The sequence below is a fragment of the Carassius carassius genome, chromosome 9 (assembly GCF_963082965.1).
Source record: "Carassius carassius chromosome 9, fCarCar2.1, whole genome shotgun sequence".
NCBI lineage: Eukaryota > Metazoa > Chordata > Actinopteri > Cypriniformes > Cyprinidae > Carassius > Carassius carassius.
The window spans coordinates 13528630-13600718 of NC_081763.1; the positions used below are offsets into that span (position 1 = coordinate 13528630).

The window sequence follows — 72089 nt, forward strand, 5'->3', positions numbered from 1 at the left end:
TTAGCAGTCGAAAAAAACTGTAATAGACTAGAATGTGAGCAAACAGGTTCCTGCACTAGCACCACAACAAATTTTGTGTAGTCCTGTGTAAAGTTCCTGAAAATTCAGTACTCAATCCCTGCTAACTAATTTTATGAATTCACCAAAATAATACTTACTTTTATACTGTATTACATGTATTCTAACTTATTTGAATGCTGTTTCTGTGTTTGTTTGTTTTGTTGTTGTTGTTTTTTTTTTTTTTACAAAATCTGTGTTAAACTTAAGATGAGTGAACGTCTGAATGTCTAAACGTACGTTAGGTAACATGAATAAAATATTGTACATGGGTTCTGAAAAACCCTAATTTTATTTTATTAGTTTATAAAAAAGACTGTGTTGTTGCTGAACCATTTTTTATTTATTTATGTATCTACCCATAAATGCTGTTTTCAATTATTTATAGTTTTAAAGGCAAAACTAAGACGTGACATGGGACATAATTTATAATTAGATGAATAACAAAAAAATAATACACTAAATAATAACGAATACATTAGGTGCACGACTTTTACTCATTATTTCCCAGTTTGCATGCGGCTCAAGTCATAATTACTTCGTAAATGCGTAATATCTCATCGTCCTTACTTTCACTTTTATTTCTCAAGTAAACGACGCCAGGCACTAAGTCAAAGAAATTACTCTTGAGGAAAAGGGAATCCTCTATTGTTAAGGTGTTGATATCGATGCAAACGGATGAAGAAGAAAAAATACATTACATAATCATCTTTAAAAACGACAGTTTAACCGCATCTCTTCTCACGAGCTCTGTTGTTAGTTACACTTCCTGTGTGCTCGAGCTACACAAACGCTGGACAGGACAACGACTTTCACGTACTTATTGTTTATAATAATGAGGAAGGTATAGTGACTGACAAAGCTGAAAAAGATGTTTAGATATTTATCTGCTCAAATTGCTTGTTTTGTGACGCATTAATGTACCGCCCTTATCCACTTTTGTTTACTTAGAATCAGTGTTAATAGGTGGCACCCCGGAAGGATGGCAGAGGAAGGCCGCACGGTGTGCGTTCACGGTTTGCCAACAGACGTGGACCATGAATGTCTCCGGGACAAACTTCTGATTCACTTCCTACGCCAGAAGAACGGAGGAGGAGAGGTCATGTCAGTCACTATCATCAGTCGGACACCTCTGCGTGCCCTCATCACATTTGAGGAGAGCAGAGGTATTATTTACATGGTTATGAATGATGACTGCTATTAAACATCCGAGTAAATGGTGTAAATAGATAAATAAATGGATATTGATGAAATAGCTAGGTGAAATGTGGGAAATTGTGCCACTTTGCAACATAAGTTGTCCTCCAAAAAAAAAAATTTAAATAAAAAAAGGATAAAACATAATAAAATTATGTTTCTGGGGGAAAAAAGCTTCTGTACCATGTGCCATATAGTATATATGTGCATGTTTTTGTGACATCAGGACACAACTTGTTATAATGACATGGGTATGGCACAGGTATTGCAAGGAGAGGGTGACTTATGTGGACATAACCAATTTCCCCATTTTTCAAAACGCTTATAAACCATACAGAATGAGTTTTTTTTTTTTTTTTGAGAAAGAAAAAATGCACAAAGTTTCCTGTGAGGGTTAGGGTTAGGTGTAGGGTTGGTGTAGGGCCATAGAATATACAGTTTGTACAGTATAAAAACCATTACGCCTATGGGATGTCCCCACTTTTCACAAAAAACAAACATGTGTTTGTGTGTTTCCACAAATAGTTTTTTTTTGCAGAGTAAAAGCTGAATGTCCAAAAAGTTGAATATTCATATATTTGTATTATAATGTAATAATACAATCTTTCTTTCTTTCTTAGAACCATACAATCAAATTATTTAACTGAATTAACTGATTCGTTTAAGCAATAGAGTAATCCACAACATGCAGAATTACTGTCATTAAAAATATATATATTTGTATCTGGTTGTATCTGGCACACATTACTGTCATTTAAATGCATACTTTAATAATTCATGGATATTCATAAGCAAAACACTTAACAGGGTTTTAAACACTGAAATTTTCCAACATTGTATGATACTGTATATATTTTAGTAGATGGGTATGTTTGCATTTACTTTTTAGAATAAAATGTTGACACATCTTAATCCATTTCTGGTGCATACATTGAATTTCAGTGCATTTAAATGTCATTGCCAAAGTAGCTGGTAGTTGGAAAAAATCCAAAATGCACTGATTGTCAGCCAGACGGCTGGCATATATCTAATGAATTCTCTGGCTCTTGCTGACTGCCAGATTTTTACTCAGATTTGTCTGCCAAGGCAACATTTTAATTGTGTAGTCAGTTTGCTGATAAAGTGTATGAATGGGGGGTGGCCAGGTTGTGACGGGGTATTCTTTATGCCCTTTCAAGCACTCACTCAAGTAAGTGAGTTTTCACTGTGCTTGTGTGTGTGTGTGTGTGTGTGTGTGTGTGTTGCAGCAGAGCCAGATCTTTGGTGAGACAGAGAGAAAATGAGAATTGATACTTTTATTTATCAGCCATTACGAAAAATTGACTTCCGTCTGTGTTCGCTAACATCTTATTTGTTAGTGTGCAAACAGCTGAGGCAGTTTTTGCCTCTCAGATGAGAATGATCTTCTCTTTCTGGTTTTATTAAGTGGTCCAGAGCGTACTTCGTCATCATCCTCACATTTTACAGCTGGGTGGCATAAAATACGAACTCTCCCTGAGTCTCCCAAGACAAGAGTCTATGAGTCTAAATAAGGTTTGCTGACCATATAACTTGAAAAAAAAAATAGAAGTTCCACTTCCCAATCACACAACTGATGCTCTTGCACTCCTTCAGGTGATCCTCGATATGACTGTGACTGTGGATTGCAGTCAGCTTCCTCTGGGTGCAGAGACTCTGAATATACTGCGCAGTGAGTTTCCAGGTCTACGTACACAACGTGGCTTATTACAGGACACGTGCACCTTGCAAGGCTGCTACTCTGATTTTCAAGGCGCCTTTCCTTATATGCAGACGTTAGTTAATCATCACCTTTCAAAAGCCGAATATCCTAATTTTAGTCGAGACAGAGGTCAAAATCTTGAGAAGAGGGAAGACCTGGCAAGTGTAAAGAAATGGGCCAGCTTCACATCGCAGTCACCAGGAGATGTCAGCTCTATATCCACGGCAGGTTTAGGACATTACGGACTGCAAGATAACAATGAAGCTCTCACTGAACACAGTACTCGGACTAAGAAAAGCAAAGTAGAGGAGGGGGCAGAGTGCAGGATAGATGAAGCTAATTTAGAAGATCTTTCAATCATCATGGAAGCTGATGCGTTCGCTTACCTGGAGAACCTTAAAGAGTACAAGCAGATACTGTGTCTTCATGGAGTGCAAGTGGTTCATGTTACATCCGAGGGGGTCACCACCCTGTACCTACAGTCAGAGGTCCCAAACAGGTCAGGGGTAAAACAGAACATGCATCAAGCCCATAAGGATCTGAGTCAGCTTTACCAACGGTTAGAGGGTTGTCTGAGAAAAGACCAGATTCAAAAGAGTGCTCTTTACATGCCAGACGGACTGACTTCAGCATTAAAAAAGGTGCAGTTATTACTGCCTAATGTTTTGCTTAGCTATGACCAGGATAGCATTTATATAGTTGGGGAGAAAAGTGAGGTATCTCAGGCCAAACAAATGCTACTGCTTGGGAGAGAGGAAGACGTGATGCAGAACTTGACAGAAATGCCACCATCCTCTTCCAGTTCTCTATCAGCATCCCCTGAATCCTTGGAGAGAGGGCAACAGGTTAAGAGAAAAATTCAAGTACATTCTCCAGTGCCCCCTAAACTGATCGGCTCTATCACTGAACGAAAAGGGGAGGTTGGGAAAGAATACAAACTAGCGGCACGGTTTAAGAGCTCTGGACTAGGAGAGATTGGTGGAGACATAAGGAGTTTCACGGCTAAAATGGACATGCTAATGTTAGACTCAACACCACCCTTTAGGTCTTCGCTTGGCTCTGCAGGCGCACTCAGTAATGAACTGACAGGGGAAGGAATTGAAACATTCAGGATGACAAGTCCAAGCTGTAGAGGAGAGGATGTCCTGTTTAAAAACCAAGACCCGTTATATGTGAATACATTTGGTGGAACCACCTACAACGCATCCAAAGCCAAACCAACTACTCCCGCTGGACTCACTTCAACACTGACTACAGGAGTCAAAGTTTCAGTAAACACAAGTGTGAACGCCCTATCAGCCACTAATGCTGAAGTGAAGACAGCTGCACCCTCCTCAACATCGCTGCCCATTTCCAAATCCCCCTTAAAAAGAGCCAATAGTTTCTCAGGTCGGCCACAGCTAAAAGATCAGGTGAAAAATAACCAGATTACAGCTAAGCCAATGATTAGTGCATATGCCCATCAAAGAGCAAGATCCAATAGCCTCAGTGGCGGTAAACCCAATGACGATTGCCAGATTCCTACAGTAGAAGCAGAACTTACTGTGTCTTGTCTGATGTGGGGCTACATAAAGGAGGTCTACTGCAACCAACTGGACTCCATGAAATCTGGCTTGCAAATGACTGAGAAGCAACCAGGCAAAAGTGATATGAGCATAACACTGAAGGGCACAGATTCATCAAAGGTTGGAGAAAGTCATCGGGAGCTTCAGAATCTAGTGGCTTCGGTAGCCAGCGACTTTTGCATTCAGGAGTTAAGTTTGACAGGGCTTGGCAGAGTTGAAAAAGATAAACTGTTTGAAACCTGCTGCTTGAATGTGCAGTCACGTTTTCGTAAAGTCACCTTGCACACCACGAAGAACAGCATTTACTTGATTGGCCCAAAACTGCTCTGCTCACAAGCCAGTGATATATTTAAGGAAGTATATTCTGGGCAGAAGTCTCCTTCCTTACCACAGATGAAGACCCTGCAGGAGAGTATAGATCAGGGACCAGCAAAGTCTTCTTTGGGCATATGGTCAACAAAAGCTGATCACTTCAAGTCTGAACAAAGTCGAAATGAGTTTTCTTTTCAGGATACAAGCCAAGTGGCTAACAGCACTTGCAAAAGTGGAGGTCAATCGATCAAACCAAAAACAGCTACATTGGAAGGGTTGGAAAACCCTAGATATACTAAGGATGAATTATGCAAGACAAATGCACTAAACCAATTTGCAAAACCCAGAGAAGACACAATGAGACAAACAAATGATGGGCCAACTTCTTTACCACTTGAAGCACACAAAAAACAAGATACCTCAATGGCTTTGAAACTGACCAACCTGCTGTCACATACCACTTCAGAGCAATGCGTGTGTGGAGCAAATAATGCATCTGTGAAACGGACCTGTGGTGTCATCCATTGTTCTGACAGCGTACAACTGCATAAATACTGCCTAGTGTGTGGAAAAGAGGAGATGAACACTCAGAAGAAGGGGCTAGGGGATCCATTTCAAAGTTGTAGCTCAAAAAATACACAGCATGAATATCAGACGAGAGATCAGCATTCAGGACAAGAGGACAGCAAAGAACATAAGGGCATCCAAGGCACTATGACATGTGTGGAGATGACTTTTAGTCTTCCAGGCTATAACAAATACACAACGGCAAAGATCACTTACTGCATACCTGATGGCATACAAGGGGTATTGTACAGTTTATTAATTAAAGCATTCAAGACATATAGCTTCTGTCCAAAAATATCCTAATTATTATTATAATATAATATCACCTTGTAATTTCCATGTCTTACACATATTTTCTAGGACAAGGATCCTTGTCCTGGGTCACCATTCGATGGTGGTCAATTTGTGGCTTATCTGCCACTCGATCCAAAGGGACAAAGTTTATTGCCATGCCTGGAAAAGGCATTTAATCAAGGCCTAACATTTACTGTTAGTTCAAGCAAGAAGGCTAGTGGTGATGCAAAAGTAACCTGGGGCAGGATCCCCCACAAGACCAGGGTGGATGGAGGGAAGAGTGGGTGAGTACAGATGCTAAGCTTGCAAAGATAACTATGCCATGGCTGGTGGCATAGACATGTTAATGTGTGATTTCTATGATTTTAGAGAGCACCATTTATGTATGTTTTTCTAACACTTTTAATAATCATTTTAGCAAGGATGTGTTGATTGTTAGCTTAACCACAGGGACGTTTGCCCCAACTACAGTGTCCACAAACTAATCCTTCAAAACATGTGCTGTCCCTCGGATATTGCCAGCTGAGGTGTCAGGCTTTTAGTTTTATTTTTAAATTCCAGTTACATTTCTGAATTGAAATTAAGGTTAACAAAAAAGGAATCATATTTGTAATTTGAATATGACGAGTAAGTTGAATTAAATTCAAATAGATTTATAGAACTTTAATTTTAGCTGACCTTTAACTGTCATTTTCTCAACAACAAAACAATCCAAACAGTGGCGGCTCCTGCCAATTCTCTCAGGGGGGGGGGGGGGGGGGGGTAAATGTTTGCATGATTAATGAGGATAAGTCACCCATTCAATTGATAAATTAATGGCTACTTAAAGATGTAAAGGGAACTGAACTATAGTATTAATTAAAAAAGAAACTGACATTGAGAATCAATCTCTTGCTCTCCCTATGTTTCTATATGAGTGTTAACACAATTCAGCAGCAAATGAAGACTGACGCCAGGATGTGGTTTTTCCAAAAAAACTTTTTACTTTGATTTCAGTTTAATAAGAAATAATTGAAGTCACATAAATCACTGTTTACGCAACTCACTTATAGAACACTGCTCATTTGTATTACACTGCTCAATTATATCAAATTACTCACTTACATTACACTGCTTACTTACATTACTCACTTATATTACATTTCTCCCTTACATTACACTGCTCCCTACTATCCATATGCATCTTTGCTCTTTTGTGTTTTTTCACCTTCTCCGAGAGATAATGCATTTCGGTGACACCTGTAGTTGTCCATGCGATGTCCGTTACGCTCTCGCAATGGAACAAAATGCAGGGGTAAATGAGCAGAATAAAGCGTCAGCTACTTCGCAGCCGGCTAGCCTTTTTCTCCGCTTATACCAAATCCTCGAAAATCCTCGTTTATACAACTTCCCTACCTTTGTAGATTCTTGGTTGATGTTTAAATTTGGTTTTGGTGGTCCTAATTCTTTAATTGCCAATTTATCCTTATTGCTACGATGAATTAATGGTCTTTCTTTCAATGACACGATAGAATTAATCTGCGCTGAGGTAACGTTTGCCCTGATATCGATCAAGGTCAGCTGACAACTAAATTTGCATAGCCGTCTCTCTGAGTTTTTTTTTTCACATTTGATAAAGATATTTAAGAAGTTTTTCATTTTTTCTTGTTGTTAAAATTAAAAATAGTTTTTTAAATATTATTGGATGTCACCGTTCCCACCAGTTGTTGCACAAGATAAGGTTACGCACGATGCCGAAAGCACGTTAGGGCTAGCCCTTCCGGAACTCATTGAGATTGCATTGCAGTGCCTGCAGTTTGAAAAAAAATGATCTTTGAATGGAAGTCTATGAGAGCACTCGGGGCGATTCTCAGTTTGACAGAAATCATTATTAATAGTGATATTAAAAAACATTTTAAGTATAATATTAAGAAATTTGCATTGTGCACTAAAGAAATACATAGTAAAATATAGTAATAGTAGTGATATAGTAAAATTTTATATCAGTAATTCTTAAGTGATATGTTAATAAATATGTCATTGGATTTAAACTATACTTAGTTTGAAATAAATGTATTTTAAATAAATTATGGCATAGATTTTTTTTCTCCTTTCTTTTACTAGGGAAAATCTTTTAAGAAAGTTTTAAAAATGTAAAGAAAAAACTGTAGGCCAGAAAGATAAATCGAAATTTAGTTTATCATATTTAATAAGTGTGGACCGGGAGAAAAAAAACGTAGTTTCTCAGAATTCATTAATTTGATATTAAAAATTTCCAGTTCAACTTTTTGTGTGAATGTGAATTATTTTTTTTGTGTGTGCAGCAAAGGATATCCAGACTCCACATATCTTACTCGCTTGCGTGAGGCACTGGTGGCTCATGGGATTGAAGGAGTACCTGCAATCAGTCAAGATCAACTCAAATCCTGACCTTGAGAATAATAATACAAATCATTAAGACCACAAATAATTAGTAAACTGTGTATTACTTCTTTTTATATATTCCCTTCCTACAAATGTAAATCAAATAGCAATGTAAATCAGGATTTAATAATGGCAGTATTCCTGGTCACTCCACTGCATTGTCTTCATCAAAACGGCTGAGCTGAGAGATCTACTGCTTCAAGAGCAACGCTGCAGTCCTGCACCGATTCCCTGTGGACAGAGTTTCTGCATGACCTGCATCAGCAGCTGCTGGCAGTACAAAACAAGAACTTTCTCCAAGGCTTCTAGTTGTGTATGGTTAATATAGTGGATAACGTTATTTGTGAAGAACTGATGGTAATTTGTCACATGCTCTTTGATATTGTTACCATTAATTGAAGATTTTATTGGTTTAAAAATATGTTTTTATAAATTCTTGATTTTATGTAAATATGCACTCAATTATAGTGTAAAACTGAAATATGTTTGCAACAACTCTGTAATTTTTCTTCTTGTAAGCAACTAGTTAATAGTGAGAATATATGGATGATAATAATAAATGTTTCTTGAACATCAAATCAGCATATTAGACTGATTTCTGAAGGATCATGTGACACTGCAGACTGGAGTAATGATGCTTATAATTCTGCGTTGCCATCACAGGAATAAATTTGATTTTAAAATACATAATTTTTTATATATATATATATATATCAATACTACCATTTTAATTATTTTTGACCAAATAAAAGGAGCCGTGGTAAACAAGACATTTCTTTCAAAAACCTTTTGTTGTTTTTAAAAAAAAAACTTTTTTTGTTGTGTGTGCATATCTATATATATTATAAATAAATAAATATATGTGTATATATATATATATATATATATATATATATATATATATATATATATATATATATATATATATATATATAATACATTAAGTGGCAAGCACAAGAACCAGGGTGACAACTGTAAAGATATATAAAAAATAATTTATATCATAACAATGACTATCCCAGAACAGTTATTGTGGTAAATGGGGAACCTAAAGGGAGTATTTGTTTGCGGCACAACAGGCTACTGGAGTTTTATTGTCAGACAGAGCAACGGTTCATCTGCCCACTGTGTCTTAATCAGTGTCTGTGTCTTAAAATTTCCTTCAATAAACTAAAATAATGTGTATCTCTCTATAGGGATGTATGGCTGAAGCATGTTTAATAACGACTCCGTAAACACCTCTTTTAGTTATGCTCTTTAATTAGTCCTGGAAAACATGTAAGGCAAAATGGTCACATCACACACAGAAGCGTTATGAACTCTACGGTCCTCATGACCACACGCAGTCCAACCAACCCAGAGTCAAGCAGAGAAACAGCAGCACTTCAGATTCTCAAAATTAAATGAAGAAAGTTTTAATGGAGGGTTTTGAGAAACAAACAACAACAACACAAACAACCCGTGGTGCTTCTCTGACGTGTGTGGAGGGGGAAGGAGCATTAATGCTGACGGATAGGGGCGGGGTTTGAATTTAGAACCAATCAGTGAACAGGAATGCAAGCTGGTGCCTCTGATTGGCTCTTCAGTCAAAAAGCCAAGCAGGAAAGTTGGAACTATAATTTACAGAGTGCAAACAGAGACTTTTGTGACTCAAGATTTCTCTTAAAAGTCTGCAAAGTCACCATGTATCTTTATTAGCATAAGTATGCATCCGAATGTACATAAAAAGTGCATCAAGACAGTGTGATGTGCGCAGTGTAGATTTGCAAGACAAAAATATCCCTGTTACGCTAAGCATGTGTGGGAAACAGTCCACAATGACTCGCTGTTTCTCGTATGTGCCAGACAAAGAGAAGGCAAATACATCTGCCGTATAAATTCAGAGCTAAAATCCTTTCAAAGCTTCATTTCATTAGTGGTTTCATTGATGCATAAATTAATAAATACATTTCACCGTAGGCACACCAAAATGCACTACGTTTGTGAATCTAACATTGTAAATAAAGTCCAGGCATGATGCGATTTAGCGCTGATCAAGGCTGCATTTGCAGCAGGAATTCTGCACTCCGCAAACCTGAGGGGCGTTTCCTGTTCTGGGAAAGCTATTGGATTGAGAGACTGAGGAAGGAAGCAGCTTGGCTCGACCCGAGCCTCTCTCTGGCTCCCAGTCGCACAATTCCATATCCACGAGAGACACTCACACCTGCAGCCGAGCTCATTGTGGAGCCGTTGTGAGCTCCAAAATAAAAAGGAAGAGGAAGAATACTCCAAACCATCATGCTGTAACAATGTCTAAACCTTGAGAGATTTAAAGTGAGCATTCCCAGCCCAGATGTCATTGTTTTTGGGTGTGGGTGCTCCGAATGGTCTCTGAAAGGACCCAACGGTGCTTAACGTTAGCAAATGCAGACAGAACTAGGGACGAGACCGAATCGACAGCCTCTCTGATGTCATAAGCAAGTGAGATGAGTTCCAGAACCGGAATGTCGCTGTTGGATCATCTGGAAATGAAAACACAGCAGGGTTTGCTTGTGAACGGGGCTCTAGGACTCGATGTTAAAGGCATAGTTCACCCAAAAATGAAAATTAAAGGATTATTTACTCACCTTCATGTCATTCCAAACCTGTATGGCTCTTTCTTTTGCACAAAAATACGATATTTTGAAGAATATCGGTAACAAAACTGTTTTGGTTACCATTGACTTCCATTGCATGGGGAAAAATATCTTTTTATGCTTCACAGACAAATTAAGTCACACAGGTTTAAAACGACATGAGGCTGAGTAAACAATTTTCATGTTTAGGATCACGATTAATTACCGTACATTCACTGAGAAACAAAACAAACAAAAACAAAACGAATGGCTTTCAAATGCCATGGCCCGAAACATCCTGGAAAACTACACAGACATTAATCATTTATTCTTTCTGACTGCTGCTGGATCTTTTTTTTTTGGGGGGGGGGGGGGGGGGGGGTTACCTCGGGTCATAGGTTAGAAAATACGCCTAATTTCCTACAAACAACTACATGATACACAAAAGTGCATCCGTAAACAACAGTACACCTGATCTGGGGGTTTTCAGATCAGTGGGAATAAGATTCCAGCCCTTCAGGACAGCAGAGCTGAGACGGCCATAGGGGACTGTCTACGTGTGTCTATGCTTTCGTCTGTAAACATGCGTGGAGGCAATCTGGTGTTGGTCTACTGCTGAAGCACAGTGAGAACGAGAGGTTTTGCATGGATTCGAGCATTAGCGGAAAAGGAAAAAAGTCGGAAATCAGTCAGCACCAATAATATTCAGGGCATAGTCGACCACACACGACAGGAGCGAATTCAGAATCTCAAGATCTTTTACTGCAAGGCCATTTTGACAAAACCACAGACGGTTATTTTTTTCTTCATCTTTCATTCTTTGCTTTTTTTTTTTTCTTCAGTACAGTAAGCACAATTATAGCGAAGGTCATGTCTTCACAAAAAAGTTTGGCACACTCGGTCAGGACCAACGAAAATCATATGATTCATCACATTTTAGAGGAACTGCAGCCAACTCAAACTACTACTGAAATGCAGACCACAAAAACAAACAAACATACAAAAAAAGAATCTAACAAAATACAAAAAGGACGGATATTTTTCACTGATTTGTTAATTAAAGTCACCATCCAAAAGAACTAGTGGAACACAACAAGAAACTGAAACTCAATCCCTCAGATCCAAAACTAAAAACCAGATCGTGATTCAGTAAGTTGAAACACGGTGATTCTTCGGACTAGTTTGACTGTTCCACACCCACCCCAGTGCATTCTGGATCTGAATGGTTATCTGCACTCATAGTGATTATGCTAACACGAGCATGCATCAAACAATAAGGCCTTCTGAGCATCTCCATGCATGTTCAAACACTTGTTTCTTGGTTTCAGAGGCGCATAAAGAGTGAGTGTGTTGGTGGGAGAATGAGAATGTGACTGAAACGGAAAGTCTGAGTGAAAACCCGGACGGGATTCAGAGATGCAATGGATCAGGTGTGGAACCACCATTCCCTATAAGTGCAAGCAGACCAATGCAGGCCGTTCACGGGGGCTGGAATATTCAATAGAGTGATGGTGAGAGTTAGAAACTGACAGAAGAGGATAGAAAGAGACAGTTAAAATGCCAGACAGTAGAATAAGGTAGCATGAGGGAGGTAGAGTGACAGAAAGAAAGAACATTTGAATCTAAATCTGAAAACAAACCTGAGGACAGACGGTCAAAAACAGAAACACACATACTCACACACAACAAACACACCTATAAAAGAGGGGATCTTGTTTTTGTTTTACATAAACACTCACTGAAATGAACCAGACTCACAGTGTGAAAAGAAAGAGCGGTCAACGGTGTCTTGATTACTTGAATGATAGCACTGCAATGCATTTAAATCACCAGCGGAGGCAGTAGATTACTGCTCTCTGAAAAACAGGAGGGGGAGGAGCCAGAGGGTTTGATTGACATGTCTAAGAGAGGGTGTAGCCACATTCCTAAATGCATTCAAATAAAACCACAAAGTTTATGGTATAAAAGCTGCTGCTGTGAAGATGTGAGCGGCTGTATGTTTGTGTCCATCTGGGATGTGGGGGTGAGACCTAACTGTCATCCCTAACTAGTCTAACTGCTGTTGCTATGCCAACCACAAAGACGAAAAGGGTAAGTGAACGGTAAGAGAGAGAGAGAGAGAGAGACAGGGAGAGCAGAGTTAGAAAAGCCAGACGGAGTGGAGATCATATGTAAATGCGAACTGCAGGTCAGCATGATCGTGTGGTAAAGCCGTCACAGGAACGAGGGGCAGAAAGCGTCAGGATCCTGAGGAATCCTGGAGGAGGTTCTGGAATGAAAGGCCACTCCTGTCTTCATGAGTCCACATCTGACACAAGTGAAACGATGGGAAAAAGTCTGGGAGAATGCTCTCTATAAATGGTCCTGCTTACCAACCTAGACTCATTAAAACCCTGGTGCTTGCCCTATTTTAATGACATGGCACATTGATCAGCTGAAGCCTAAAACACCCTTGTTAGTTTCTGGAGTAACGTCAACGACGTGTTCAGGGCACACGTGTGCGCATGAAAGAAACTTCTTGTCCCTCTCAGCCAATCCCAGACCACCCTGACTCCTACGGGGGCGGAGCTTGAGTGCATGTCAGTGAGTCTGGTCCAATGAGGGGAAAACAACATAAACAATGGGAGTGTAGGTGGGTGCTTTTGTTTTTGTTTGCCAATGTGGGCAGAAAAAAAATGTGTCACTTTTGATGACGTATGGCCAATCAAGCAAGAGCACCCACTTCAGAATAGAGATGAACAGGGAACAGAAAACCCAATCTCACGGCGGATACACAAACACACGGAGGGGTGTAGAGTGAACAAGGTGGTATTTGGTTTGCATCTACAAAGAATATTTCAGTGGTATACAATAATTTTTATAGTGCATTAGTTTGGCAGGAATAACAGAAGATATGGTAGTACGATTTGAAAGGGTGCAGAATAAGGTTATTTTGTTATATAATTAAAGACGTTGGTTGAGTAAACACTGAGGTGATATTTATAAAAAGGATAATACTGCCCTAACACGGTGGCATGCAGTCACTCGAAATAGTAAGTAAAGATGCAGCAGAACCAGGAATAAATTCTCCTGGGTTACTACAACAATAAAGTGGTGTGTTCCCTTGGTGTGTGTGTGTGTGTGTGAGAATGTAAGTGGTGTGTGAATTCTGTTGATTGAATGATTGCAGAAAGACAGGTCTATATGTCCGGAATCACCTGGGGTTAAGCTAATTACACTATACACCCCTCCAAACACACACACACACACACACACACACACACACACACACGCACACACACACATGCACGTACACACACACACTCAGACCATTCCCAAAACGCTGACACAGACACAAAGAACATCCACTATGTTTCTCTCCACTCAGTTCTCCTCTTTCTTGGCTTCTTCCTTCTTTTCTTCTGCTTTCTTGTCATCCTTCTTTGCCTCTTCCTTCTTCTTCTCCTCTTTCTTGGCGTCGTCCTTCTTCTTGTCATCCTTCTTCTTGTCATCCTTTTTCTTGTCATCTTTCTTCTTCTCCTCGTCTTTCTTGGCCTCCTCTTTCTTCTCCTCTTCCTTCATGGGCTCAGTGGTGAGGATGATTTTACCGATGTTGCTCCTCTCTTGCATCCTACGCATGGCATCACCAACCTGAGCGAGACAGAAAGAGAGAGAGAGAGAGAGATTGGTAAGGGTGTGGATGAGAAACAGCAGAGAGAGCAGCTTGATTGGCCATCTGCTGTGGTAAGAATATCTAACAAGCTGTTGACAGTTGATTTAATACTGAACTTCGCGCGCACACAAACACCCTTTTGTGAGATTCTTCATGTCTCCAATTTAGTGGTCTTACTCTTACGCTAGAGAGTCAGGTGGCTGATGACCTCTAGCCACAAACCTTTAGATTTACACCAGTGTGAAATATGACTTACTAAAAGAGCATTTTTTTTAAAATTGGAAATGCCCCCAGGTAGCAGAAGTCTAGATGGCCTTTAAGTTAACGGATATGGAAAAAATACGCAAAACTCCAATTCTGATACCCATATTTACTGCAAATCACCTTTAAAAAGTTTTAAAAACAGAAAAAAGCTGTCGGTTTATTTCAGAACTGAAAAAAGGGCAAAATTATTATTTCTTTATTGGCATCTATTTTCAAACTGCGATAATCTCAAAATGGTTGTATATCAGGTTGTACAACTAATATAGTTTCAGATATTGTCTTTCAATGGCCAGTACTCAAATAACAGTATGGCTTTAATAAAAAAAACAAATAATAATAATAATAATAAATAATAATAATAAATAAATATATAAAATGTAATTCATAAACAACAAAAACAATGAATGAAATTATGATACACACATATACATATAAAGAGAGATACAGATACAATTACATAAAAAATAAAACGATTTCTATAACAATGCAATGTAAATGTAATTTTAATTTATTCAATACTTAATAATATTAAAATTATTTAATTATTATAAATAAATATTTTTTTTATTATTATAAAAAAAATTATATACAAATTGGATATTCAGCTCAGCAACTACAGTTTGATGTCGATAATGTAAATATATCTTCCTATCTTAAGTTTACAACCATATAATGCTAAACTGAAGATTTAACATGTCATCTAGTCTCTGGTCATCCACCCGTCTCCTTCTCTGCCCCCCCGAGCAGTTCACCTCTCCTTTACCACTCTACCTAACAACCAGCGCCACGGCAACAGCGAGCCATCTCCTAGCAACGGGGGAAAAGCAACCCGGCCCTGACGATTTACTTGTGGACAGACGGAGGGAAGAGAAAGAGACGGGAAATGAGAGTGAAGGACAGGGAGATAGAGTTACCAGCGTACACAGAGCACTTAAACAGCTCTTCTTCTCATCAGCTGAAGTCTTGTGAAGCCTTCGGTTCATGTGAATCTGAAAGCACGCCATAATTCTTTTTACGAATTTTCAATAGCACCAAAGTCTGACGAGGCTGATAAAACCCCAGTTCGTCTTAAAAGCATCAGCTCGCAGTCACTTACTGTAAGCAGGAAGAGACATCTCCATAGCAACAGGAGAGATAAGAAAGGAGAAGAAATAATAGGGAGAGATGGATGAAAGAACAAGTGAGGAACGAGGCAAGCATGACTGATCAAAGGGAGGAAGGAGTACAAGGCATGGGTGGTGGTTGAAGTGATGATCGTGAAAGAACAACCTCGCATATTTATCTGCTGAAGGTAGAATCTCGATGGATTTGAACTTCCTGGCATAAATACACTCCCAAATATAATTACACTCTTCATGTTTTTTTCCCAAACAACTCCCACACATAAGTTAAAATGAGCTCCATCTGACACTCATTCATTCACCTGTTCTAGGTGGTAGGTGGAGTCGATTCGGGGCTTGATCTTGCCCTGTCTGTACAGGTCCACAACAACTGCCATGGCCTGAGTGATGAGCTCGGTCTCAGAGTCCAGGTACCCCAGGTGAAATCCACACACGGAGCGGTTCCCTTGGATCAGACTCAGGGTGTGTACAGAGAACTGCTGGTACCAGGTCTTGGCCACCGCAAACAGGCTCTTCTTCTGACCCGCCAACATGTTAGCTGCACCTGTCCAAACACAGAAGACACAGATTTACATCAGTGCATATTCAAATCAGGGTTTTGGGTCCATTGTCAGTATCCAGGTACTAAATTCTCACAAGATATTAATATGATTTATGGGATGTGCGATTTGAATAAAATGTTTTGACAGCATGAGTAATTTTGTATCACGGTAACAGAAAATATAATATACATTACGTACAGATCAAAAGTTTTTTAGCTTTTTGTTTTGAAAGATATAAACACGTCAAGGATACATTACTGCAACTTTTGATCAAAGACAATTATTATGTTATAAATGCTTAATTAAATAATCAAAATAAACGCTGCTCTTTTGAAATTTCAATAACTATGAAAAATGCTATCATGGTTTCTACTAAAATAGTATGCGGTTAACTCTTTACAACACTGATAATAATAAACAACAAGAAATGTTTCTTGGGCACCAAATCAGCATATTAGAATGATTTCTGAAGGATAATGTGACAAAGACTGGAGTAATGATGCTGAAAATGTTCAATTGTAATAATATTTCACAATATTACCGTTTTACTGTATTTTTGATTAAATGCCTTGGTGAGTGTTGCGATATCATATGGGAATGGTCTTACATTTTAAATAACCATATCTCAATGTCTGTTTTGGATAAATCTGTGAATTAAATACTGAAAGGCAATTTATCTCCAATTCAGAACTTATACAAAAAATAAAATCATTCATAACAAAATAACGACAAGTTTCTTAAGTATAAAACAAGCTTCTCAACAAGTATAAAACTTTGGTTTATTAGCTACACTAGTAAACCATCCAAAACAGTTTCGCACCGCTCTTCCTTTAGTAGATCCTGCTCTGTGTTTGCGTATTTTTCAATGCATCTTCACTGCCTTCACATGCAAATAACTTAAAACAGCCAAACATAAAGCAGAATAAATGGTTTCTCCAGCAGTCAACACATTTCTAGTATCTTACCAGCCATTCTTATGTCCTAGCATGTGTGTGTGTGCGAGGTGTTTGAACTCGGAGCATGCTCCCCAAGCATGAATAGGTATTTGTGTGGAGTTTTCTGCATGTAAAATGTGTGTGCGGTTGACCGACGGGTGAATTACTGCTTAATGGCTCCCACAGTGAGCATTCTTCATTTACAGAGGAATGATATGCCTCTCTGGCCCTCCTTCTCACTCGCTTTTTCCCTTTTCCAACACTGCACTCTTTGACCCATCTTCATTCGCACACTGTCCGCACATCCTTTCGCGTCGCTTCACATGTCTGTCACTCCCTTGCTTGTTTTCTCCCAGTCACTTTAGAGTCTCTACACACGATTATCCTCTTCATTTCGCACGTCCTCTCTTTCATTCTCTAAGTCTAGCCATCGCTCTCTCTGTTCACTTCAAAGGTGGTTTATTAGCCACATATTGGGAAGACAAAGGATATTAGAGTAAATTACACACTATTGTACCATTACAGAAGGGGAAACGTACACATAAAGCAATGACAACCCTCTCTGTCTTTCTTTCTCACATACACATATTCACACAAAGCGAGCTCTGAGTTGGCCTGTGATTTGGACCTGACCCAGTCTGCTAAATTCGGACACATTCTGGGTTCTGGGTCAGATAGAGGAGCCATTGTTCTGATGTAGCAGGATAGAGGAAGAGAGTGAGCGAGAGAAAGAGATGGAGGGACTAAGACAATTTGGTGGGACTTCAGGACAACATGTTGTTTAAGTGGTCTTGTTCCGGGTATTGTGTTACTGAAGTTGATTTACTGTAATACGTCACTTTCAAGCTATTCAGACTTGTCTAATGTGGTTCATTCAATTTAACCAACAAAACCGCAGCCCTACAGACTGAAACTGTAGCATTTGGCTGAGGTGACATGAAAAGAGATGATGTTTAGGGCGTCTGCCGTGGCTCACCGTAGCTGATGAGCTTCCCCATTGGTTTCAGTAGGTTGAAGCCCTTATGGGTGTCAGAGCCTCCCAGAGGATCCAGAACAATATCCAAGCCTAAAACAGAGGCAGAAAGACAGCTGGTGAATGATGCATTTATTTACATGCAGTTTATCAATAAAACTGTACCTGCTCGGCCAAATAACAGAAGTCATAATTTGAGAATGCATGTTTTGTTTTAACATACTTTTGTGTGAATTATAAGCAATTTTGTGGCTTTCATTAATTATCACATAAAAAAATCAGTACTTTTATTTCACTAGGATGCATTAAATTAAAAACAAAAAAAAAACAAATTAGCTTATTAGAGTGATTTCTGAAGAATCATGTGACACTGAAGACTGGAATAAATACATTTTAAAAATACATTAAAATAGAAAACAGTTGTTTTAAATTGTAATAGTATTTGCTAATACTACTGTTTTCCTCTTTTGATCAAATAAATGCAGGCTTAGTGAGCATGAGAGACTTCTTTGGAAAACATTTTAATTGACCCTAACATATTTCTATATTTTTCTATATTTCTATTTATCAAAGCATCTTTATTTATTAAGAATATTTATTTTATTATTTTGATGTTATTAGCAATGCATGTTGCTTTAGCTGTTAGATCATTTGTTAAACAAAAGTTCTTCCTTTTTAAAGCTCCACTGCTACAGCGAGTTCAGCACATCAGTGTATTGCTGATTAAAGTTTCTTATTCAACAGTTATTTAACACTGCTCTCGTGTTGACCGGAGTGGAATGCCATCGATGTGATACTGTGTGTCTACATTTCTAAGACCGTTACGGTCAGAGGAGTACATCAAATAAAATGTTCGGTCATGGAAGAGCTAAACAAAATAGGAAGGAATTTGTTTTTTACATTTTTGTGATAAGATAAAAAGAGTAAAAAACATTTTATCGGACAGTGTGTTAAGACTTACAGCTGACTCAACACACAAACACAACAAAACCTCAATATACACATCAGATACACAACCAACAAAAAAGCACACATGTGAAAGGCAGAGTGGACAGATGTACTTCAGTGTTTAACATACACAAATGATCTGCTAACAGCGAAGCAGAATGCCTTATTGAGAACTTCTTAAGGGAGTCTTTAGACTTATTATGTTAGATTTCCGTTGTGTCTTTTATTGCAATGTAATTACTAGGCTATTTGCACACACAGCACCCAAAGCAAAAACAACAAACTGAAACTATTCATATAGATTTATTTGTGGTGATTAGCCAGCGGGGAAACATGTTGCATTTAAAATTGTTTAATTATAAACATGTGGTCTTAAAACAAGTTTATTAACCGCAAATACACTACTGTTCAAATGTTTGAGGTAGGTAAGATTTTTAATATTAAATGTAATAAAAGCATTTTATGCTCACCAAGGCTGCATCTATTTCACAAAAATGCAGTAATAACTGTAAAATTATGAAATGATGTTACAATTTAAATAACAGTTTTCAATTTCAGTATATGTTAATTTATTCATGTAATCCAAAGCTGTATTTTCAGCATCATTACTTCAGGAAATCAATCTGATATGCTGATTTGCTGATCAAGAAACATTTCTTGTGCTGCTTAATATTTTTGTGGAAACTGGGATACATTTTTTCCCCCAGGATTCTTCAGATGAATAGAAAATTAAAAACCGAAAAGCATTTATTTGAAATAGAAATCTTTTGTAACATTACAAATGTCTTTACTGTTACTTTGATCAATTTAATTACGAATTTCTTTCAAAGAAATCTTACCGACCCCAAACTTTTAAATGCTAGGTTTCATTCTTAAAGCTGGTTTTCAGTGTCTGTCATTGCTCACCTTTGGGGCTGATTTTACGGATCTCCTCCACATAATCTCGTGTCCTGTAGTCAATGGGGTGTGTGACTCCACCCTGACTGATGACCTCGTGCTTGCTGGCCGAGGCGGTGCCAAACACTGTGACATCATTCACCGTTTTACACAACTGAGTGGCAGCGATGCCCACCCCACCTAGAGAGGGAACAAAACTAATTATGAAACAAAAAGAACCCTAAACACAACTTATTTCCAGCAGTTTCCATCCCAAGACAAGAGTAGAACCTTGTAAGCAAAGGGTACGGCACGACAAAACCCACCCAGACATGTACATACCACTGTAGCAATCCCATTATCCTGGTTCAACTTGAAAGTGGTTTCAAAGGCTAATAATATGAATCAACTTATTAATGGATTTCAAACATCTTTAAGTCATTTCAAAGCATAGTATTTTTAGTGACAAGCTTTAACCTCAAGACTAAGAGTGTCTTCAGGACAGCAGGTCACCAATCATGAGCTCTGCCTGGGATCTAATGTCTTAAAGATGCCATTCACATCAAAAACAGATTGTGAGCAGATCCATTTAATCTGTGTGCTTTGAGTGCAATTCTAAGGGAGAGGCAGAGCCGGGTCTTAAAAGGTCACTAGTGCATTAACCTATAAAGGGTAAAGCTTATCTAATGACAAAAGTACGAGCGCGCATACATACAGTGATATTCATACATTTTGATCATCAAGTGCTCTAGGCTTTGGATTGTGATGAATAGTGCTTGCAAACACACTCACACTTTTACTTAGCTGGAACTTGTGATGAATAGGATACAAAATAGAGCAATGAATTCACCTTTTTTATTAGATAAATAAAAATAAAACAATAAAATGAAATGAAGAATAAAATAAACCAAAGCTAGAATGAGTAACTGCATAACGTAACCTAGTAAAGAGACAAAATAAAAATTAAAATAAAAACCATTGACCTCAATGAGTAACTGCATGTAAATACAGTGGAGACAAAAACAAATTCATAAAAAAATTAAATTAAATAAAAAGCGTTAGCAGGCATGCAAAACAATAAATAAATCCCTACAAATCAATGCAGCCTAGCTAGTTTGGGAAAAGATGATTTGTAGTTCTTAAAAACATTTGTACAATAACACTAATAGCAGCTGCATAGTTGAGGTTGATACAAGCAAACACTCTTATTTGTGTAAAAACTGGGAATATTTACTTCTCCTCCCACTATGTTGTAGAAAGTGTATTAATTATATTTCACCACAACACACAGCTTAATAAAATCATGTATACAAGTTATACATTTTTCCTCCGTCAGAGTAAATCAGATCAGAGTTGAGTAAGGGGCGACAATCTCTGTAGTGCTCGTCTACAGTGTCTTCTTCTGTCCCATCACTTCATTAAACTGGCCCTCTCCTCCTCTCCCTCATTCACTGGCTAGTGAATGAAGTTTGTGTTGCCATGGTGACTCAGGAAGAGCTGGTTCCTCTGAAAGCAGCAGGGCCGCCATTTTCTCTGTCAGAGAGCTCACAATGCATGAGAACACACGTCTCTTTCACATCATGCTTTTTAACCTGCTGTCTCTCCCGCCGTGTCTCCTGGACCTCGTGGTTGGGGTTCAGTGCCAGGCTGCCCCATGACCACTGAGCTCCGATCACAAGACCTGTGGTAGAGCTGCCAAGAGATCCCCTGAACCTCACACACACACAAAATTAACCTCTTTCATGTGTGCTCATATCTGCTAATCTTCAAAAATATGTGCACTTTACTTTCCCTCACTCAGTCTCGAGCATTCGCCAAGTCTTTTGTGTGAATTTCTCTATTTCTGCACATATAGGAACGCAACTAGGCTTCAGTCACGGGAAATTACATCAGACCCAAAGTCTAATATCTAGAGTCATCCATTTATCTACTTATATCTATATCTAAATAACATATACATACATATATACTGTATATATATATATATATATATATATATATATAAATATATGTCTGTGTGTGTGTGTGTGTGTGTGTGTGTGTGTGCGCGCGTGCGTGTGTGTGTGTGTGTGTGTTATTTAGAAAGTTCTATTCATAGTTTCCAAAAAAATATAGAAGAATGATATCTGAATGATCATATGACATTGGAGACTGGAATAAGGATGCTGAAAATTCAGCTTTGCATCACATGAATAAAATACAATATACTGGAATTGAAATATATATATATTTAAATTGTAACAACATATCACAATATTAGAGTTCTTACTGCATTTTTGATCAAATAATCACATCCAAAACAAAAGTTTGTTTACATAATATATGTGTGTGTACTGCGTATATTTATTATGTATATATAAATACACACACATGCATTTATATGTTAAAGAAAATTGTTTTGTTTATATAAAATTAGGGCTGTCAGCGTTAATGCGTTAACGCATGCAATTAATTTTACAATCCTTAATAATTATTTAAAGCAATTAAGGCAAAATTACTGAAGCCCAATTTCTATTCTAACCCTTTAACCCAATTTTGCTTCTCTGCTTGCGATTAGATCATTTTCAGTTCAGTCCAATGATCCAGGAAGCGAAAGCCTTCAAACAATCCATCCAAAACAGCGCTAATATAAATGAAACCAGGTTTATTACATCAGAGATTGCAGAGAGAACAGAGACTTGCGTTGTGTTGTCAGTTAATTATTCATTCCAGTGTGTTCCATGAGCTCGTTCATATTCCGTGATTCTCTCTGAAGAACACGAGCCCTCACACGTCACATGTGATGTGTGAAGTACAGACTATACGGATTGTCAACATCCCACTGCTGTATGGTCATATGAGACGTGACTGGATAACCATTGTCTCGCTAGTAAAGGTTTGATGGATGAAGACTGCAATCAAGGTAAAAACGATTGCGGTGGTGTACAGGAGACGTACAGTAACCATGCGTGAATCTGTTACATTAAAGGTGCACTGTGTATTTTTTAGCTGCATCTAGCGGCTCAGTCCCCCGCTCACTCCTCCCTTTAGAGAAGCTACAGTGGCCGACACAGGTAAAGATGTGTCGTTGTTAAAGACAGCTTAGAGCAATGAGATGTCTTTACAAAAGGTAAATCAAGGAATTATATGTACTTAATTATTCAATAAATCGAAGGCATTGTGAATGTTAATGCACTTGTTCATCACTGTGTCAATGTTTTATAGCAAGAACAACAAAGTGAGGAAACATGCTCTCTGTAGAGCAGTTTGTCTGTTTAGGGCTACTGTACAAACATGGTGGTGACTTCCATGTAAGGGGACCCGTGGTGTATGTAGATAGAAATAGCTCAAATCTAAGGTAATAAAAACAAAACAGTTCATTAAGTAAGGTATTTATACACCTCTGAAAACATAGTTTTATATACTATATTGCATTTCTGTAAATAGATCATTGTAAATATTACACATCACAATTTTAATGCATGTAAAGTGCTCTTGACACACTGATTGCACATTGCATTTATGCACAGCACATTTCCGTACATTTCCGATAATGTTTTGATTCGTCAAGTGTATGTTTCTGTGTCATGTGTTAGTTATTCTGAATGGATCCATGTACTGTAGTAGATGTATGCAGTCAGCAGGCGGTTGGTTTAGAATTTTTTTGGCATCTCCATGTTGTCCTGTCCTGTCAAAGTCTGCCATTAATCACAAAAAAAAGAGTGTGATTAATTTTAGTAAAAAATTATATTAATCTATTGACAGCCCTATATATATATATATATATATATATATATATATATATATATATATATATATATATATATATATATATATATATATATATTAGCTTTTTTATTTTAATGAATTATTTATTTCAAATTAGAAGCTTATAAATTATATTTAAAAAGTCAATAACAAACAAAAAACAACAGCAATAATTAAAAAGGAAATATTAATAAAAAAAATTCCAACAGTAATATACTAAATGTGTTAACAATTCATCAGTGGTTCAAGGAATGAATTTTTTTTTTCCCTAACTGGTCTGTTATTGTGTTACATTTCAGATAAACCCACCTCTAAATAGCATGCTAAAACAAAAACTGTAGTTGGTCGCTTCAGGAGGTCTCTTTCTGTCCAAGAGGGCAGTTATTGGCCAGAATAAGCTACAGCGCGGCCGAGGACCAGACCATATGTTGTTTTGTCAAAGGTCTAGCTATACATGAGACTTCTTCGGCAACACTCCAAACAAAGCGTTTCTGAATAAAATATAAGTGCACTGATCAAACTGACTCGGGGTTTGTGGAGTGAGAGAGCAAAAAAACTAAGAATCCATAGATACATAAGCAGATTCTCCCGTTTAATTCCATTTGTTGCGCTTAGGATTGTTTTTATTGAAGAAAAGTAAGCACGATGTTCTAATCAGGTCATTTTACACAAGGACATTCACGAGGGTGAAACACACACACAGTAAACTCTTTATGCTTCCTTCAATCCACACATTCATACACGCGCACACACTTGGCAGCAAACAACCTCGGCCACAACAATATTACCCTTCCAGTATCACCCTCCTCTAGCGAGAGTGAATTTTCCCCTAAAACACTGAGGAATACTGCAGATTCCCAACATACGAGCACTCAGCCCACACCCTCAGTGCAAACAGAGGACACAGAGAGAGAGAGAGAGAGACTTGTTTCACTGTGAGCTGTTTGACAGGATTCAAAGAGGAGGCTGAAAAATTTGTATCTGAATCTTGTTCTCGAATTCTTCAAAACAGATCTCAAATCAGAGCTAAAGGCAAAGGGCCAGCAATCCAAATAAAACATACATAATAGTGACTGTTCAGTCGAATTCAAGTGAGTCACAAACCATTCAGACAGATAATGGTGTAGTATTTAGCATGAGGCGCTGTCACAATGAAGAGGCTGTATTCTGCTCTGATTTGTTCTGGCTGCTTATAAAATCAGCAGTAAGCTACTATATCACATTTTAATGTCTTAATATATAGGGGAGTGAGCTAGAGCCAAGAAACTGGAACGCTAGAGGTGTAAACGTAATATATGGGTAATTTAGAATTTCGACCAAAAATGAAAGCGTCAATTGCGATATATCAAGTAGAAAATGTAAAAGTGCAAATAAAACCTTAAAGCTGTGCAATTTTGTCACTGTGAACTAAAAATAAATCAGTCACATTTCTTGAAAAGCATAAACAGATAAAATAAAATGATTTAAATAAAATAAAAATGAAACCTGAAAATATAAAAATAAAAGCTAATTCAAAACAGTAATAACTGTGTGGTTGAGGGGAAGAATTTCAACAAACGACTCAAATCTTTTTCTTCACAAAAAGCTATTGCATTGTATTCATTTAGACTACTTTGACAGCCAAAGGACACTGCCTGCTTTCATTGTATGGAAAAAAAAGCAGAGTGAATATTCCTCAAAACACCTTTTGTGTTTCATAGAAGAAACCAAAAGTCATATGGGTTTGAAATGACATGAGAGTGAATAAATGATGACAGAATTCATTTTTGGATGAACTAATCTTTCAAGAATAACAGGAGAAGGGGACTCTAAAAGATCTTTAGGAATCGATTTGATAAAGTGTAGCAGATGGCAAATGCTCTTCCTCTATGTTATAATCCTGGAATGCTGTTTTTGGTGTGAGTGTAATGTTTGTTTTATTTTACAAGTGAAACATTGACATCCTTAAAGGTTTTCCAGATACAACAAACTATTAGAACAAGTAGGCATATGGGACGCATCAGGATGGATTAGCTTTTACATTACAGATGCGCTGTAGTCACACACATTTTCAAATGCTTTTGATTGATCCAGTCACAAAACATTTTGGACCCCATTTACACCTGTACTAAGCGATGTCGGTTTGTGATCGGATACTTTTATGGTGCCTTAAAACCAGACAGCTTCAGGTCCCTTGCACTGTTGCTGAATGGAAAAGAATGACAAGCATCAACTAATAATTAAGAACAATTTTCAATTTGAGGTAAATTATTCCTTTAAAGAAAATGCATCATTATTTACCTAAAATCATGCATCATGCTCCATATGAAAATGCAGTGCCATGAAAATGCAGAGGAAACACATTTCCATTTTTACAGTGAATTCAAAAAACATCCTGTGCACTGAGATACCAAGGGCTTCCTGAGCACACACACACTTGAGCATTCATAGACACACACACACAAACAAGACAAAAACACAAAAACAATCTCAAGAACAAGATAACATAATACAAGCTGAAACAAAGAGTGATGGTTACAATTACAAGAAACACGATGTGCTACATAACTACAGACTCGTCTGTAATTAACGCCCCCACTCCAGAGACCTCCATTTATTATGGGGGCTTTGGCTTGATTTCTCTGCAAATATTTGTGACTAAGTTTTGTTTTAAAACATTCCCTCTTTTCTCTTTTAGGGTGTGGTAGCGGTTCAAGGAGACGCTTTCGTGATTGTTTGAGAATTCTGATTTCTGCAACACTCCAGTTGGACGAAAGCATTTCCTTCCACCCCGAGCCAAAGCTTCATCCACACCCACACTGTCTGATGCATATGTCCATAAGCATTCACACGGGATATCACACACCAGAGAGGGAATATGATAATATTTCAGGTCGTTTATGGGCCTCATTCATGAAACACAAGCAGAATTGATTCCTGTGAATACAATTCATAAATCCATTCTTACATAAACTGTCCCACTAAATTGAATGCTGCAATTCATTCAAGAATGGTTTTAAGTAAGATTTACACAAATAGTTTGTGTTGTTGCTTTTTTTTTTTTTTGTGCTCATTGTTTTTTTTAATGTGCCATTACACTGCAATACCTCTACTAGGTTATTTAAAAAAAAAAGCTTTCTAAAAACTCGCTTATTCTACTGAAAGTCCCTTTCAGGACTCAGGAGGCTCCTTTAAATGAATTTTTCACTGGAAAAACACACACAAAAAATCTGAGTGATGTATATCATATAGCAATACTGATATAGGGTCAGATGCTGTTGCTGCTACAGCTAAAAAGATTTAGATTTAGAATAAAATAAAAAAATTCATTATATTTGCACAAAATTTGTTGAAGGTGCAATGAAACCGATCACTAGGTGGCTCTGTGAATAAATTGCTCAAATACACATTGTGTAGATGCCTACCAGGTTTTGCTTCGATGTCAAACAAAACATTTATAAAGTTCAAAATGGTGGAAAGGCAGTATGGCCAACTAAGGAAATTAATTGGTTGTACACAGCATGAACCAGTCAATTTACATGTAACATTAAGCCCCAAGTTGTAGGCTAAAATGATTTTTTTTTTCTCTAATTACACTTACAATCAATGGTTTTAACAGTTATCTTACAATGAATCTCATTAGCTTTATCAGCTTTTGCACTAAACTATGCATTCAAAAAACAATATCAAGTATAAATAATTAGGCATCAAATATTTAAATTATGAACCAAGTTTGCCATTTTTCATTTATAAAACACTTGAATTGGATGTATAGTTTCCAAGCAGGGCTGTCAGGCAAGATAAGGCTATGTAGTACTTTTCATTACGATGTTGGCAGGTTTTAAATGCTGGTATTTCTTGAGTATGTGGAGGGCGTATCATACGAAAGTAGTTTGTTCAAAGTTTGCAGATTTTATCAGCAGTTTTAAAGCATCTAGCTACTCCCCTCAGTCGGACTCCAGCTATTCCACTAGTTTCCCGACATTCTCTGTCATAGGCAGATGTGATTTCACTTAGAATTTTTAAAACACATTTTGTTTTGTTTTTCATATTGATACCATCAAAATTTTAATTAGCCTGATTTTTTTTTTCACTTTGGTTATTAAATATAATAAAAAGGCCCTCATGAATACAAATGTACACTTAAAAATCTGACACTGTAATACACTCACAGACTGAATTATCAATACATACAAATTCTAACAAGCACACACCATTCTATTCCGACTAGAAACCTTTAATCACTTTAAATGTTGCATAATTAAATGAATAATTGTGTAATAAATAACAGTTTAACCAAATAACTATCATCACAAAATCGGTCACCGTTTTCCAGTACAACCAGAGCACTGCGAGCAGAACATTGTCTAAATGTTTATAAACTAAACGGCTGCCAAGGGACTCGCTCGTATGAATTTATCGATAAGATATTTTTTGACACCTACAGGAATACCCTCTGAGAACTAATAAACTATTCAATCCTACACCTGCATTTACAGTATCATTATTTAGAGAGCACAGATTCCCAGCACAACCCCACATATACATACACCTGCCCAGAGTGGAAGAAATCCTGGCTCACTGATCCACTCCCACGGATGACGATGGTAGTGCGCAACTAAATGTAAACCACTGCTGCACTCCCTTGCCACTGTAAAAAGCACCATGGTTCCCTTTTGGCCAGCTCCAAGAACCGTATACACAAATGCTTACGCACACCTGCACATGATGGCTGTGTCCATTGTGCTGCAGCTCATAAATATATATAACTGCATTAGGCTGCATGTAATTCCTATTATGAAGCCAGTAATACATTTGCATAATCTGCACAGTGCGCGCGCACACACACACACACAAACTTACCTGCAGCCATATGGATGAGTACGCTCTGGTTGGGACGCAGGTGCCCAAAGTCAAAGAGCATCAAGTAGGCGGTGATGTAATTGACAGGAAGTGCCGCCGCCTCCTCAAAGCTCATACCCTCTGGCATCAGGAAGGTGTGTGTGGTCGCCACCACTACTACTTCCTGCCACATACCACTCCGGTTCAGAACCAGGACCTTATCACCCACCTACAGACAAGAAAGACCGAGAAACGTTCAAGGAACGTTTGGAAAACAGCCCTGGAATGTTTCAGCAGCCATATGTCTTTCTGTGTTATATGCCACAGTCACCATAGCAGCGCTGCAACAGTCTTAAGTATACATCAATAAGCTTTCATTTGAGGAGATGTGATGATAATGCTCATCGGATCTGCATGGTTATTTGTTCATTTGCTGTTTCATGCAGCATTGGAGTAAAAAAATAAATTAATAAATCAGTTTTATTTTATTTTTTTTGGCAAGACAATTGCCCAGCTGCACAAATCTTGGAGATCTCTTGTGTACGTTGCATAGTCATTATCCTTCAAGACAGTTAGCATTCCTCAACAAAACATTTGAACCTGTACTGTTGGCCATCTGGACTGTTTTTCTAATCTTTATCTTTGGAGCAGATGAATGTGCTCCACTTAGAGTTGTTTGATAATATCAGTTGTAACTGAAAATCCTTCAATTACCTTGGCGACCCCCAGATACACACACAGATACAGGAAACTCATTGAGCAGACTTCCACTACTTCCTTTGGAACGAGGAGATACTAGGAATGCAAACACGCACACTTGTATCACATAAATCTTAGCCACCATTAGTGTGTTTGTGCAGCTGAAATTGAGCTACAGTGGTTTGTTCCATAGTCAAACTTACAATCTCTATTTGTCTGAATACATGACGATACATAATTGAATATTTTGTGAAATGGAACTTGACTATTTCCTGGATGTTATTGTGAGCAATTCATCCATGCATGTTTTTTTTTTTGAGCTTGTGATTTTTAATCCAAACTTCATAACTTGGCCTTCCAGTGAAATTATAGATTTCTTTCTGGTGGAGTATGCTGGAATCCAGTCATTTAAATATTTTAAACTCCGCCCCTGTCTTGCAATGAAATGCATTTGCATTCAGACCTGCCTCCATCCAATCAACAACTGACGGATAGAATCAAATTTATTTATTTATTTTTTTTCAATAAACTGTTTATTTCGGATGTACATCACGATATAGAAGAAAGATCTGATGCTAATTCCATGGCAACTGTAAGGTGAATGTATGTTAGACTTATTGTCTAGGTCTGTTAGTCTGACTTCACAAAAACCTGACAAGTACTATTTTAACTGAACAATTGAATTTACATGGCGTTTTACTGTCAGTTTGTTTAATTACAACTTTTACTATTATTTTTCAGTATTTTTTGGACCTCACTGACCTTTACTGTATGGGCAAAAATGGTTATAACATTTTATTTTATTTTTTTTACATCTTTGTGTTACACAGAACAAAACAGACGGTTTGTAACTGCATGAAGCTGAGTACCGTATTTTTCGGACTATAAGTCGCACCTGAGTATAAGTCGCATCAGCCCAAAAATACGTCATGATGTGGAAAAAACATATATAAGTCGCACTGGACTATAAGTCGCATTTATTTAGAACCAAGAACCAAGAGAAAACATTATCGTCTACAGCCGCGAGAGGGTGTATCTCTTAGTTCATTTCTCTTGGTTCATGTCTCTTAGTTCATTTCTCTTGGTTCATGTCAAATTAATTTTGATAAATAAGTCGCACCTGACTATAAGTCGCAGGACCAGCCAAACTATGAAAAAAAGTGCGACTTATAGTCCGGAAAATACGGTAAATGACAACATTTTCATTTTAGGGTGAACTATCTCTTCAAAATCAATACGAGCAATAGAAAGTACCACTAATATACCTCTAAAGCATTTACACATTCTAATATCTGCACTATTATGGCCCATGTTCTCAAATCATTGGTTGAGTCAATGTTATTATATCCAACCCAGTCAAGCTGCTCAAATAAATAGACTGCAATTCTGTTTGGTGTTGCTGGTGCCAACAAATGGCACACTTACCCTTTAAGCCGTTTTCATAATTCATAAAAGCAGTGACACTGACTGGTCCGACCTTTGTAACATGCACAAAAACACTCAACACTTGACACTTATGTCCCGTCCTTCACTTGTGTATTTTGACTAGCATCATAAACATCCCACTTCCTCCATCACTCTTTCTCCGTCTATCATTCCTTTTCATCTCCCATCTCCCCCTTTCTGTCTTTCTGCATTTCTAAAGATCAGATCCTCTCATCGGGGAGAGGCTGATCTTTCAGCCTCAATGAGCTTTAAGAGAAGACAACACACACACAAACATGGACGGAAAACCACCTATTGCTTTATTTATTTTTTAAGGCTACACAAACTTGCACAAATGTTCAACGGTGTTTCAGGAACCACACACACTGAAGCTTTTCTCAAAAGCAAAACACAAACACTAATATACCCAGTGCTTTCCTCACAGACAGGAAGACACACACAGTCTAATAGGCCCAAGGGACACATGGGCATCTTTGTCTTTACTGTCTAGTTAGAGAGCGGGACTACTCCCAAGCCGATACGTCTGTGCCCCAGTTCATCTCTCCTCACTGTTTTCAGTCTTTCCTCTCTCTCTCTCTTCTCATTTTCCACATCTCCGTCTTGCTTTCTACCATACCTCTTCTTCTTTCTCCTTTAATTAGACATTCTGCACATCACAGATCAATGGACACTTAAGTCTCAGCCAGGAACTGCGATCATGACATGTGATCCCCTTCTTTTTTTCTCTCTCTCTCCTTCTCAGACTTTCAAAACAGTCACACTTGTGTCACAAACTTATCATACTTCGTATTCTGTGTTCGCGCTAAACAAACACACTTTTCAGCTGAGATTGCAAAGATCAAGGCCAGCTGAAGGTCTTGTGAGATGTCTGTCACTGCCTGTGATCCTCTCCCATGTCTCTCCAGTCTCTTCCTGTCCTGTATGCACGCACATACACACAAACACACTTTGAAGGGTAAAGTGGCTCTTTCTAATGCATTTGGCTTATGCAATACATCTGTCGGCGAACTTTTAATCTTGTTGCTGTGGAAATGAGCGGGATTCTGCTCCATAAAGCTTTGCTGTCTCCCAGCGCTGATTTGGTCTATTTAATCTGTTTGTTTGTTTTTGTATGTGGCGGCAGTAGCCCAACGGCTGAAGCTCTGGGCTGCTAACACAAAGGATGGCAGCTCAAAATCCCACGTGGGGCAGAGAGATATTGAGATCACGATCTTGCTTTATCACCACTGTGCCTTTGAGCAAAATTAGAAGCATCTACGAAATAGCAACCAATTATGGAGGAATTAATCATCATTATTAATACATTTATTAATATTAATAAATATTTCTGCTATTAAAGTATTATATAAAAATATCTAAAATGACTATTTTAATGTTATTTATTATGAAATTTGTTTTTCACTGGCATGTTAACTGGTAACCACAAAGAGTTGTAATGAATTGCTATTTTGCAAAAAAAAAAATATATATATATGACATATAGGGATTATTTTACTGCGACATGAAAGTCTTTTGGGAAGTTGATATATCCTGTGATGTGAACATGCTGTCCTCCAGGTTATTTTAAACACATTAATTTAAACACTTTATTTTTATTATAAAGATATTTTAAATAGCTTTATTTTTTAAATAGCACAATTATTTTATAATTCTTTTGCATGCAGTTCATATTAACAGAGATTCCTGTGATTTTTTTTTACTTCAAATTTTTTTGGAACTCTTGTAGGTTTAATAGATTTAACTATAAAAGTATTAAATTTAGTTTAGTTTAAATACTTAAAATGCACAGCAGGGTACTGCAGTCACAGTTTGACTTATCAGGTTTATCCCTTTATTACTGCTTGTTTTTATGCTGCACCTGATGAAACTAGCCTTGGAGAGTCATTTTATGCTCATCCGCGTTGTTTATACCCTACAATTGTCAAATTAGGTCATACTTCCATCACAGCACCAGAACTGTTTCCACTTCTGTAACCACTCTCTGCACATTGTGAAACACTGTTGCCTCTCTTATTGTATTGTGACATAACAGCTTAGAGTATGTTTTTATTATTTTTCCACATTGATGCAGCTCTTACATGTTGATTGCTCTTATAGTACCACTAACTGAACAAATCTCAGCCTACGCCTCATAAACCCATAACTCTTCATTTACGATGCAGTTAAACTGCTCTTAAATGCGAGTACTTGAAACCACGTCAGGTTTCCATGTCAAAAACCTTATGGTTGAAACGGTTTCTCGATTAGAAATGTTACACAGCACCACCAGATTCAGCTATAGCGGCTTGTGTCCCTGCTGTTCACTTACTGATATTCACTGCATGGCTGTTTATCATCGATCTGTCAAATAACACACACACACACACACACAGAGAGAGGGAGGGAGAGAGCGAGAGAGAGAGAGGAAATTCCAGGCTGACAATGTGGTCCAGAGGAAGATAATTGTGAACAGATGCATCTGATCCTCGCAGCAGAACTCTGATAAATATTGTGTGTGCGCATAAGCAACAAGTTACATGAATTATTCAAGACAAAAATGCTAATATAGACAGAGAGTGGGCACAAGAGAGCAGTTTAGGAATAACATCTGTCGGGTCATGTGAGAGGATGTGACAGCCTTCAACATTTACCTCTACTGTGGTGTTTAGGAAGATTTGTATAATGTAGAAACAGTCTCTCAATCTCTTCCTCCAAGAAAGAGTCATTTTCTAGGCACCACAATCAGCAGATTCCTCACCTCACATGCTCACCAAACAATGTCAGCTTTGCCAAGCACTATCAGGTCTCAGAATGTGAGAAGCAGCAATTGTTTGCTTGCTGACATGGTAATACAGAAATAGCGAGAGCGAGAGAGAGATAGGGTGGACGGTGACCTTTTAAATGCAATATCGGTGACAGATGAGGCTGAGGAAGGGCTGAACCTTTATCTTCATCCTCCGCATCACCCACCAGCCAACGCCTAGTGCTCACTCTTCTTACTTTCTCTCTCTCTCTTTCCTGTTAACACACGCTCAGGCTTTAATTTGCATTTCACACAATTCTTGAACATCTTACCTCCCCTGGTTCTCATTAAATAGGTTTATTCTCGGTAATACAAACAGCAAATCCTTTCAACCAACTCTCACACAGAGCCGGTGCATGACGTTGCCATGATGTGTTGCCATGGAGAGCAGCGCAGCGACCACCAGGCATGACTCATCGATTTATTCTCATGGAGCACATAGAAAGTCAATTAGTCCACGTCATACCAAGACTCCACTGTTTTCTATGGAGCTGAAAAAATTAACCCTAGAATTAGATTCATTTATAATAATCACACTGATATCCGCTGGCCAGCTATAACTAATAAGTCTATAATAAGGAATTGTATTGCACTGGCGCTATGCCTACAAAAATAGGCGTTGACAAAAACTTGAATTATTGTTTAAAGAGGCCAAAATGAAGAAGAAGAAGAAATCTGGCAAGAAAGATGAATGATTTCAGAGTGTATGTCGGTGTCACAATGCGCGAGGCAGATGACAAAGGGCGCGTGCGATTAGCATTCCCCCCCACTCGCGCCTCGCCCTTTTTTTCTGCGCGTGGGGAGAGTCTTCCGCGCACCCACTTGACACCGGTATGGCTCGTACCAATCGCTAAAAGTTAATTAAAACCATCGAAAGCGTGATTTATTTACTTTTCAGAGGCGTCTGACATTAACCGCGCGCGCGCGGGTGAGGATGCTGCGCGTCTCAGGTGCGACTCTCGGAGAGAAAGAGGGGCGGTGGTCCCGTCCACACTCACGCGATTAAACTAAACGTCCATTAGAAGAAACGCAGCTGCCTACAGCGAGGAAAGTGTTTGCATAACTGTGTATATTTAAAGTATCATCAGACTGTTTGTTACTTTCAGCTCGCCGCGTACAGAAGCAATGCTCGCTCTCCCGTGAACGTTTATCGTTTCGGCCCACTGGTCGAGTCAGCGCGACAAGAGCTCCGGTGATGGTGAAATGAGGCTATCGGTGCCCCTCCCGCTCCTCTTTTGTCTCCGGTTGCGAGTGAATGTGACAGGACTTTGAGAATGAGTTCTCTTTGAATGACTGACATTGTGCACAGCGTTAAAGGGTATAAATAATTACAAACACTGTGTAAACATTTTCATAACATGTTTAGTAATAAACGCGTAAAAGATGCAGGATGGGCAATAAAATGAACACCGGAGAAGGAACATTGCCGAATAAATGGCTGTATAAATTAACTAAGCGATGAGTTTACTCACTTTTCTGTCAGTCACGTCTTCACCGACAGCCTCGATGATCCCGGAGCACTCCATGCCCGGGGTTACCGGCGGGGACGGGAGCCGGTCGTACAGTCCCTGTCTCGCCATCAGATCTGCGAAGTTCAGTCCGCACATTTTCACGCGCACCATCACCTCGCCGCTCTTGAGAGCCGGTTTCCCCTTCTTCACTTGGAGCTTCACCTTATCATACCCGCCGTAGCCGGTGAGCACCAGAGCCCGGTAGCTGAACGTGTCTTCCTCTGGGGCTTTCTCCGCGGCGGGCGCTGGGGTGTCGGCGGCGGCCTCGGTGGACGCGCTTGTGGGAGGTGGGTCGGGTTTGCTCTCGGTTTTTGGGGACTCGGCTGGCGTCTTGGTCTCCTCCTGCGCCTGCTGCTGCTGCTTCTGCTCTTCGGCGTTTTGCTGCTGGGCAGGTGCGTCTTCGCCAGACATGGTCGGAGTTTGGGTCGAGAACTTGAGAAAAGACTTGCGTTGGTGTTTCTGCCTCACTCAGGCGTATAATGCAAAGCTCAAACGAACTGCTTCGCCGTCCACTGTTTTCTCAGCCTTTGCTAAAAGGATGCTGGAGCCTGAGAAGGTGGAGGACAGGGAGACAGAGAGAGAAAGAAAGGGAGTGGAAGATGCCTCACGACGACTAGTGAGTGAGTGACCCGAGGCTCTGACAACTATTGAGCAAAAACGAGGCGAGGCTTGGCGAGCTGCAAAGCCCGGAGAAATGGATTTAAGGGATGGTGAGAGAATAATGGATTGAAGAGTCCAATGAGGGAATTTGTGTGCTGACAAGCAGCTGTGCTGACTTCAATTTAGTAAATGCAGTAAAGCTGTTTTTACTATACTCAGCTGAAATACACACAAGAGAATGAAAGGAATTCTGGCGTTAAATATACTTAAATTAATATTTTTCTTCTTTAGGAATGTGTACAGTTGAAATGCAGCCAGTATTAAATAAGCATAAGATGTTTTTTTGTTTTTTTTCTCATGATAATTCAGGTGTAAAGTGATTTGGTGCAACTTATACTGCTTTTAGATAGAAATAAATGTTTTGTTGTAAAGATCTGTCGATAAATAAAAAATTTAAAACGTATAAAAACTTCAGACTATACTGAATTTGTAATTGATGTTAAATTAAAAAACAAACTTAAGCAAAATCACAGAAGCAAGAATTATGTGATTTGGCAGCAGAAGGCTGCATAAGTTAGGGGGGAGTCGTGGCCTAATGGTTAGAGAGTCGGACTCCCAATCGAAAGGTTGTGAGTTCGAGTCCTGGGCCAGCAGGAATTGTGGGTGGGGGGAGTGCATGTACAGTTCTCTCTCCACCCTCAATACCACCACTTAGGTGCCCTTGAGCAAGGCATCAAACCCCCAACTGCTCCCCGGGCGCCGCAGCATAAATGGCTGCCCACTGCTCTGGGTGTGTGCTCACAGTGTGTGTGTGTGTGTGTGTTCACTGCTCTGTGTGTGTGCACTCTGGATGGGTTAAATGCAGAGCACAAATTCTGAGTATGGGTCACCATACTTTGGCTGAATGTCACTTCACTTTTTTTTTTTAATTAGTTGGTTTATTTAGTGTAGTTAGTCAAAGCTTTTGATTTTAAAGTGGCATGATGTGTAGCCAAGTGTGGTGTCCCATACTCAGAATCTGTGCTCTGCATTTAACCCTTCAAAGTGCACACACACAGCAATGAGCAGTAAACACACACAGAGCATGGGCATTCGTTTTTGCATCAGAGCCCGTGGAGCAGTTGGGGGTTGCTTGCTCAAGGACCTCACTTCAGTCGTGGTATTGATGTTGGAAGAAATCACTGTTCATTCACTCCCCCCCACCTACAGTCCCTGCCAATACTGAGACTTGAATCCATAACCTTTGGGTTACAAGTCTGACTCTCTAACCATTAGTACTGCCCCGGTTACTGTTAGTTAATGGTTATGCACAGACTACAACATGCATGTAAGTGGAGCTCAAAGTGACATCAAAGTGTTGTATAATCATATATTATTGTTTTTTTTTTTTATAATTTTTTCCCCCAAATCATTTAAGAGCAAGTATAATTAAATGCAACCCCAACCAAAAAAGACTTTAACTCTATCATGGAGTCACCTGTAGAAAAAAATAATGGATTCAGTACAGGAAAATCATGAATGGATCAGATCATGACAAACACTATAGCTGTCGATCAAGATTTGTGCTATAGCCTACTAAGACGACTGGATATTATCTGTTTCAGTGCTGTGTAGGCAATCAGCAAAGTGATTGACCAAAGAAATTCTTAGAATCAGCTGTGGGGTGAGTTTTTGTGATGGTTTCACGTCATATCTTCATATTTCTAATCACATATTCATATTTCTGTCAACGTGAGTAGAGAAAAAAATGGTGTACAATGCATGGGTGTGTTTGTGTAAAAAACAAGAAATGTGCAAGTGCACAACTCATAGCAGCTACACTGTCAGAGTTTCAAGTGTTACTTTTGTTAGCATGAATGTAGCAGAGCGGATGTGTGCATCTGCCAGCATGTGTGTAGAGGAGGATACAGTACGTCATTGACATGGCTGTAGAGACATGCTTATGGGCATGTTTGTGTGCAACCAGAAGGCCGAGAGGAAAAGTCTATTTATTCCTTCTATTCTCTAAGACCAATCTGGAAATCACAGTAAATTCACAAACCATGAGTTTATGAGTGCTCTGACATAAAATAGCCATGCTAGAAACAGCTCCGGCCAAAGCAGGCATGCTGTTTCACACTAAATCAGCCACCACACACTTACACAATCATACATACAGCCAAACACTGCAATAGGAAAGGTCACTGAAACTGCACTCTGACTCAAGTGCAAAGGAAGTGCTTTGAGAGAAACAGGAAGTGAACTGTAGGTCATGGGTCTGAATGAGTTTAGAAGCTATGCAGATCACACTATAAGAAAAAGATAAGTGAAATTCTATTTCCATTTCCTGGCATGCTAGAAATAATTCTGACAAACAAATACAGTGCATTAGAAATCTAAAATCTAGTGACATTGGAAACCAGCCAATGTCTTGCAAACTTGAGCTCTGGTCTTAAATCTTTGCAAATAATGTCTGGTGTTTGTGTGCCAGTCTTACTGCACCCACCAATGGTGACGGAAATCCTTTAATAGCTAAACAGTTGGGCAAAGTCCTGCTGGCAGGCAAACCCTGCTTGCCAAATGATATGAAAGTCAATTGCCTCATACAGTATAAATATAAACATCTAGTTAATGGATGTCACATTCTATATATATATATATATATATATATATATATATATATATATATATATATATATATAATCATTATAATTTAATTTAACTGAAGACTTTTAAAAAAAAAACTTTAATTACACCTTGTGTAAAATTTAAGACTAAACTTGTGATATTAAATGTGTTTAATGTAAAAAGAAAACAATATCACTGATGTCAAAAATGCTATTTATTATTACGATATGTAAACTATTCATATCAGGAGATAATATTTCATGCAAAAAAGCACCACATCACCAAGATTTTTGCTGGTGTACACAATTTATTCAGAAGCAATATTTTCATCACTGTTCTATCAGCTTTTACATACTTAAATCTGCAAATTTTAAATATTTACCCCAGGATGTTATATACCTTCATAAAGGCCAATATTTGTTAACCTCATTAAATGTATGCGTCATCTTTCATGTAAAAATTCTTACAATTGATCAAGAAATGCTATATACACTACAGGGCTGTAACTGATCAAATTAAATAATTTACACTGCAAAATTACAACTGCAGTAAATAATCCAATGAGATTAATGTTTTAAATAAAAATGTGGATATACATATAATAAATGCATGCTTTTAAACATGAGAATAAAGTCAGTTATTCAATCAACCAATTCATTCAAAACACTATTATTCTTATTTTATCATTATGTATGCTAATTTATTGTTATAATCAAATATAATACTAAATTGCGATTATAACTGTATTGAATTATTCTATTTTTATCAATATCTATGTAAGATAATAGTTTTAATTACAAATATGTTACAAATATAATAATTCATTGTATTTAAAACTGCTTATTTGATTAATATTTTTTTATTTATGATTTATTTATTGCATTTTCAAAACAATAATAATCATTTATCTATGTAGAATATTTCAGTTTTATCATAAATATATGATATCTTATCTGAGCAATAACATTTTCTCAGTGTAACCTTCTGGTAATTAGAAATTAAAGATTAACCTCTTTCCTGGGTGACATATTAGGGGTATTAAAAGATTACAAGTGCATTTGATATGGAGAAGACTGAACAGGAATAGAGACAGAGAGAGATATCCTGACTGTAGTTGACCCTATACCATAACTGTGTGTGAATATGCACCCTCTGCAGTCTGGTTGAGCTGTAAGTGGGTTAGGTTGTGTGCATCTGATGCATTCTGGGCCTGATATAGGTTGTGCACACAAAGCAAGACAGAGAGAATGAGGCTGGAGTGCTGGATTAAAATGAGCTTTATTTGGCCTCTTGAGATCCAGAGATGCGAGGTACATGCACACACATACACGTCAGTTGTAAATGAAGCATTCTTTTGTTTAAACTTGCTCAGACTTGTGCCAGATTCACAAACACAACAAAAATAGGATAGTGCTACTGTTTATAAGCAGCTAAGACACTAAACCTGAACATGACAAAACAGCCCAATAAACAGGCTTCTGTGTCCAAAATGAATATATTTAAGGAGACAGTCCTTTACGTAACCAGGTCCACAGCAAACCCTGATATTAAGTGCCAGAATGGACAAAAAAAAAACATAGCATAGGCAATTGGCGTGACATTTCTGTGGTGACTGGAGTTTCCATCAGTGTGACATGATAGTTCACCCAACAGTGGATCCTCTGCAGTGAATGGGTACCGTCAGAATGAGGGCCAAGCAGATGATAAAACATCACAATAATCCACAAGTAACCCGCACAATCCAGAAAGTTGTGTGTTTGTAAGAAACAAATCCAAAATTTCTGACCAAAACAGGAGTCCATAATCCATATTTACAGATTATTGTAATGTTTTATCAGCATTACAATCACTCTCATTCTGATAACACCTATTCACTGCAGTGGATCCATTGGTGAGCATGTTTCACCAATTTTTTATCTATTGAAGAACTAAGCTCATCTGAAGGAGAGTCATTTGTTTTTGTTTTTTTTAGCAAATGTTCATTTTAGGGTGAACCATTCCTTTAATAATAATCTGCTTGTGAAAGGTATTATTATATGTCACACATCACAGTTTCTAAATCCAAACAACTCCATCAAGTCCCAAAAGGAGTCACCTAACAATCACTTAAAACACCCAACAACATAGAAATGCAGTAGAAACACTTAAAACAACTAAGAAACTGCATAGCAATACCCATATGACACCATAATACTGTACCATCATGTCTACAAATCTTAAAAATGTTACACAACAGAGGACCTTTCAGATTAACTTTCATCAAATGAAAACCCTCAAAATAGTGAAGAAACAATAAAATATATACTCGCTATCATACATTCATTTAAATTTTAACCTGTCATTTTGATATAAACAAGTTAACATTCATGTTATTTATCACATTATGCAAAGTTGTTGCTTTTCATGGAATTATTTGCTAAACAGTGAAGTATTACAGTAATCTAGATGGGAATGAGAGTATGTTTAAGTGGATTAACATTTTTCAGTTCTTTCTTTCTTTCTTTCTTTCTTTCTTTCTTTCTTTCTTGTATTTGATATTTACTTTATCTACCAATGAATGCAACATCTGCATGTAGGGAATTTAACATCACATTTATCTATGCTTGTTTGTTTGTTTTCAGGGATTTATAATGAAAATCTCTTATACCAGGAACCTAGGCTACATGCCACAAGGTGCAACTGGCTTTAGAAAATATAAAGAAATAACGGCAGAAAGAAATTGTGAATACAGTACAGTTATGCAGTTCAGACGGTCATAAACCCATTGTGTGAAAGTAAACATTTATGGACAGCAGGAATGTGGTAACCTCGTGTGGTTAGTAATGGACCATTTCCTCTAGTTTCTCAAATTTATTGTGACTACAAAATAATATAATTATGTTTCGGTGACAACAACCCAATATGGCAAGCCTTTGTTACATTTAATCCATATGCTGTACTAGTATCTTTTTTTCATGTTACTAGTACTTATTTTTTAGACACTAGTATCTTTTCCAATAGTGACTAGTATTTAATTAAACTATTCGTGTTAACAAAAAATAGAACTAGTACTTATTTTTTAGTTACTAGTAACTTTTTAGACAAGAGATATCCTGAACTTAATAGATACTAGTACTTTTTAAATTTGCATTTCTGCCCAGTATGGTAATTGTATGTTGAATATGAATGAGCCAGCAACATATAGGAGAGAGATTAAACAGGAAACAGAAACAAGGAGATGGATGTACTTTTTTTAGAAAACCAAATAGAAAAGAAACAATTATTTTTTACACAAGCACATAGAAAACATATTTTTGTCAGTTTTTTAACTGTAATTTGATAAGTATAGTAGCCTAATGTGTTTGTTGGTCTTTGAGTGACCTCTGCTGGCAGGATGGAGATATGACTACAATTTTATTAGCTGTTATTTTCTTATTTTTCCTCCAGTAAAAACAATAAATATCATACACGAGCTGCATGTTAACTTTATTTATTTTTATTTTTTTCATATACAGTCATGTCCAAAAATATGGACACCCTTGGTAAATATGATCAAAGAAGGCTGTGAAAATTAATCTGCATTGTTAATCTTTTTGATCTTTTATTTTAAAAATTCACAAAAATCTAACCTTTCATTGGATAATAAGAATTTAAAATGGGGGAAATATCATTATGATATAAATGTTTTTCTCTAATACACATTGGCCACAATTAAGAACACCCCTAGAAATTCTTATGAGTAAAATAGCTCTAAAGTATATTCCCATTCATATTCACAATTTTGAGCACTCCAGCATGATTATGAACATGAAATTGTCCAACCATGGCTACCTGTTTCACAGAAATATAAAGAGGAGGGAAAACAAAGCCCAGATTCCCTTGATCATCCATCACAATGAGAAAAACCAAAGAATATATTTCTGATGTGCAGCAAAAGATAATTGAGCTTCACAAATTAGAAAGTGACTTTAACAAATGAGCTAGAGCAGTGATAATTCCCATTACCACCATAAGGGCAATAATTAAGAATTTCCAATCAACAGAAAATGTTAAGAAACTCCCTGGAAGAGGACGTGTGTCTATATCGTCCTAATGTGTGGTGAGAAGGAGAGTTTGAGTGGCTAAAGACTCTCCAAGGATCACAGCTGGTGAATTGCAGAAAATAGTTGAGTCTGTAAAAAAAATTGTCAAACAGCACCTACATCACCACATGTTGTTTAGGAGGGTTACAAGAAAAATTCTCCTAGCTCATCCAAAAACAAACTAAAGCATATTCATTTATCAGACATAACTGGAACTTCAAATGGGACTGGCTTCTATGGTCAGATGAAACTAAAAAATGAGCTGTTTAGCAGCAAACACTCAAGATGGGTTTGGTGAACACAGAAATAAAAAGTAACCCATGTGTACAATGAAATATACTGCTCTATTTTTGATGTTGTGGGGGCTATATTTCTGCTGGAGGTCCCTGGACATCTTGTTTAGACACATGGCATCTTTGATTCTATCAAATACCAACAGATAAAAAATCAAAAAGTGACTGACTCTGTTAGAAATCTTATAATGGGCCATGTTTGGATCTTCCAACCGTACAATAATCCAAACACAAACCTCAAAAACAACACAGAAATAGGTCACTGAGCTCAAAACCAAGCTTCTGCTATAGCCATTCCAGTCCTCTGATCTGAACCCTATAGAAAATGAGAGGAGTGAACTGAAGAGGAGAAGCACCAACATGGAGCTGGGAATCTAAAGGGTCTGGAGTAATTCTGGATGAAGGAATTGTCTCTGATCTCTTGTCAGGTGTTCTTTAACCTCACCAGGCATTATAGGAGAAAATGTAGAGCTGTTAAACTGGCAAATGGAGGTTTAAAAAATAATTCAATAAAAGGATGTCCTTAATTTTGGCCAATGTGTATTAGAGAAAAACATTTATTTTATAATAATATTTCCCCCCATTTTAAATTCTTATTATTCAATGAAAGGTTAGAATTTTTAGCATTTTTCAAATAAAAGATCAAAAGGATTAACAATGCAGATTAATTTTCAAAGCCTTCTTTGGTCATATTTACCAAGGCTGTCAATTTTTGGGCATGACTGTAGCACTGGTGCTGCAGACACTGAATGTATTTACATTCATGTTCTGTAAAGGACACACTGGTGCTGCAGACACTGAATGTTTTTACATTCATGTACTGTAAAGTATACACTGGTGCTGATATATATATATATCAATAAAACTAATAATGGTTATGGTTGTTATTTCTAAATAAAGACACTATACAAAATAAGGAACATTACTTGTACTATTTCACTATAATATACAAAACTGAGTAGCCTATATAATAATATAATAATAAATATAGCTGCAAAAAAAATGCACACTTATTTACCTCGGAGAAGAACGTAAGGAATTGCACATTTTAACCTCAAAGTTCTTAATTATTTTAGCTATTTTTACTCAAATTTTGCAAGCAATAATGAGTACTCAACTAATATATTTTTAATTCATACTCGTCGCGGGAGGGCGACCTCGCGCAGAAACTCCACAAGTGAGACTCACTGATGAAGTTCCAGGAAACTCAACTTTCGCTGTAGATGTAGCTGAATAACATTCAGATAGACGTTTTACTGATGAAACTTGATGAAAATAAACAATGACTGTGACAATATATGCTTTTATCTCTGCTCTTCAAACCATTGTGGGTATTTTTATAAGAATAAAGTTTAAATGCAATCCTAATGCAAATTTATTCTTCGTGTTGTATTACCATGTGGACTCTGATTGGAGGTACTCATGTTTATGTAATGATCTGTTTAAATGAAGATATCATCTCGGTTACGTATGTAACTACGGTTCCCTGAATAGGGAACGAGATGCTGCGGTGACGTCACCGTATGGGAACACCTCTCGGTGTGACGAATGTCTGAAGCCCTATACCATCCTGCCAATCCTATTTGCCAAATAGCGCTTGGCACCGCCCTACGCATACGTACACATCGTATACCTGAGTGCCGTGCGCTATTTCGCTCAGATTTCATGAACTGAAGAAATGCTATCAAGGTACAGAATGGTCACCGTATGGTCACCCTATACCATAACGCCTGACGTACCTGATAGTTGGAATCCAAGGAAAGCCAGGAGCTATCCTCACATCCAGACTGTAAAACTTGACAAAGGTGCTCGGTGAGGAACATCCTGCTTCAGCACAGACATCATATAGAAGAACCACTGAGAAAGCTTGTGATGAAGCCACTGCTTTCGTGGAATGAGCTCTAACTCCTAAGGGCGAAGCGAGTCCGCGCGCCTCATAGGCTAAAGATATAGTCTCCACCAGCCAATGGGACATGCGCTGCTTTGTGACAGCATGGCCTCTATTTTGTGTCCTAACAGACAAAGCTGGTTGGACTCACGCCATGGAGCTGTTCGATCAACATAAGTCTTCAGCGCTCTGACAGGGCAAAGACTCAGATTTCCTGACCCCGCCTCTGCAGGGGGTAAAGCCTCCAAGACCACTTGTTGAAAGTGAAAAGGGTTCGAAGTGACCTTAGGGACATAATTAGGCCTCGGTCGCAGCAATACTTTCACAGAGCCTGGTGCAAAATCCATGCACGAGGGCGAAACAGAAAAAGCCTGTAAATCCCCAAATCTCTTGAGGGAAGATAAAGCCACAAGAAGAACTGTCTTTAAAATCAAGATTTTATCCGGTATAGTTTCAAAGGGCTCAAACGGATGCCCTGATAAACCTTGCAACACAATGGATAAATCCCATGAAGGAACTCGCACAGGGCGGAAAGGCCTCAGCCGTCGCGCACCCTGTATAAAACAAGAGACCAGCAAATGACGGCCCACTGAAGCACCATCTATATATACGTGGTTAGCTGAAATGGCTGCCACGTAAACTTTCAGAGTGGCTGGCGTTACTCCATCAGAGAAACGGTCTTGAAGGAACTCCAGTACTGAAGCCACTGGGCAGTAAACTGGATCCAATTACGAATTCCACACCAGGTCGTAAACAGTTTCCATTTGAAAGCATATAAGCGTCTCGTTGAAGCTGCCCTATAATTCATTATAGTCTCTGTGGTTTCAACAGAAAGACCGGGACATATTAACTCACTCCGCTCAGAGGCCACTAAGACAGAGCCTGCTAACAGACTGACCAGGTCCGCAAACCACGGCTGTGTGGGCCACCACGGAGCCACCAGCAGCAGCTGCTCCACTCTGTCCAGCCGTATCCTGGATAACACCGCTGGAATTAGACGAATCGGGGGAAAAGCATACAAGCTGGATAGCAAATCCACTCCGAAGTTCAAGCGTCCGGGGACATGAACCGCTCGGATCGACAGAAATCTGAGACCAAAGAAGAATATTTCTCGCCAGCCTGCACAGGGGGCGAGAGCGTAATCCTCCTTGATGATTCAGATACGACACAACCGCTATGTTGCCTGACCTGAGTAGTACATGACTGCCGATCAGCAGATTCAAGAAATACTGTAGAGCTAGAAACGGGGTGAAATGTTCCGGCTTGTCGTCCACCACTGAAAAGGATGCATATGAAGTAAGCCCAGACGGATTACAGGGGATGCCGCTGCCATTAGACCTAAAAGTCTGAGGCACAAACTCACCATCACTGTGCGACCCACTTTGAAGTGACGCATGCATGACGTGAGAGACTGAGCGCGCGGGAGAGATAGTCTTGCTGTCATCGCGCGAGAGTCCAAGTCTATTCCCAGAAGGTTATCCGCTGAGAGGGAATTTAAACACTCTTCTAGAAATTCGTGCATAAGCCCAGGCTGTTTAGATGATTCAGCACAAGATCCCGATGGGAGTGTGCTTGAGTCTGCGATTGTGCTAACACCAGCCAATCGTCCAGGCAATTCAATACATGAACGCCATGGAGCCGCAACGGGGCCAGAACTGCGTCCATGCGGTTCGAAAATACTCGTGAGCCAAGGCTAAGCCGAAAGAAGAACACAGTATTGAGACGCTTTGCCCTCTAAATCGAATCTGAGGAACTTCCTGTGTCTCTTGATGATCTGAATATGAAAATATGCATCCTTCAGATCAATCGTGACAAACCAACTGTTTGGTTGAATCTGAGACAGAATAGACTTTACCGTTAACATCTTGATTTTGATCATCTTGAGTGCAAGATTCAAACGGCGTAAATCGTCACTTTTATTTATTTTACCAAAATAGCGGTTGTAAAACCTGACTCCATCTGAGAGGGGTCTACTTTTATAGCCCCTATTCCCCGCAGAGATGCTCCTGCCGCAGCACCACGATTTGGTTAACAACAATGGGAGATTTCCACGGCAAAAGGCGGCCTTTCTAAACTGAATGGTGTATCCGTGACGAATTGTGCGTAACACCCATAGTGAAAATGCCGGGCAAGCACTACCCTGCTGCCTATAAAACGTAGTGGTTTCCAAGCCTCCGCCTGCAGCATTCCCACATGCATTAACATCCGAGCACGGAAAGCTCACAGCGTCCGTAAGCAAGGAAAGTGCATGTGTAAAAGTCACTACGTTTCGTTGTGTCTAATCCTGAAGCGTATCCACGGCAGAATTAAATCCAACAAAATGAACATCGGGCCACGCCGCTAGCGTGATTATGGCAGCTGGGTGAGCCCTCATAAACAGGCCGTCTTAGTCAGCCTCTTGTTCCGCCCCTCAAACTCTGAAGGCTGGATTGTGCAGAGTGTCTGAGGGGGCGCTCAAGTGATAGCTCGATCCAATGATGCTCGAGGTGCCTTTGCTGTGAGACAGTCAGTGTTAGAGGATAGGGACTGCAGTGAGAGGGTTGGATGTGCATTAGCGGTCCAACAGCGCTCTCTAATTGAGGGCACAGTCCCTGACGAACAGGAAGGGAAGCGCATGCGCCAAAGTCGCTGCGTTTCGTTGTGTATAATCCTGAAGCGTATCCACGGCAGGATTTAATCCAACGAGATAAACATCGGGCCACGCCGCTAGCGAGAACGCGGCAGCTGTGTGAGCCATCATAATCTGGCCTTCTTTGTCAGCCACCTGTGCCGTCCCTCAAACTCTGAAGACTGGATGGGGCAGAGTGTCTGAGCTCAATCCAATGATGCTCGAGGTGCCTTTGCTGCGAGACAGTCAATGTTAGAACGTGGGGATTGAGGACGAGAGGCTTTTGCCGTCCAACTCAGGTTTTTGTAATGTCTTGTAAAGGTGGCGCTCGACCGTTAACATCCCCGTCATAGAACGGTTCACTGCTCTGGCAGTATGTTTGGTAGAACTTAGCGCCACATCTGTTGCCCCTGCAGCTTTTTAACAGCCTCCGGAAATATCTTTCTCGTTAAGAACCGCCATAAAGTGAAGTAAATTTTCCAAGATTAGACACGACTCGACACGCCTTCGACGAGACTTTAGGCCGCGGCCGAGTTCGGCGCGATCCGTTCGGCTAGAGAGTTCGTCCACAGCGGCATCGCTGTATGACAGCAGTCCGCCATGTCAGCAATGGTGGCGAAACCCGCGGCGTTCGTGACACTCCAGTACACTCCAGAGCGCAGAACTGTAGCCGCAGGCTATCACGGAGAGAACATGTAGAGAGGCTGCTAAACGAACCTCTCATGAGTGCCTCCCCGTGATAAACCCATTATACGGCTCTTACCTTTCATTGACTCATCGCGTCCGCGAAGAGGAGTTGAACACTGCTCGAAGAAAAAAACGCTGAGAACGCGAGATGGTTTCCTTAGGGCACAGATAATTTGCTTTACTGAAGGAAATGAAATCTGAGCGAAATAGCGTGCGGCACTCAGGTATACGATGCGTATGCATGCGTAGGGCGGTGCCAAGCGCTATTTGGCCAATAGGATTGGCGGGATGGTATAGGGCTTCAGACATTCGTCACACTGAGAGGTGTTCCCATACGGTGAAGTCACCGCAGCATCGAAGTGACCTATGAAAGGGAACTCCAAATGCATTCTTACTAGTTCTTAATGAGGTTGAAGATATCTCCAAACGAACAGGGACTCGGAGTTATTCTGTTTTTGACATCATCTTTTAATTTCTGACTAGTAATTATTGCAATAGTATCTAGTATCTATTTAAATATTACTAGTAAGTATTCATTAGATTCTAGTACTTATTTTTTAGATACTGGTACTTATTCATTAGATACTAGTTCTTATTTAATAGATACTAGTAGTTATTCATTAGGTACTAGTTCTTATTCTTTAGACACTAGTACCTTTTTTAATCACTACTAGTAACTATTTGTCACATACCTGGACTCATTTTGTGTGTTTTTGCCCCTGTGACCCAGTTTCTGTCTTCCGTGTTCGGTTTGATTAGTTCCCAGGTGTGTCTATTCTATTTCCCCATGTGTTCCATGTCCCGGTTAATTTAGTCATGCCATCCACTTGTGTTTTCCCAATTATCGTTTGTACTTAAGCCTTGTCCTTTCAGTTCTGTTTTGTCGGGTCTACTCGTCTACTTGTTACTCGTCTACTTGTCCACTTGTTACCTGTTACTTGCCACTTGCCACTTGCCACCTGTTATTTGCCACTTGCCTTGCCTATGTTTTATTTAATAAATCCTTGTTTCGTTTATCCCTCGGCTTCGTGTTCCTTCCAGCAGCGTAAGCCGTGACAGAAGACCCGACCTAAAAAGTTAAAAACTGCGTGTTTTCCCTCCGTTTTGTTTTCCGTTTTTTCACAGTCTTTTTCTTTCCGCAGTGTGTCATGGATCCCCTCTGTCGCCCCGAATACCTCCTCCTCCTGCTGGAGCAGGAGGGACTGTCTCTCGAGGACCATACCAGACGGTTTCTCTGGATAGCTAATGCCACCAGCTACCCGGACCACGCGCTACCCGGACCACAGAGCGTTGTCGCCCAAAGATGGTCCTCGGGAGGATTTTGCCGCATTTATAGAGTGGAATCTGGTGAGAAATGGGTCACCTCTCACGGTCGGCCCAATGGAGGATCTCGCCAGGTCCACTCTGGACCCAGAGCCCAGCCTACAATCTCCCCACGGTACGAGGCATAAGCCCGAGCCCACCGATGACGGAGAGCCAGAGAGCAACCCGTCAGACCAGGTGCGAGAGCCGGCGACACTGCCCACCACGAGGGAGCATAATGTGGAGCGCCAAATGGGTCAAAATGAGGGGGTTTCCTATTCACCTATGTCAGTTTCTCAGTTAAACCCAGGACGGGCTCCTGATCTTCCGTTAAGCCCAGGACGGGCCCCTGATCCTCTGTTAAGCCCAGGAAGGGCTCCTGATCTTCCGTTAAGCCCAGGACGGGCTCTTGATCCTCATGTAAGCCCAGGACGGGCTCCTGATCCTCCTTTAAGCCCAGGACGGGCTCCTGATCCTCCTTTAAGCCCAGGACGGGCTCCTGATCCTCCTGTAAGCCCAGGACGGGCTCCTGATCCTCTGTTAAGCCCAGGAAGGGCTCCTGATCTTCCGTTAAGCCCAGGAAGGGCTCCTGATCCTCCTGTAAGCCCAGGACGGGCTCCTGATCCTCTGTTAGTCCCAGGACGGGCTCCTGATCCTCTGTTAAGCCCAGGAAGGGCTCCTGATTCCCCGTTAAGCCCAGGACGGGCTCCTGTTCCCCCGTTAAGCCCAGGACGGGCTCCTGTTCCCCCGTTAAGCCCAGGACGGGCTCCTGTTCCCTCGTTAAGCCCAGGACGGGCTCCTGATCCTCTGTTAAGCCCAGGACGGGCTCCTGTTCCCCCGTTAAGCCCAGGACGGGCTCCTGATCCTCCTTTAAGCCCAGGACGGGCTCCTGATCCTCCTTTAAGCCCAGGACGGGCTCCTGATCCCCCGTTAAGCCGAGGACGGGCTCCTGAACCCCCGTTAAGCCCAGGACGGGCTCCTGATCCTCCGTTAAGCCCAGGAAGGGCTCCAGCCCCAGAGCTTACTCCAATGCCTGCTCCTCCAAAATTCCCACCCTCCCACCCACTCCTGCCTCCTCCTCCGCTGTCGTCTGGCTGCCCCTCTGCTCGCCCTCAGCCTACCATCATTGTGGTGCGAGCTCAGCGGGACCGCCATCCTCCAGCGACGCCTTGGTCGGCGTCTCCCTCACCTCCGCCTCCAGCCTCTGAGGCCTGGACTCCGCCTCGGCCCGTTGACCCGTCGGCTCCACCATGGCTCCTAGCTCCTTCCTCTCCGCCGTGGCCCGGCAGTCCGCAGGCTCTGCCTGGCTCCCTCGTCCCTCCGGCTCCGCCTTGGTCTGGCGTCGTCCATCCTATGCCTCGGGACTCCACTCCTCCGGCTTCGCCTCATCCCTCCGTCCCTCCGGCTCCGTCAGGCTCCTTCATCCCCTCGGCTACACCTCGGTCACTCTGGCCTCACCGCGGCCTTCCGGATCCACATCGCCGCGTCAGTCACCAGAGCCATCAGTTCCGCCTAGGACCTCCGGCTCCTCCCCGTCACCCTGTCTCTTCGGCTCTCTGTCTCCGCCTCGGGCTCCTCCTCCACTTGCTCCGTTGCCGTGGGTCGAGTCCCTGGAGTCGGTGACCATTCCTCCTCCATGGCTCCTTCCTCCGTCGGCCCCACCTTGGGCCGTTATGGCTGTGGCCTGGGTCCTGCTGGGTACCTCCTGCTTCAGATCCTTCCTGTCTCCTCCCTGGCTCCTCCCTCCGTCATCTCCTCCCTGGCTCCTTCCTCTGTAGTCCCTGTCTGCTGGCCCCCTCCTGGGAGGCTGTCCTCCACCGGAACCTCCTCCCAAGTTCCCACCCACGCCTCCCTTTGTTGTTTCTACGGTGCGAGGACGCACCTACCGGGAGGGGGGAGTACTGTCACATACCTGGACTCATTTTGTGTGTTTTTGCCCCTGTGACCCAGTTTCTGTCTTCCGTGTTCGGTTTGATTAGTTCCCAGGTGTGTCTATTCTATTTCCCCATGTGTTCCATGTCCCGGTTAATTTAGTCATGCCATCCACCTGTGTTTTCCCAATTATCGTTTGTACTTAAGCCTTGTCCTTTCAGTTCTGTTTTGTCGGGTCTACTCGTCTACTTGTTACTCGTCTACTTGTCAACTTGTCTACTTGTCCACTTGTTACCTGTTACTTGCCACTTGCCACTTGCCACCTGTTATTTGCCACTTGCCTTGCCTATGTTTTATTTAATAAATCCTTGTTTCGTTTATCCCTCGGCTTCGTGTTCCTTCCAGCAGCGTAAGCCGTGACACTATTCTTATATTACTAGTCAGATCTGCTTTTTTACTCATCTTATGTTATGACTAGTCCAAATGGCTACAGTAGAGTTCAACAACAAAAAATTACTAGTAAAATAAAAAATCATACTAGTAACATTTAGAATAACTACTAGTATCTAATAAATGTGTACCAGTATCTATTAAATAAGTACTAGTATCTATTTAATAGGTACTAGTATCTAATGAATGAGAACTAGTTTTTAATAAATAAGCACTAGCACCTAATGAATAAGTACTAGTATCTAATAATAAGTACTAGTATCTAAAAAATAAGTACTATCTAATTGATAAGTACCAGTATCTAATAATAAGTACTAGTATCTAATGAATGAGTACTAGTATCTAAAAAATACACACTAGTACCTAATGAATAACTACTAGTACATAAAAATTAAGTACTAGTCACTACTGGAATACATACTAGTCAAAACTCAATAGTTGATATCTCAATGACGGATCCCCATAGAAGTCAATAGCAAAAATTGTAAATTTGTTACTAGTAACAATATAAAAGTTACTAGTAACTATTGAAATAAGTACTAGTATCTAAAGAAAAAGTACTAGTGTCTAATAAATAAATACTAGTATCTAATAAATAAGTACTAGTATCTAATAAATAAGTACTAGTATTTAATCAATAAGTACTAGTATCTAATAAATAAGTATCTAATGAATAAGTACTAGTACCTAAAAAATACACACTAGTACCTAATGAATAACTACTAGTACATAAAAATTAAGTACTAGTCACTACTGGAATACATACTAGTCAAAACTCAATAGTTGATATCTCAATGACGGATCCCCATAGAAGTCAATAGCAAAAATTGTAAATTTGTTATTCGTAACAATATAAAAGTTACTAGTCACTATTGAAATAAGTACTAGTATCTAAAGAAAAAGTACTAGTGTCTAATAAATAAATACTAGTATCTAATAAATAAGTACTAGTATCTAATGAATAAGTACTAGTAAGTTTACAAAAGACACTAGTACCTAAAAAATAAGCACTAGTAGATAAAGAATAAGTACTAGTACTTAATGGAAAAGATACTAGTATCTAAAAAATAAGTACTAGTAACTTGAAAAAAAGATACTAGTACAGCCTATAGATTAAATGTTACAAAGGCTTTCCATAACCCAATGCTAAATAAAACAACATGAAATGTTTGTCTATCGTGACAAGTGCTTGTCTCGTGGTATTTGTCTCCCTCTGTTGGTAACGGCGGGCAGCGCTTAATGGTGTGGCTGTGCAATAGAACTGTCTGCGGATGATGGTTTTCAGTAAAGGTTGGGTTTAGGGCGTGAACTGAATGCCTGAACGCAATACAGAATATAGAAGTACGATTTCAGTTCCTGGCCAAAACTGAATCAAATTTTACTATAATCTCTTTTTTTAAATACCATTTTAAAAGTTGGCTTAAGACCACATATAGTAGCCCATATAAAGAAGCTGAGAACTCACAATGACTATTAAAACAAATCAAAATAATTATTGCATTCTTGTAAACGATAAACGATAAACGATGTCCCCTCTTCAATCAGATTTAATTCTATAACCAAATAAACAAAGTGAGCAGATGTCCACACCACTCCAAAAAAATAACAATAAAATAAATAAATAAATAAATAAATAAATAAATAAATAAATAAATAAATAAATTATATATATATATATATATAAATTCAACTGACCAAAATCTTTCAAGATTCAACAGCAGATGGCGGCATTACCTTTACAATGAACGCAAAAAAACAGAAAAAAAAAACAGCCTTGTAGACAGTCTTGCACTGAAAACCTATTTTGGCAGAAACATAAATGTGTAATTAAGGCTAAACCAGTAACTTTTTTAACATGCTGTTGAAACTATGTAAAATAATACAATATTTATCTAATACATTTTTTTTTAAATTAGATCTAAGGTGTGTGTGTGTGTGTGTGTGTGTGTGTGTGTGTGTATACACTCACCTAAAGGATTATTAGGAACACCTGTTCAATTTCTCATTAATGCAATTATCTAATCAACCAATCACATGGCAGTTGCGTCAATGCATTTAGGGGTGTGGTCCTGGTCAAGACAATCTCCTGAACTCCAAACTGAATGTCAGAATGGGAAAGAAAGGTGATTTAAGCAATTTTGAGCGTGGCATGGTTGTTGGTGTCAGTCGGGCCGGTCTTAGTATTTCACAATCTGCTCAGTTACTGGGATTTTCACGCACAACCATTTCTAGGGTTTACAAAGAATGGTGTGAAAAGTGAAAAACATCCAGTATGCAGCAGTCCTGTGGGCGAAAATGCCTTGTTGATGCTAGAGGTCAGAGGAGAATGGGCCGACTGATTCAAGCTGATAGACGAGCAACTTTGACTGAAATAACCACTCGTTACAACCGAGGTATGCAGCAAAGCATTTGTGAAGCCACAACATGCACAACGTTGAGGCGAATGGGCTACAACAGCAGAAGACCCCACCGGGTACCACTCATCTCCACTACAAATAGGAGAAAGAGGCTACAATTTGCACAAGCTCACCAAAATTGGACAGTTGAAGACTGGAAAAATGTTGCCTGGTCTGATGAATCTCCATTTCTGTTGAGACATTCAGATGGTAGATTCAGAATTTGGCATTAACAGAATGAGAACATGGATCCATCATGCCTTGTTACCACTGTGCAGGCTGGTGGTGGTGGTGTAATGGTGTGGGGGATGTTTTCTTGGCACACTTTAGGCCCCTTAGTGCCAATTGGGCATTGTTTAAATGCCACGGCCTACCTGAGCATTGTTTCTGACCATGTCCATCCCTTTATGACCACCATGTACCCATCCTCTGATGGCTACTTCCAGCAGGATAATGCACCATGTCACAAAGCTCGACTCATTTCAAATTGGTTTCTGAAACATGACAATGAGTTCACTGTACTAAAATGGCCCCCACAGTCACCAGATCTCAACCCAATAGAGCATCTTTGGGATGTGGTGGAACGGGAGCTTCGTGCCCTGGATGTGCATCTTACAAATCTCCATCAACTGCAAGATGCTATCCTATCAATATGGGCCAACATTTCTAAAGAATGCTTTCAGCACCTTGTTGAATCAATGCCACGTAGAATTAAGGCAGTTCTGAAGGCGAAAGGGGGTCAAATTAAATTCATCAAAAGATATAAGGTTTTCAGATGACTGACACTGTCTCTGAGAAATCCACATTCTCCACTTTAAGAGATTCAGACTTTCCTCTAATATAGGCTACAGACATATTTTTGGTTTATAATTGTAACCTGAACTTTCTCAACACTCTGTAGCTAACACATTAATATTTAGAGACAGAAATATAATTTTAGTGTAAAATACGAATTTATAATTAACAGAGATCGCACTCACAAAGAGCAATGGAATTCTTTCCAAATTAAATATTTTAGATAGTATAGAAATTGTGACTTTTTGACAGTTATTGATAAATTGCACTAATGTTCCAAGTACGTGTATTTAATGCAAATTTCTTGATATATTGAATGACCTTGGGAACCCTGGATGGGCGACTCAGTGATGTGTTAAATCGCATCGTTAAAACAATTTCCATTCACGAGCCAGAGGGGTCGCTTAATTTACACCATGCCCACAGCACAGCAGGAAGGCAACATCCCCGCATCGTGTCATTAGAACTCAAGAGAAGTGAGTCAAGAGGCAGCAGCACGACCCGCACGCCCGGCTCATGACGCGAGACTCACTCGAGAGCGCGTGGTGTCACCGTGGGAAACAGGAGACTGACTGGCGGACAGGGGAGGGGCGCGCGCCGGTGTGTGAGTGGACGCTCGCTCTTGCACATCGCCGTTCACTCAGAGAATCATTCATTCAGCGCTAGAGGAGCGTCATCAGGCAGCGGATGGTGCTCGTGCTGATAGTGAAGATGATGATGATGATGATGGAGGGACAGTGCAGCCGCTGCAAGATCGTGGTGGTCGGTGACACTCAGTGTGGAAAAACGGCGCTGCTGCATGTGTTCGCCAAGGACAGCTACCCAGAGGTGAACGGATCTTAATACTTTTCTTTCTATCTAAAAAAAAAATAATAATAATAAATAAAATAAGTTATTAAATATGACGAATGCAGCGATGAGAAAAGTCAGAGTATGTGTGAAAGTAGCCTAGTATGACTGTTTCAAGCCAATGAACTGTAAGTTGCATTAAATGTAGTGTGATTTTTAGTTCATAATATGTTACGAGTTAAATCATCTGCATGATGTCTCGTGCTTGTGTATTAACGGACTGGTCACATTAGAGTGCATGTGGATAAAAAGATGAGCAAGAAGCTCGTTTTTAACTTGGCACGGAGGCGTTCACTGAACGAGACGCAGAAGTGAGACTGCTAGCAACCAGGGTGCGAATTGAGTTCGTCACACGTATTATTTTTACATATGCATTTTAATCACTGACGAACAAAAAAAAAAATGTATATATATATATTATTTTTCAAGTAAGAGCCAGATGGACATCGAATATGTTTTTAAGAAATTGTCTGACAACTCTAAGTTAGCCAAGAGACCATTCGTTCTCAAATAAGAATTTTTTTCCCCAACTGTCTGAAGTAAGAAAATAAAATAATAAATAGGCTAACTTATAATAATAACCAGCGAAATATAACAGAAATCGAGTTTGACGAATGAGTAACCATAGCAACTGTAGGCTGCGCCATGATTTTAATTAAAAATAAATCACTATTTCTTGGTTTTGTTATTTAAACATAGCATTTTTTAATTTAAAAAAAAATTTTTTTTTTGCAGAATTACGTGCCCACAGTGTTTGAGAACTACACGGCGAGCTTTGAGATCGACAAGCACCGCATCGAGCTGAACATGTGGGACACATCAGGTGAGAGCTGGCTTGGCATCAAAATCACATTCATTTATTTTTGAAAAATCGTACTTTTACCAAATGCTGGGTATACAGCAGGGCACTGTATACTGTATCACTTGACATGAACTAGAAGTAATGTCAATGTGACTTTTAAGTTTAATCTGTTTGACCTATTATCAGTTCACACAGTCAAAACACAGATTTGGATTTAAACATTAAATGTGCATGATAATTTCACGCCACTCAGTTAAATAAACATGCTTGTAATGCAGTCAACTATTATTACAATGTACTCATTATCTCTCTCTCTCTCTCTCTCTCTCTCTCTCTCTCTCTCTCTCTCTCTCTCTCTCTCTCTCTCTATATATATATATATATATATATATATATATATTAAAATCCATATGAAATTAGCCAGTCTGCTAAAGGTAGTATACTAGTATTCCAGTCCAAACATAGCCAGTGATGTACTGTGACTCGAGCAGTAAGAAATCTTGCATGGATGAACAGATAGCAATAGCAAAAGCTGTACTGTAACAAATCCTGGTGCCTGTCTCTTCTATGCATGGACATGGTTCATTCCTGTCCCTCCTGGCTATTGACCCGTCCCATGGCTTGGCTGACCCCTTGTGAACTTGTATGGGAATTACTGAATATGGCTTTTTTGTTTTAGCAACATTTTCTCAAATATGTGACGTCTGAACTACAAAGTGTCAGGAAGCAGAAATTTATGTATACAGAGTAGGATATGATCCTGTTGTATTGCTATGGAGCAATATAACATTGCTATTGAGTTCTGGACCGTATCTGTGGGTGAGATCTATAATATAAATGGCTTTGTGTGGTAAGCCAGAACTCCAGTAATATGTTCAGGGCTGTGAGTGAGTGTTTGTACACTACTGTCAGTGTGGATTTTAGCACACTTGGTGTTAAGCTACATCATTGCTGACACACACTCATCCTGACGCACACTTCAGGGGGTTTCTCAGCAAGTGTGACCCATAAATCCACCGCTCTAGGCCTCTGCATGTTTCCCCACCCTGCTATAAAAATCCTTTATGGGAATTTCTTTTCTTGTCATCTCCATTTTTAAGTTCCTGTGGGAATGTTTTCCTCTCTTGCTGTTGTTGTTGGTTTGGCTTTGCTGGGTCAGACTGTAACCCTGTCGAGAATAAATCTTCGCTTAACTGTAAGCGCTCTCATACCACAATCGGGGACACAAGAGTGTTTCAATGTGGACTGTGTCAACCGGTTTTGATCTCTATCACTGTAAAAAGTTTGTCAGTAAGCCCTCTTGACAACAGCCAGGCACCCAGCGGCTTTGTGTGCAAAAGTATATATATATTTATTTACATCTGTTTTATTGGCTGATACATCTTACCAAAGTTACCTAAAATAATTCAAAATTTCAGAAAAATTGAATGCAAACAGAAATGAAGTTAAGTGTTAAACTGAAGCTTTTCCCAATGTATGGCCACATACATTAGATGTGTTTCTGTATCACTTGTGCCACCAAATGCATTTCAAAAACAATGGCTATATTTGGAAATGCATGGCACACTACTCTTACTATTTCTGTAGTATGTATACTGTGCAAATCTTTGCAGGAATGGAATACCCAGATGACCTTCTACATTTGAGAAAATGTGCAGTATACAACAGAGCTCACTGCATGAAATATTGTATCCCACAATGCAATGAACTTGACTTGATCTTCCATATCCAGCGTGATGAACGAGCCTGACAATAATGCAAGTGGATGGGAATCACAGTTAAAACATACAATAAAACAAAACAAAAAACATACACAAACAAAACCAAATTAAACCCTGTGACTCATGGCAATACATTGATGTGTAAAGACATAAAAACGATCGGTCTGTGCAAAAAATTGAACAGTATTTATATAGTTTTTTTTTCTCTGATGCACTGCAATGCATGAACTTTGACACTCCTAATTGAGTTCGTAGATAGAGTGTCAATGGTCCATTTGAGAGATAGGTGGTGGTTATGCACTTATAATGCTGCGTTTCCACCTAAATTACCCGGAACATTTGTACCTGGAACTTTTTTCCCCAGGAACTTTTTCCCCCCAGACCTGTTGCTTTCTGCGTTTCCACCACGGTGTAAAGTACCGGGAAGATTTCGGCAAATAGACTGGTGACGTAGGTCTCTCAATACAATGTACGCTGATTTTGGACGTGCATCCTCGGTAGTTCAGACTTTGTGCATTCGACTCGGGAGTTTGATGTCCGCGACGACGCAAATCCGGTAAATCTGCAAACAGCAGCGTACTTGATAACTTCAGTCAGCTCGCCTTGACTACTGATTTTCCTCTCTGTATATTTACAATAAAACGAAATAGGATATCAAATACCACTGCCTCCTTTCGTTTTCATTTAAACATAATAACAGCTGCAGAAATGTACTTAGTTCAGGGATATGTGTATATATACAGCCATTACAATGAAACGAAATATTATATAAAATTGCCTTTTTTATTTTCCTTTTAACATATAGATAAATTGAATACAGACCAAAGATAACCTGTTAGATTTACCCAAAACGAAACAGATTATGGGTTAAGGTTAGGGTTAGGGTTAGGGTTAGACCGCTAGGAGGCGCCTTCTGGCCCATTTTTATCTGCTTCTAATATTGACGCTAGAGGGTGCCATGTGCGTAGGATGTTGACGAAATGTCAAGAGTGTCAGTATATGACGCCTTGGGATGAGAACGGGCTGAATATTTTGAAAATGATCCGAATAAATGGTGGTTGAACTCAACCAATGCTGTGTGAACTCGACCAATCAGCATGTTCAGCGCACAAGTCCCGCCCCCGAAAGTTCCGGAACTTTGAAAAAGTACTACCTCGCTGGCAGGTACTTTCTGAGGGGCATTTTTTTACCTGGAACTTTATTTAGTTCCTGGTTCCTGCGGTGGAAACACACCGAGTACCAGGCCAAAGTCCCTAGTTCCTGGGTAAAGTTCCTGCGGTGGAAACGCAGCCAGATGGATCTAAAGATCCTGAAACAGGACACACAGCAGCAGCAATATATGTTCCGGGGTTCAGGTATAATAGCAAAAAGCAAAACATCCAATCATCTATCAGTTTATACAATAGAAATGATTGCAATATTATTGGCTCTTCAGTGGGTTGAAAAGATTAATATATCTAATGAGTGGTAAATCTTTGGCTAGACAAGACATTTTATCAGACATTTTACAAGTTTATTCTAAATGCAAATAAAAACAGTTATCTCTTTTGTATGGATAACTGCACATATAGGAATGGAAGGAAATTAAGTGGTAGATCAAATAGCACAAAAAATACAAACAAACATTATAACATCCAGACAAAAGTTTAGATTAATTAACAAAAAGCATTAAAAGATATTTGGCAAAGTAAATGGGATGTTGAGAATATAGGACTACATTTATATAAAATAAAAATAAAAATAGTTGGAAATGAGAGCACTTAATCAATCATTATATATAATAGGAAAACATAAGTCTGGTCTTTGTGTTAAACATGATCTTTCTGAAACAGTTGTTTTGATATCATGTAAAGGATATGATAACGCAAGATTACAATTTACAGAAGCACTTCATATAGGAATTAATCACAACTCACTTCAGAAATAGTTAAATAAAGATGCAACTATAAATATGTTTCACATACCATTTAAGTATCTCAAAGATACAGAGTTAATGAAAAGGATTTAAATAATTAAATAATTATGTTTTTTTTTCTTTCTTTCCTTAAGTTTTCTCTTAACATCAATGCTCCACACTCCATCCTAGTAGGTGGTGGTATATGTACCTAAAGCTGGTTTGCCAACCACAATAAAAACATTAAAGAAAAAGAAGAAAAAATTCCATTGCGTGACGATTAAGCTAAATAAAGACGATCATATTTTGCTCATGTTTTGGTGGCATCTAATGGTGGCAATGTAACTAAAATCACCACACACACCATTTCCCAATTCTAAATAGGCATACTATTATTAAATACTACTATTTTATTTACATAATAATATCTCATGTTTAAGCATTATAAAGACACCAAAAATGTCTAAGAAAATAATCGTTATTACCAAACCACATATTTTAAGTCTAAACAACAACATTCTCACCTAAAAAACTTAAAATTACATCCTGTGACACAAAAACAGTATTGTTTATAAAATAGTGATTTTGGTACATTTAGAAACTAATATGCATCTTTTTAGGGCTAAATAAGGGTACCGCACAGGTACCATTTTTCTGGGAGTGTAGGATTAAAGTATTTTGACATGAAAGGGATTCGCTTTAAGTGTTGCAAAATGATGTAACTATGTGAATACATCTGAATTTGTCACAATGTCGAGATTTGTTAGGGATTTGTAATGAATGTGTGTGAAAAGTGAATTTGCAGTTGTAAAATCGAGAGCTGGATTAGTGTTTTGGCCCGGCCATCTGGAGAACTAGGGCAACTAATGATTTGATGACTAATGAGAAATGAGTAATGAGAACGTTGAATGGTAATGAGAGGCTCCCTTTGTTTAACTGCGTGTAATTTGTTTTTCTGTTATATGTGTATGCTTTCTTCAGCTTTTTCCTCAGTATTTTCAGTAATTTTGAACCATCCCTCAGTTTGTATAACCAAACAAACTACATGCTGACAGAAATCCACTTACAAAGAAGTCTATAGGACTGTAAACATACAACTTCCACTGTATTATTCGCATTTCTGTCAATGCAGTTTTTGTTTGTTTTGAGATACTGAGAGTTGAGATGAAAATGGTAATTGACAGCAAGCTATATATGTTGTTGATAGAGTTTAATAGGGACTTTTTAAATGATAATTTACTCATGTCATTCCAGAGTTGATAACTATGTATGTATATATATATATATATATATATATATATATATATTTTATTTTTTTTTATTTTTTTTATGTCGTCAACACTTTTTTTGACAGTCCACTTTCTGACATTCTAACTATAAGTAATTTTGCAAGTACATGTCAGCTACCAGTCATTAGAGTATTAGTAGATTGTCTGCTTAAAATCTGCTAGAGCTTTATTTTGATGGTCCAACAGACATTTTACTGACTATAATTAAACTTTGCAAGTAGTACGTCAACTTATTCTACTAACCCTAACCTAACAGTCTACTAATACTTTAATTAATTAGTTGACATGTTGTTGCAAAGTTACTTATATTTAACAGAATATGTCTAAAGTTGAAGATATATAATCAAAATGTCCACACGGTGACTTTTATTGTTAATGCAAAAACGGTTCAAACATTCTTCAAAATTTTAAACAGGTCATATGGGTTTGCAATGACATGAAAGTCAGTAAATGATGAAAATTTAGATGAACTATCCCTTTAGGTATCCAATTTTGGAATTTAGATTACTTGAATTCTGCTAAAATAGTCAAACAAAAATTGCACTGTCAGTCATCAAACATAATGAGTCTTTGGTCGCTGTAATTTTGCTTATAGGTCAAAATAGCAAATACCAAATGCACAAGCTGGCAAAATGCTGCTATGGTTACCACTGTGTCAGTCATCAGTGATAAATCCTGCACACTGGAAATTAAATGTTAATGCAACATTTCAGTCATACAACCTTCATCAGGCATTGTTTCTGCTGGCTTAACATCCTTCTTTTCAGTTTAACCTTTTCATGCATTACCCTTAGGCCTGTTTAGAGCTGCCAAAATGCAAACATAAACACACATTCACACAGGTAATCACGCTGTCTCTCTGATGCTTCTTAATGAGGTGTCTGTCGATGTTTGTGTGAGCATATGTGTGCTTCTACTGAGCTAACTGACACTCTTGTGCTCACGGCTACATCTTCAACAATCTGTAATGACATTCCATAGAGTTCTGCTTCATCCACACACACACAGACACACACACACACATGCACACATCAGCACAGCTGGCGAGAGGTGAATCTAGGGACTGGAAGAGGAGAATGTTTACTGGCAAACATTCAGGTCAGCGTTTCATGCAGACACACTGTTCTTAACAAGACACAAATTATGTCTAGCACTACAGACATACTCATAGTAATAATGTCTCAAAAATAAAACAAAAAGAAAACAACCGGCCGAGATTTCTGTGGAGACATTTAATACCCACTGCAAACAAGACAGGAAATGAATGTTTTTTTAACATGGCGTGAATGTTTTTGGATTGGTGGAGGAGAGTGATCATAAATTACATAAATTATAAAGACTTCAAATTATAAAATAGAAAAACAGATTAAAAAAAGACAACAGGAGTGTTAAGAAATTAGCACGCACACATACAAATGCAAAGAGGCTGAGATACGGAGCAGCTGTACAATAAACACTGTTTCTGTGTGTGTGTGTGTGTGTGTGTGAGTGTGTATGTGTGTGTGTGTGAGTGTGTGTGTGTTTGTGTGTGTGTGTGTGTGTGTGTGTGCGGCGGGGGGGTTCATTAAACTATACTTTGGGGACAACTAAATAATCACATTCATTTCATAAAATGTAAAAATTTTATAAACATTATTTGACCTTTTGTTGTTATTATTATTACTTTGTTGTGGTTAAAGAGACCCCCCCCCTTCAAATGCGTAAATTAATAATAATTGAAAAAAAAAACAGAATCACTGAGTTGGAAAAAGGATCACCCCCCTCCTAAAATGACTTGTGTAAACTCAATCAGGTGTAGCTAACCACCTTCTCAATGGCGCATAAAAAGCCATTTGACTTTCAGCTGTGATCAGCTTTGGTCAGTTTGATCAGCTCAGCATAAAAAGAGCTTTCCTGGAGCATTTCAGTCCTTGGTAGTGCAACTAAAGCAAATTATGTGTGGCAAGGAACTGTCAGAAGATCTCCGGGATAAAGTTGTGGAGAGCCACAAGTCAGGAGATAGATACAAAAAAATGTTTTAACGGCTTTATCAATGCCTAGATGCACAGTGAAGTCTATTATTGAAAAATGGGAGGTATTTGGTACAACACAGACCCTCCCTGGATCAGGACGTCACTCCAAACTGGATGAAAGAGCCAAGAGAAAACTGGCCAGAGAAGCGACCAAAAGACCTACAGCAACTCTGAAGCAGCTGCAGAAATTTATGACAAAGAGTGGTGATTGTGTGCAAGTGACAACAATATCACAGATTCTCACAAATGTGGCTTGTATGGGAGGGTTGTAAGAAAAAAGCCACTCCTCAAAAAAGGCCTCATGCAGTCAAGACTGAGCTTTGACAAAACACACTTTAAAGATTCTGAGGCAGATGAGACTAAAACTTAATTATTTGTCCACAGCAGCAAACAATATCTCCTGTGAAAATCTAATACAGCTCACCGTCCCCAGATAACAGCGTTCCTCCAGTAAAGCATGGAGGTGGTAGGATCCTTTTCTGGGGGTTTCTCGGAAGCAGGGACTGGAGCACTTGTCAGGATTGAAGAAAAATAGATGGGGAAAAATACTGTCAAATTCTTGTAGAAAACCTTCTCCCCTCTGCCAGAAAGATGTCAATGGGAAGAAGTTTCACCTTCCAACATGACAATGACCCAAAGCACACAGCAGAACTGAGCACACAGAGGTTGAAGGAGAATAAGGTAAATGTCCTTGCATGGCCCAGTCAGAGTTCAGACTTAAACCCCACTGAAAATCTGTGCAACGACCTGAAGACTGCAGTCCACAAACACTCACCATCAAATTCACCTGAGCTTGAGCAGTCCTGCAAAGGAGAGTGGGCAAATATTGCAAAGTCTAGAGGGCCTATCATACACCTGGTGCATGTGTTTTTGCTAGTTTCAGCCCGACGCAGTTCTCATTTTCCCATCCTGCGTCGCGTTGTTTAAATAGCAAATGCATTTGCGCTCATTTGTGCGCTCATGGTCGTGCTGGTCTAAAACAGAGGTGTGTTCAGGTGCATTGTTGGCATGTTGCTATTTTGAGGAACTGAAAATAGACTGCACCATAAACCAACTCAAACCCAAAAAATTTTTTTTGTTATTTAAAGAGCACATTAGTATACAATTCACTCATTAGTAGGGATGTGCAGCAGCACATATACATTTTTAAATATAAAACAATAAAAGATTAAAATGTAATAGATTATTATTGTGTAGGCTACATGAATCTAAAATGTGCAAAGACTACAAGCTGTAATTAAAGCAAAAGGTGGTTCAAAAAATACTGACACAAGGGGGATCCTTTTTCCAACTCAGTGATTCAGGTTTTTTTGGGGGTGGGGGGGTTGTTGTTGTTTTTTCTGACATGTTGGTGTTGTATCTTGAACTTGGATGTTTTAAGTTTCATTGAGTAAATACAGCAGGATAAAACAAAATCTGTTTGTCTTCATTTCAGGCTTCAAAGTAACAAAATATTTTAATGGGGGGGGGGGGGGGTGATTCTTTTCTATACCCACTGTATATGTAAGGAATTAAAGGAAAATAATTCATACATAAAATAAATAAGTAATAAGTAATAATGGCAGTTGTTGTTGTTATTATTATTTCCTACATAATTAAATAGAAAATTTACAATTTGATTACAATTTTATATATATACAATCAACGGCCACTTTATTAGATACATCTGTTCAATTGCTTGGTAACACAAATTGGTAATCAGCCAATCACATGGCAGCAACTCAATGCATTTAGGCATCTAGATGTGGTGAAGATGACTTACTGAGGTTCAAACTGAGCATCAGAATGGGGAAGAAAGGGGATTTAAGTGACTTTGAACGTGAAGTGGTTGTTGGTGCCAGATGGGCTGGTCTGAGTATTTCAAAAACTGCTGATCTACAGGGATTTTCACACACAACTATCTCTAGGGTTTACAGAGAATAGTCCGAAAAAGAGAAAATATCCAGTGAGCAGCAGTTGTGTGGACGAAAATGCCTTGTTGATATCAGAGGTCAGAGGAGAATGGGCAGACTGGTTAGAGATGATAGAAAGGCAACAACTCAAATAACCAATCGTTCCAACCAAGGTATGCAAGTACCATCTCTGAACTCACAACACGTCGAACCCTGAAGCAGATGGACCACAGCAGGCAGCAGAAGACCACACCAGGAGCTGCTCCTGTCAGCTAAGAACAGGAAACAGAGGCTACAGTTCACACAGGGTCATCAAAATTGGACAATAGAAGATTGAAAAAATGTTGCCTGGTCTGATGAGTCTCGATTTGTGCTGGGACATTCAGATGGGAGGGTCAGAATTTGGCGTAAAGAACATGAAGGCATGAATCAATCCTGACTTGTCTCAATGGTTCAGGCTGGTGCTGGTGGTGTAATGGTGTGGGGGCTATATTCTTGGTACACTTTGGGCCCCTTACTACCAGTTTAACATTGTTTAAACTGCACAGCCTACCTGAGTATTGCTGCTGACCATGTCCATCCCTTTATGACTACAGTGTACTAGTGTACTAGTACTAGTTCTTGAACGATTCGTTCATTTTGACCTTAATGTGACTCGCGAAGAACAAGTCGTCTCGGGAAGTGATTCGTTCAGTCGTGCATGTGCAAAATTCTATAGGCTCTGTACTGGAATTAGTCAAGTTCCTCTGTTTCAGTCGATGCAGTCTGAGCCGGAAAGAGAATTGATTAGTTCATCTATTGAGTATTCGGGTTTTTCGAGTCATTCATTCAACACGTGGCAGACCCATAAGCTTTAACCTATGCAGTCTGAGCCTAAAAGAGATTTAATAATAATAATAACCAACTCTTTATTACCTTTGTTACAACATTCAGTGTATGGAAAATAACTTTCATGACAGAAATTCATACATTTATAAACTGTAAGAAGTAAAAAGCATGACAATTAACAACATCTTGAACATGACAATGAGTTCACTTTACTCACATGGCCTCCACAGTATCCAGATATCCATTCAATAGAGCAGCTTTGGGATGTGGTGAAACAGGAGATTCGCATCATGGATGTGCAGCCGACAAATCTGCAGCAACTGTGTGATGCAATCATGTCAATATGGACCAAAATCTCTGAGGAATGCTTCCAACACCTTGTTGAATCTATGCCATGAAGAATAAAGGCAGTTCTGAAGGCAAAAGGGGGTGGTCCAACCTTATACTAGCAGGGTGGCTCCTGAGGCCAGCCCATAATAACTGATCGCTTTGATCAGCGCTTCAAACACTCATTGTCACTCTCACACTTCCTCTCTCTCTGTCCCTCTCTATCTGTCTATGTCTGGATTTGTGTCCTCACTCGAGGGAAGGACAGGAGAGTGAGAGATGGTTTCTCTGTCAGGAAAGACAGAGAGTATGCCAGTTTTAGACAGTGGCAGTTCACAAGCCCATTCAAAGTACTGAGCATTATGTGCATTTTCTGAATGTGTCCCACATTCCCATGAGCTCAACTTGGCCATCACAAAGGAACTGGAAGCAGTATAACTTATTTATTTTATTTTATGTTTGTTAACTTTTGATCACACTGCTAAACAAATTAGTCACTATTACAAAAAATCAAATTAATAATAGTTATTGTTTTCTGTAATTATAACTGGTTAGTTTAAATGTAATTTGTTGAGGTCATGTGACAACAATAACATAATTCTGGCTACCTGAAATAAATAGGATCTAATAACTAGATTGCTAAAAGATGATAAAATATGGGTTAACTAAAATAAAATAAAAATACAAAAACCTGTTTTATTTCAGCTAGTTGCCAAGGAAATATTTATCAGTTTCATATAGTTGACTTAATGTACTAAATTAACTATATATATATATATATATATATATATATATATATATATATATATATATATATATATATATATATATATATATATATATATAAAAGAAACTAACAAAAATGGCAAACCACAATTCAATTACTAAAACTGTAACTAAAATTATAAGGGAAAATCTTAACATAAAAACTCATTCAAAATAATAATAATAATTATATCTCAATGATACTAAAATATCACTGGTGATAACCTCATCACATTGCATTAATAATGTCCAACTTTTATCTTGGAAACAGAACCATTTATTTTGCAGTTGTAATTTTTGGTTTGTTTGTTTGTTTTGTTTCGTTTTTTAAGATATCTCTGCTGTATTACTTTTGGTTCATTCAATACGCTGGAAATAGAAGTATCAAGTTGGGCACAATGCATTGTGGGAAACAGCGGGTAAGCCAGGAACACTGACCTGAGCTGAGTTATGATACTACTGTCAGAATTTGGATTTGTCTAAAATGTTTTGACTGTCATGAAAACACTATCATGGTGACTTGACTTGACTTGACTCGACTGAGCCCTGGGACAACGGTGGCTTAGAAAATTCATATAATGTGCACAGTATACAGAATACATTATTCTGCAGAAATAGTATGGAGACTAATGTTGAAAATCTTATTCTGAACACAGCCAAATAGAAATAATATACTGTGCTGGAATTAAACTGACCTCTCCTTCCGGTTCAGGCACTCACCACTGTAGAAACATCAGTCTTTTCTATCTTCTGCCCTGCTGTATGACCCACTGTACATCATTTGTACATGCCACAGCATTTGCAAATGCCATTAGCAGTGTTACCTCTTTGATTTGAACATCACCTTTATCGTAATGAAGTGTTTTCATCCTGACCCCTCACTGGGCTTGTGTTCTCCAGGGTCCTCGTATTATGATAATGTACGGCCCCTGGCGTATCCAGACTGTGATGCTGTGCTCATCTGTTTTGATATCAGCAGACCGGAGACGTTGGACAGCATCCCTAAGAAGGTCAGAACTTCCTCTTATTTCCTTTTCTCTGTTCTCTTATCCTAAAAAAGAAAAATATCAGTATAAACGTGCAACAGTGCGTTTTGGAATAACATTATAAGCTGTAGTTGTAAACACGCACATACTTGCAGCATTAGTCTCTCGCTGTGAAACACAATGTAATTGTCCACTAAGAGAAGTTTTTGTTTGTGGGTGTTTAGCAGTGGGAGTATGACGGCATTGTGGATTTACACAAAAACACAAGCTTTACCTAAATACAGATGCCAACAATTATGTGGTGATGAGGGTGTGAGCCTAGCGCTGAATGTGTTTTTCCATTTTAAGTATTTTTTATTATATGTTTTGTGAGAAAAAGATATTCAGATGAAAAGAGTGGGCAATAATATGAAACATCGCATGTATTTATATCAAAGATACAGTATACACTACCATTTAGAAGTTTGAGGTCTGCAAGTTTTTTTTTTCATAAAATGAATTTTTTTATTGAGAAAGAATGCATTAAACTGAGAAAAAAATGACAGTGATTTTGTTTTGACAATTTTATTTCCATTTTAAATGAATGCTGTTCTTTTGAACTTTCTATTCACTAAAGAATCTTGAAAACATGTACAGGTATCGCAGTCAGTAACTAGTTAGAGTAATAATATTACTTTTTTCTGTAGTGTAACAAATTAGTAATAAGATTTCAATAATAATATTACAGTTACCATCCGTAAAACAGCTTGCTATTATATTATCAATATAAATCATATTACTATAATTAAAAATCTTATTACCTTCTGTGATTTCTTTTGATAAAATACTGTCGACAATGTAGCTACAAATAATAGCTACAATTAGCTTCAAGCTACACATGAAAATTAATACAAAACTTTTACATAACAGTCACTATCAGTCGCCATTGAGTATTTGGCAATAACTTCTGACTGCGATTCAAGGTAGATTTTGGTCAAATGATGAGGCAGAAGTATATTGTTAGAAACATTTTGGGGGGTATTTTATGGGGAAGATTGATAAGAAATGTGACACTGCACACTGGAGTAAAGATGCTGAAAATTTAGCTTTGCATAAATTGCATTTTAAAATATATTAAAATAAAATATATTTTTTGGTTCTGTTATTTTGAATAGTAATAACATTTAAGGGTATTACTGTTCATATTGTATTTTTGATCACATAAATATAGACTTTGTGAGCGTAAGAGACTTTTTTAAAAAACATGGAAAAGTCAAAAACAGTCAAAAGTCAAAAACAGACCCTATATATTTGAACAATATAACTTTTTTTTAATTATAAAAGAGTGATTGTATTTGTAATTATCCCAAAATTTCTCCAAAAGCCTTTCATTCTCTAAACCATCACCGTTGTTCTTCTAACCCTGTTACTGCAGACACACTGAATGTCTTTACAGCAGTGACTTCAGCATCTCACCTCTGAGGCCACAGAGGCGGAGCTAAAGGCTGTTGTGGAATGTTGAGAGGCAGGCGGTGACCTCCGATTGGCCAGTTAACAGTGGCATTTAAGGTTAAAGATCACAGCATTGTTTGATGGATGGTTGAACACATTCAGAACTTGTGGAATGGTTCCATAGCTGAGATAGCTGAACCTTTGCAGGGGTTGGTGAACAACACACACACACACACACACACAAATACACCAAGCATGCTGACACACACAAGCTGTCTGTATAACTGGCTTTAGATGGTTCTGCATTAGCAGGAATGTTCCTGAAACGGGTCTTGTTGGGGTCATTTTAAGCTTCATTGATGTAAAAGTATATTTAAAACCATTGTTGTTTACCATGCTGTGGTTTAATTAGTTAAAAACTGCTGTAAATATTGTGCGATTTGATTGTGAAAGTAATCAATGTGAAAGTAGTCAGATTGCTTCCCTAATTCTCTCGTATGTACGCACAACTACATTATGCACTCATTATGTGCATATAAACTACAAGGAGCTGAAGCAATGTACAGTACCACAGGCTCACTGTATCACAGCGGAAACAACTATTGCAAGTACTGGCCATAAAATGAAATCAAATATTTAAATGTTACTCCTAAAATTTTACTACTGCTGTTAATAGCTATGTAAGGAAGAAAGGTAGATAAACAGTTAAAATATTATTATAATTTTAAAATTATAGTTTTCTATTTGAATTGATTTTGAAGTGTCATTTATCCCTGTGATGCAAAGCTGAATTTTCATCATCATTACTCCAGTCTTCAGTGTCACATGATCCTTCAGAAATCTAATATGTCTAATATGCTGATTTGCTGCTCAAGAAACATTTATCATTATTAATGTTGAAAACAGTTATGCTGCTTTATATTTTTGTGAGGATTCTTTGATGATTAGGAAGAATTTATTTGAAATAGAAACTTATTTGTAACAATGTAAATCAGTTTGGTCAATTTCATGTGTCTCTGCTGAATACAAGTATTAATAAAAATAATAAATAAATGTGAGCACAAACCTTTGAACAGAAGTGTAGATCAGTAGGTAGGTATGTAGATGGGTCGGTCAATAGATGGATAGATGCTTTTATCTAAAGATTCTTTCTTTCCTTCTTTCAGTGGCAGGTGGAGGCTCAAGAGTATTGTCCTAATGCAAAGTTGGTGGTGGTTGGGTGTAAGATGGATATGAGAACAGATGTCAGCACCTTACTGGAACTGTCCAAACAGAGACTAATACCTGTCACTCATGAACAGGTGAGCGTACACACACTCACACACACACACAGAGGACAAGAACATGATGAGAAAAGAGAGGACATTAGTGTTTATTCAACTGCTCAAACATAAGAACAAAGATGCATGGTACTACACAAACATGCCTTTACATAGTCTGGAAGTCTGCTAGCAAGTTAACAGAACAAATATACCTTGTAGACTGTCAATTCAAGATCAAAAAAAGATGTGTGCGAACTGTAAAATGTATTGAAGAGCATGTGTGTGAATAAAAAAGTCCCATAAAAAAAAATCTAAAACAAATCCGTTTTAAGGTTGAGCCCTGCCTTCCTCAGTGACTACATGAAAATATTGTTTCAAATATTTTTAGATGGAAGTACAGTATCACACTCTGCAGTTGACTGATGTCACAGCTTGAAATGTCATGTCATCCAGGCCCATGTTGCGTTTGAAACTGTTTCTTAAGCACGCACAGACACTAAATGAAAGCTCTATAATTACACACAGAAACTGAAGTCCAGAGAGAGAAGTAGAAAATGTTTCCTTTATTACGTCAATGCTCTGAGCTGGTCAACTTGTTGTAGCAACATTTCATTATAAAACACCTAGCTCTCTCTGTATTTCTACTCTGTACTGAGAATAAGATATGGCACTTCACATGAAAATGGTGCAATTCTGTGTCCCACTACTTTCAGTTTAAAGGATTAGAGGCACAAAGTATATGTTTTTGTTGTGAGGCCTATTAGACATGTATTTTCACTGACCTTTTGTTGGAGAAATAAATGACATTTTAGAAGAGCTTCAGGTCTTATTTATGCACCCTATTTGTGGAAAGTATATGAGAAAAAAAAAATTAGCTGACGTGAACAAAAAGTGCGAGAAGGGAGGGGATGAAAAAACAGTTGAGTGGCATGTTTATTTTTGCTGTGACATTTGGTTCAGCTTTTGCTGTAATTCATACGAACACCAAAAAAGGGTTTCCATTAAATAACGTGAGAGAGAGGAGTGACAAGCAAATTGAGAAAAGATAATGTAAATTCACTTGGATGTTTCTGACACGATACAATTAAGCTGACTTGTTTCTTTCTGTCTATCAGGGGAGCTCACGAGCACGCGAGCTGGGTGCAGTTGCGTATGTGGAATGTTCGTCCCGAATGTGCGTGAACAGTGTCCGAGACGTCTTTCACATCACCACGCTGGTGTCCGTCAGACGTGAGGCCATCCCGAGCCTCAAGAGAAGCTCATCGCGCCACGCTCTCAAGCGCATATCTAATCAGCCTCTACTGCCAGTCAGCTCACAAGCCACGCCCCTTGAACCCACCCCGGCCCTCAGGGAGGACAGAGCCAAGAGCTGCACAATCATGTAGACTAATGCACACACAGACACAGTGGTGTGTGTGTGTGTGTGTGTGTGTGTGTGTGTGTGTG

At 38.8% G+C, this 72089-nt stretch overlaps 3 protein-coding genes across 6 annotated transcripts in view; 2 read left to right on the forward strand and 1 right to left on the reverse strand.

Moving 5' to 3' along the window:
• Positions 1 to 765: 765 nt before the first annotated feature.
• On the forward strand, positions 766 to 8236 carry LOC132148984 (uncharacterized). 2 transcript variants are annotated; one of them, XM_059557830.1, is made up of 6 exons: positions 766 to 901; positions 1009 to 1223; positions 2681 to 2787; positions 2869 to 5658; positions 5779 to 5996; positions 8016 to 8236. In XM_059557830.1, the coding sequence occupies exons 2-6, from the start codon at positions 1040 to 1042 to the stop codon at positions 8119 to 8121; spliced, it is 3405 nt and encodes a 1134-aa protein (XP_059413813.1). In that variant the 5' UTR covers positions 766 to 901; positions 1009 to 1039; the 3' UTR covers positions 8122 to 8236. The 2 variants fall into 2 exon arrangements, with proteins under 2 accessions (XP_059413813.1, XP_059413814.1); XM_059557831.1 differs by lacking the exons at positions 766 to 901; positions 2681 to 2787 and having other exon boundaries at positions 1085 to 1223.
• Positions 8237 to 9357: 1121 nt separating this feature from the next.
• On the reverse strand, positions 9358 to 35676 carry LOC132148985 (synaptic vesicle membrane protein VAT-1 homolog). Of its 3 annotated transcripts, none has more exons than XR_009434991.1 (7): positions 34988 to 35676; positions 28610 to 28817; positions 20051 to 20221; positions 18200 to 18289; positions 16049 to 16290; positions 13979 to 14339; positions 9358 to 13936 (listed from the first exon to the last, which is right to left on the reverse strand). XR_009434991.1 is itself a non-coding variant. In XM_059557832.1 (6 exons), the coding sequence occupies exons 1-6, from the start codon at positions 35435 to 35437 to the stop codon at positions 14073 to 14075; spliced, it is 1428 nt and encodes a 475-aa protein (XP_059413815.1). In that variant the 5' UTR covers positions 35438 to 35676; the 3' UTR covers positions 9358 to 14072. The 3 variants fall into 3 exon arrangements, 1 of the variants encoding a protein (XP_059413815.1); XR_009434992.1 differs by having other exon boundaries at positions 13971 to 14339; XM_059557832.1 differs by having other exon boundaries at positions 9358 to 14339.
• Positions 35677 to 55025: 19349 nt separating this feature from the next.
• Positions 55026 to 72089, forward strand: part of LOC132148567 (rho-related GTP-binding protein RhoN-like) — a 17305-nt gene continuing 241 nt past the window's right edge. Inside the window, exons 1-5 of the mRNA XM_059557259.1 lie at positions 55026 to 55413; positions 56170 to 56257; positions 67865 to 67974; positions 70548 to 70682; positions 71759 to 72072. Coding sequence (XP_059413242.1) covers positions 55273 to 55413; positions 56170 to 56257; positions 67865 to 67974; positions 70548 to 70682; positions 71759 to 72028 — 744 coding nt within the window. The 5' untranslated portion in view covers positions 55026 to 55272 and the 3' untranslated portion in view covers positions 72029 to 72072. The remainder of the gene's footprint in view (positions 55414 to 56169; positions 56258 to 67864; positions 67975 to 70547; positions 70683 to 71758; positions 72073 to 72089) is intronic.

Bases quoted from the DNA above. Each gene is read 5' to 3' on its own strand.
- LOC132148985 (XM_059557832.1), bottom strand. From the start codon at position 35,437: ATGTCTGGCGAAGACGCACCTGCCCAGCAGCAAAACGCCGAAGAGCAG. The intron at 20,222-28,609 runs GTAAGTTTGTGT...TTCCCTCTCTAG, and splicing joins ACTCATCCATATGGCTGCAG to GTGGGGTGGGCATCGCTGCC. The intron at 16,291-18,199 runs GTGAGCCACGGC...GTGTTTGGACAG, and splicing joins GGGGAAGCTCATCAGCTACG to GTGCAGCTAACATGTTGGCG.
- LOC132148984 (XM_059557830.1), top strand. From the start codon at position 1,040: ATGGCAGAGGAAGGCCGCACGGTGTGCGTTCACGGTTTGCCAACAGAC. The intron at 2,788-2,868 runs GTTTGCTGACCA...GCACTCCTTCAG, and splicing joins AGTCTATGAGTCTAAATAAG to GTGATCCTCGATATGACTGT. The intron at 5,997-8,015 runs GTGAGTACAGAT...TTGTGTGTGCAG, and splicing joins GTGGATGGAGGGAAGAGTGG to CAAAGGATATCCAGACTCCA.